Below are 72,089 nucleotides of genomic sequence, written 5' to 3'. Positions count from 1 at the left end.
GATCCCCGGGACCACCCATACACACACAAAAAAAAATTATGACTAAGTCGCTTTGGATAAAAGCGTCTGCTAAATGGCAAGTTATTTATAGGACTACTGTTTAACCCCTATTGTACACTTTTCTTAACTTCCAATATTTCATGGATTGAACAATTGAATATGGCAACTTTCAGGATGAATCAAACCACTGTATTTTTGATTCACCGATGTATTTAGTGCGTAAAGGCTCTCCAAACCTGTTTTTTTATTATTCATAAATATTTTCTTAACCCTAAATAATATACAAGATCAAAATACTTTTTTAATCTACCGTTTCGTGCTGAAAAGGTGACGAATATGTGTGTATTTACATGGCTTTCTTTAATTGATCCCTAATATTCTGAACCGTTCTCTCCATATATTCTAGTGAGTCTGTCGAAAATTCTAATTAAAGGTACCCCACATTTTAAGGAATGGCTTTAGATAAATGTACTGAAAACCCTATTGAATGAAAACTCCATGAGAAAATCTGTTGGCTAGCAAGTGGGAGGGTTTTCAGCAGTTTAATTAAATATATTCAGCAACCAAATCTCACTTAGGGCCCTCTAAAGGCTAGAGGTGAAACTGCCTGGAGCTAAACATCATGTCAATCACTGTCACGCCCTGATCGAGAGAACTCTCGTTGGTTGGGTCAGGGTGTGAGTTTTCTGTTGAGATCTATGTTAGTGTATTTCTATGTTGTAGATCTAGGATGATCTTTCTATGTTTGGCCGGGTGTGGTTTCCCAATCAGAGTCCTCACTGGAGGAGGATTGGCGGGAAAGAGAGAGAAGGACTGGAGCAGTCTGAGAGAGGAGGCCACCACGTTACGGGGGCTGTTAGCTCAGAGGGAGCGGGAGGGAGGCGCTACAGGAGGTGCTACAGGAGGCTCAAAGGGAGAAGGAGGTAGTGGAGGCACGGAGAGAGGAGCTGGTCAGGCAACAGAAGGAGCGTGTGTTCATTGAGGAACCAAGGTATGCGGAGAAATGCACTGCGTCGCCAGTGCGCCTCCACAGCCCAGTGCGTCCTGTGCCAGCTCCTCGCACCAAACCAGACCAGGGGCGCAACAGGGAGGCAGAGAGGGAGAGGTCGTCACGTCCGGAGCCGGATCCGCATCCGAGGACGAAGGCCCACCCGGACCCTCCCCTAATGAGTCAGGTTGGTGCGGCCGGAGTACGTATTTTTTTTGGGGGGGGGGTACTGTCACGCCCTGATCGAGAGAACTCTCGTTGGTTGGGTCAGGGTGTGAGTTTTCTGTTGAGATCTATGTTAGTGTATTTCTATGTGGTAGATCTAGGTTGTATTTCTATGTTTGGCCGGGTGTGATTCCCAATCAGAGGCAGCTGGTCGCTCGTTGTCTCTGATTGGGGATCATCCTTAGGTAGCCCATTGCCTGCTGTGTATTGTGGGATCTTGTTCCTGTTAGTCTGGTGTGTATAGCCCATTGGACTTCACGTTACGTTGTTTCTTGTTTTGTTGAATGTTTATTGAGTTAATAAACATGTACGCTTTTCACGCTGCACCTTGGTCCGACCCGTCTCTCAACGTTCGTGACAATCACACACTAGTCATTGAAAGTACTCCCTTCTAAACACTATAATGACTCCCTTCTAAACACTATAATGACTCCCTTCTAAACACTATAATGACTCCCTTCTAAACACTATAATGACTCCCTTCTAAACACTATAATGACTCCCTTCTAAACACTATAATGACTCCCTTCTAAACACTATAATGACTCCCTTCTAAACACTATAATGACTCCCTTCTAAACACTATAATGACTCCCTTCTAAACACTATAATGACTCCCTTCTAAACACTATAATGACTCCCTTCTAAATACTATAATGACTCCCTTCTAAACACTATAATGACTCCCTTCTAAACACTATAATGACTCCCTTCTAAACACTATAATGACTCCCTTCTAAACACTATAATGACTCCCTTCTAAACACTATAATGACTCCCTTCTAAACACTATAATGACTCCCTTGTAAACACTCTTTCTGTTCCCAGTCAGAAAGGTAATCAACTTGGCGCCCCTGATAATAATGCGTCAGTCATAGTGGCCATGTTGAAAGGAACACCCTCAGGCAAAACAGTTATCGCCTCAACTCTAACCTTTACGAACTCTAACCTTTACCTTAACGACCTCCAAGGTCAGGGGTTCAAATCCTCCGTCTGCTGTTCCAGACCCCCAAGACATGCTAACCGCTAACCATTACATCTATACAGTACCAGACCCCCAAGACATGCTAACCGCTAACCATTACATCTATACAGTACCAGACCCCCAAGACATGCTAACCGCTAACCATTACATCTATACAGTACCAGACCCCCAAGACATGCTAACCATTACATATATACAGTACCAGACCCCCAAGACATGCTAACCGCTAACCATTACATCTATACAGTACCAGACCCCCAAGACATGCTAACCGCTAACCATTACATCTATACAGTACCAGACCCCCAAGACATGCTAACCATTACATCTATACAGTACCAGACCCCCAAGACATGCTAACCGCTAACCATTACATCTATACAGTACCAGACCCCCAAGACATGCTAACCATTACATATATACAGTACCAGACCCCCAAGACATGCTAACCGCTAACCATTACATCTATACAGTACCAGACCCCCAAGACATGCTAACCATTACATCTATACAGTACCAGACCCCCAAGACATGCTAACCATTACATATATACAGTACCAGACCCCCAAGACATGCTAACCGCTAACCATTACATCTATACAGTACCAGACCCCCCAAGACATGCTAACCGCTAACCATTACATCTATACAGTACCAGACCCCCCAAGACATGCTAACCGCTCACCATTACATCTATACAGTACCAGACCCCCAAGACATGCTAACCGCTAACCATTACATCTATACAGTACCAGACCCCCAAGACATGCTAACCGCTAACCATTACATCTATACAGTACCAGACCCCCAAGACATGCTAACCGCTAACCATTACATCTATACAGTACCAGACCCCCAAGACATGCTAACCGCTAACCATTACATATATACGGTACCAGATCCCCCAAGACATGCTAACCATTACATCTATACGGTACCAGATCACCAAGACATGTTAACCGCTAACCATTACATCTATACAGTACCAGACCCCCAAGACATGCTAACCGCTAACCATTACATCTATACAGTACCAGACCCCCAAGACATGCTAACCGCTAACCATTACATCTATACAGTACCAGATCCCCAATACATGCTAACCGCTAACCATTACATCTATACAGTACCAAACCCCCAAGACATGCTAACCGCTAACCATTACATCTATACAGTACCAGATCCCCAATACATGCTAACCGCTAACCATTACATCTATACAGTACCAAACCCCCAAGACATGCTAACCGCTAACCATTACATCTATACAGTACCAGACCCCCAAGACATGCTAACCGCTAACCATTACATCTATATGGCACCAGATCCCCCAAGACATGCTAACCGCTAACCATTACATCTATACAGTACCAAACCCCCAAGACATGCTAACCATTACATCTATACAGTACCAAACCCCCAAGACATGCTCTCAACATTACAATAACAGGGGAGGTTAGCATTTTTGGGGGTATATAATATTAATGCCTCTGTAACGTTCTCACTCATCATTATTCACGATTCATTCAGGATGATCCATAATCATGGTAGCATCCACATTAATGTAGAAATATGTTTAGAAACATATTCTATTCTTTTTTACAATAAAAGTGACTCCAAAATGACACAATACATTATTAATTTATCTTGGGCACAACATAATCTGAAACACAACCAAAACAAACAGCACATTTATCCAACAACTGTGTAGAGTCACAAGCTTGATGTAGTCAATGTGTATTATGAACATGGGACCAAATACTTAACTTTTGACTACTTTAATGGACATATAAGTGAATTTGTCACAATACTTTTGGTCCCCTAATATGGGGGGACTATGTACAGAAAGTGCTGTAATTTCTAAACGGTTCACCCGAAATGGATGTAAATACCCTCAATTTAAAGCTGACAGTCTGCACTTTAACCTCCATAGTCAATGTATTATTTCAAATCAAAGTGCTGGAGTACAGAGCCAAAACAACAACAGAAGTTTCACTGTCCCAATACTTTTGGAGATTACTGTATATCTGTATGTGCATCAGTGGAGGCTGGTGGGAGGAGCTATAGGACGACGGGCTCATTGTAATGGCTGAAATGGAACAACATCAAACATATGTAACCCACGTTTGACTCTTTTCCATTAATTCCATTCCAGCCATTACAATGAGCCCGTCCTCCTATAGCTCCTCCCACCAGCCTCCTCTGATGTGTTTTCTCTCCTTTATGAAGTGTGAACTACTGTGCGCAGAAATAGAAGGTACTGAATTAACTGGAAAATCAAATTGTATTTGTCACATGCTTCGTAAACAAGAAGTGTAGACTAACAGTGAAATGATTACTTCCCAACAATGCAGAATAATAATAATTGAAAAATTAATAACACAAAGAATAAATACACAATGAGTAACGATAACTTGGCTATATACACGGGGTACCAGTACTGAGTCGATGTGCAGGGGTACGAGGTAATTAATGTAGATACACTACAGGGCCAAAAGTACATGGACACCTGCTAGTCAAACATCTCATTCCAAAATCATGGGCATTAATATGGAGTTGGTCCCCCCCTTTGCTGCTATAACAGCCTCCACTCCTCTGGGAAGGCTTTCCACTAGATGTTGGAACATTGCTGTGGGGACTTGCTTCCATTCAGCACCAACAGCATTAGTGAGGTCGGACACTGACGTTGGGCGATTAGGCCTGGCTCGCAGTCTGCGTTCCAATTCATCCCAAAGGTATTCGATGAGGTTGAGGTCAGGGCTCTGTGCAGGCCAGTCAAGTTCTTCCACACCGATCTCGACAAACCATTTCTGTATTAACCTCGCTTTGTGCACCGGTGCATTGACATGCTGAAACAGGAAAGAGCCTTCCCCAAACTGTTACCAGAATGTTGGAAGCACAGAATCGTCTAGAATGCCATTGTCTGCTGTAGCGCTAAGATTTCCTCTCACTGGAACTAAGGGGCCTAGCCCGAACCATGAAAAACAGCCCCAGACCATTATTCCTCCTCCACCAAACTTTACAGTTGGCACTATGCATTCGGACAGATAGCGTTCTCCTGCATCCGCCAAAACCCAGATTCGTCCGTCGGACTGCCAGATGGTGAAGCGTGATTCATCACTCCAGAGAATGCGTTTCCACTGCTCCAGAGTCCAATGGCAGCGAGCTTTACACCACTCCAGCCGACACTTGGCATTGCAGATGGTGATCTTAGGCTTGTGTGCGGCTGCTCGGCCACGGAAACCCATTTCATAAAGCTCCCGACAAACAGTTATTGTGCTGATGTTGCTTCCAGAGGCAGTTTGGAACTCGGTAGTGAATGTTGCAACCGAGGACAGACAATATTTACGAATTAAGCGCTTCAGCACTTGGTGGTCCCGTTCTGTGAGCTTGTGTGGCCTACTAACTGACTTGTTGGAGAGGTGACATCCTATGACGGTGCCACGTTGAAAGTCACTGAGCTTTTCAGTAAGGCCTTTCTACTGCCTATGTTTTTTCCTATGTAGATTGCATGGCTGTGTGCTCGATTTAATACACCTGTCAGCAACGGGTGTGGCTGAAATAACCGAATCCACTCATTTGAAGGGGTGTCCACATACTTTTGGCATTTATGTGTATGTACATTTAGGTAGGGACAAAGTGACTAGGCAACAGGACAGATAATAAACAGTAACAGCAGTGTATGTGATGAGTCAAAAGAGTTAGTGCAAAAAGGGTCAATGCAGATAGTCCGGGTAGCTATTGGTTAACTATTTAACTAACTATTTAGCAGTCTTATGGCTTGGAGGTAGAAGCTGTTCAGGGTCCTGTTGGTTCTAGACTTGGTTCATCAGTACGGCTTGCCGTGCGGTAGCAGTAAGAACGGTCTTTGACTTGGGTGGCTGGAGTCTTTGACAATTTTTGGGGTCTTCCTCTGACACCGCCTGGTATAGAGGTCCTGGATGGCAGTGATGTACTGGGCCGTACACACTACCCTCTGTAGCGCTTTGCTGTCAGATGCCAAGCAGTTGCCATACCAGGCGGTGATGCAGCCAGTCAAGATGCTCTCGATGGTGCAGCTGTAGAACTTTTTGAAGATCTGAGGGTCCATGCCAAATCATTTCAGCCTCCAGAGGGGAAAGAGGCGTTGTCATGACCTCTTCACAACGGTGTTGGGGTGTGTGGACAATGATAGATCCTTAGTGATGTGGACACCGAGGAACTTGGAAGATCTCGTCCTGCTCCACTACAGGCCCGTCGATGTGGATGGTGGCGTGCTCGGCCCTCCGTGGTCCACTACAGGCCCGTCGATGTGGATGGGGGCGTGCTCGGCCCTCCGTGGTCCACACTCAGCTCCTTTATCTTCATGTCTCTGACCTCCTCCCTATTGGCTGTCTCATCATTGTGGGTGATCTGGCCTACCACCATCGTGTCATCTGCAAACTTAATTGAATTCCGGAACATATTCCGTCAGCATACAGCTCTTTATTGTCAGTATATAATTATTTATTGTGACAGCATCTGACCCCGTCAGTATACGGCTCCTTATTGTCAGTATACAGCTCCTTATTGTCAGTATACAGCTCCTTATTGTCAGTATACAGCTCCTTATTGTCAGTATTCAGCTCCTTATTGTCAGTATACAGCTCCTTATTGTCAGTATACAGCTCCTTATTGTCAGTATACAGCTCTTTATTGTCAGTATACAGCTCCTTATTGTCAGTATACAGCTCCTTATTGTCAGTATACAGCTCCTTATTGTCAGGATACAGCTCCGTATTGTCAGTATACAGCTCCTTATTGTCAGTATTCAGCTCCTTATTGTCAGTATACAGCTCCTTATTGTCAGTATACAGCTCCTTATTGTCAGTATACAGCTCCTTATTGTCAGTATACAGCTCCTTATTGTCAGTATACAGCTCCTTATTGTCAGTATACAGCTCCTTATTGTCAGTATACAGCTCCTTATTGTCAGTATTCAGCTCCTTATTGTCAGTATACAGCTCCTTATTGTCAGTATACAGCTCCTTATTGTCAGTATACAGCTCCTTATTGTCAGTATACAGCTCCTTATTGTCAGTATACAGCTCCTTATTGTCAGTATACAGCTCTTTATTGTCAGTATACAGCTCCTTATTGTCAGTATACAGCTCCTTATTGTCAGTATTCAGCGCTTTATTGTCAGTATACATTTACATTTTAGTCTTTTAGCAGACACTCTTATCCAGAGCGACTTACAGTTAGTGAGTGCATAAATTTTTCATACTGGCCCCCGGTGGGAATCGAACCCACAACCCTGGCGTTGCAAGCGCCATGCTCTACCAACTGAGCTACAGTATGTAACTGAGTATACCAACTGAGTATACAGCTCTTTATTGTGACAGCAGCTGAGGGCTACATAGTGACAGGTGGGAGGGCTGGGGGCTACATAGTGACAGGTGGGAGGGCTGAGGGCTACATAGTGACAGGTAGGAGGGCTGAGGGCTACACAGGGACAGGTAGGAGGGCTGAGGGCTACATAGTGACAGGTAGGAGGGCTGAGGGCTACACAGGGACAGGTGGGAGGGCTGAGGGCTACATAGTGACAGGTAGGAGGGCTGAGGGCTACATAGTGACAGGTAGGAGGGCTGAGGGCTACACAGGGACAGGTAGGAGGGCTGAGGGCTACACAGGGACAGGTAGGAGGGCTGAGGGCTACACAGGGACAGGTGGGAGGGCTGAGGGCTACATAGTGACAGGTAGGAGGGCTGAGGGCTACACAGGGACAGGTAGGAGGGCTGGGGGCTACACAGGGACAGGTGGGAGGGCTGAGGGCTACATAGTGACAGGTAGGAGGGCTGAGGGCTACACAGGGACAGGTAGGAGGGCTGAGGGCTACACAGGGACAGGTGGGAGGGCTGAGGGCTACACAGGGACAGGTGGGAGGGCTGGGGGCTACACAGGGACAGGTGGGAGGGCTGGGGGCTACACAGGGACAGGTAGGGGGGCTGAGGGCTACACAGGGACAGGTGGGAGGGCTGAGGGCTACACAGGGACAGGTAGGAGGGCTGAGGGCTACACAGGGACAGGTGGGAGGGCTGAGGGCTACATAGTGACAGGTAGGAGGGCTGAGGGCTACACAGGGACAGGTGGGAGGGCTGGGGGCTACACAGGGACAGGTGGGAGGGCTGGGGGCTACACAGGGACAGGTAGGGGGGCTGAGGGCTACACAGGGACAGGTGGGAGGGCTGAGGGCTACACAGGGACAGGTAGGAGGGCTGAGGGCTACACAGGGACAGGTGGGAGGGCTGAGGGCTACATAGTGACAGGTGGGAGGGCTGAGGGCTACATAGTGACAGGTGGGAGGGCTGAGGGCTACACAGGGACAGGTAGGAGGGCTGAGGGCTACATAGTGACAGGTGGGAGGGCTGAGGGCTACACAGGGACAGGTAGGAGGGCTGGGGGCTACACAGGGACAGGTGGGAGGGCTGAGGGCTACATAGAGACATGTGGGAGGGCTGAGGGCTACACAGGGACAGGTGGGAGGGCTGGGGGCTACACAGGGACAGGTAGGAGGGCTGAGGGCTACACAGGGACAGGTGGGAGGGCTGAGGGCTACACAGGGACAGGTGGGAGGGCTGAGGGCTACACAGGGACAGGTGGGAGGGCTGGGGGCTACACAGGGACAGGTAGGAGGGCTGAGGGCTACATAGGGACAGGTAGGAGGGCTGAGGGCTACATAGTGACAGGTAGGAGGGCTGAGGGCTACACAGGGACAGGTAGGAGGGCTGAGGGCTACATAGTGACAGGTAGGAGGGCTGAGGGCTACATAGTGACAGGTGGGAGGGCTGAGGGCTACACAGGTGGGAGGGCTGGGGGCTACACAGGGACAGGTGGGAGGGCTGGGGGCTACATAGTGACAGGTAGGAGGGCTGGGGGCTACACAGGGACAGGTAGGAGGGCTACACAGGGACAGGTAGGAGGGCTGAGGGCTACACCGGGACAGGTGGGAGGGCTGGGGGCTACATAGTGACGGTAGGAGAGCTGAGGGCTACACAGGGACAGGTGGGAGGGCTGAGGGCTACACAGGGACAGGTGGGAGGGCTGAGGGCTACACAGGGACAGGTAGGAGGGCTGAGGGCTACACAGGGACAGGTGGGAGGGCTGAGGGCTACACAGGGACAGGTGGGAGGGCTGAGGGCTACACAGGGACAGGTGGGAGGGCTGAGGGCTACACAGGGACAGGTGGGAGGGCTGAGGGCTACATAGTGACAGGTGGGAGGGCTGAGGGCTACATAGGGACAGGTGGGAGGGCTGAGGGCTACAGAGGGACAGGTGGGAGGGCTGAGGACTACACAGGGACAGGTGGGAGGGCTGAGGGCTACACAGGGACAGGTGGGAGGGCTGAGGGCTACACAGGGACAGGTAGGAGGGCTGAGGGCTACACAGGGACAGGTGGGAGGGCTGAGGGCTACACAGGGACAGGTAGGAGGGCTGAGGGCTACACAGGGACAGGTAGGAGGGCTGAGGGCTACACAGGGACAGGTGGGAGGGCTGAGGGCTACACAGGGACAGGTGGGAGGGCTGAGGGCTACACAGGGACAGGTAGGAGGGCTGAGGGCTACACAGGGACAGGTGGGAGGGCTGAGGGCTACACAGGGACAGGTAGGAGGGCTGAGGGCTACACAGGGACAGGTAGGAGGGCTGAGGGCTACACAGGGACAGGTGGGAGGGCTGGGGGCTACACATGGACAGGTAGGAGGGCTGAGGGCTACACAGGGACAGGTGGGAGGGCTGAGGGCTACACAGGGACAGGTAGGAGGGCTGAGGGCTACACAGGGACAGGTGGGAGGGCTGAGGGCTACATAGTGACAGGTGGGAGGGCTGAGGGCTACACAGGGACAGGTAGGAGGGCTGAGGGCTACACAGGGACAGGTGGGAGGGCTGAGGGCTACACAGTGACAGGTAGGAGGGCTGAGGGCTACACAGGGACAGGTGGGAGGGCTGGGGGCTACACAGGGACAGGTAGGAGGGCTGAGGGCTACACAGGGACAGGTAGGAGGGCTACACAGGGACAGGTAGGAGGGCTGAGGGCTACACAGGGACAGGTAGGAGGGCTGAGGGCTACACAGGGACAGGTAGGAGGGCTACACAGGGACAGGTAGGAGGGCTGAGGGCTACACAGGGACAGGTAGGAGGGCTGAGGGCTACACAGGGACAGGTAGGAGGGCTGAGGGCTACACAGGGACAGCAGCTGAGGGCTACATAGTGACAGGTGGGAGGGCTGAGGGCTACACAGGGACAGCAGCTGAGGGCTACATAGTGACAGGTGGGAGGGCTGAGGGCTACATAGTGACAGGTAGGAGGGCTGAGGGCTACACAGGGACAGGTGGGAGGGCTGAGGGCTACACAGTGACAGGTAGGAGGGCTACACAGGGACAGGTAGGAGGGCTGAGGGCTACACAGGGACAGGTAGGAGGGCTGAGGGCTACACAGGGACAGGTAGGAGGGCTGAGGGCTACACAGGGACAGGTGGGAGGGCTGGGGGCTACACAGGGACAGGTGGGAGGGCTGGGGGCTACACAGGGACAGGTGGGAGGGCTGAGGGCTACACAGTGACAGGTAGGAGGGCTGAGGGCTACACAGGGACAGGTGGGAGGGCTGAGGGCTACATAGTGACAGGTAGGAGGGCTGAGGGCTACACAGGGACAGGTAGGAGGGCTGGGGGCTACACAGGGACAGGTAGGAGGGCTGAGGGCTACACAGGGACAGGTGGGAGGGCTGAGGGCTACATAGGGACAGGTGGGAGGGCTGAGGGCTACACAGGGACAGGTAGGAGGGCTGGGGGCTACACAGTGACAGGTGGGAGGGCTGAGGGCTACATAGTGACAGGTAGGAGGGCTGAGGGCTACACAGGGACAGGTGGGAGGGCTGAGGGCTACATAGTGACAGGTGGGAGGGCTACACAGTGACAGGTGGGAGGGCTGAGGGCTACATAGTGACAGGTAGGAGGGCTGAGGGCTACACAGGGACAGGTGGGAGGGCTGAGGGCTACATAGTGACAGGTGGGAGGGCTACACAGTGACAGGTGGGAGGGCTGAGGGCTACATAGTGACAGGTAGGAGGGCTGAGGGCTACACAGGGACAGGTGGGAGGGCTGAGGGCTACACAGGGACAGGTGGGAGGGCTGAGGGCTACATAGGGACAGGTGGGAGGGCTGAGGGCTACACTGGGACAGGTAGGAGGGCTGGGGGCTACACAGGGACAGGTGGGAGGGCTGAGGGCTACACAGGGACAGGTAGGAGGGCTGGGGGCTACACAGGGACAGGTAGGAGGGCTGGGGGCTACACAGTGACAGGTAGGAGGGCTGAGGGCTACACAGGGACAGGTGGGAGGGCTGAGGGCTACACAGGGACAGGTGGGAGGGCTGAGGGCTACACAGGGACAGGTAGGAGGGCTACACAGGGACAGGTGGGAGGGCTGAGGGCTACATAGTGACAGGTGGGAGGGCTGAGGGCTACATAGTGACAGGTGGGAGGGCTGAGGGCTACACAGGGACAGGTAGGAGGGCTGAGGGCTACATAGTGACAGGTGGGAGGGCTGAGGGCTACATAGTGACAGGTGGGAGGGCTGAGGGCTACATAGTGACAGGTGGGAGGGCTGAGGGCTACACAGGGACAGGTAGGAGGGCTACACAGGGACAGGTAGGAGGGCGTGGCTCTGTACATTTTAATTTTTTTAAACATTTTTTTAGTCATTTAGCAGACGCTCTTATCCAGAGTGACTTACAGTTAGTGAGTGCATACATTATTTTTTGATTTTTCATACTGTCCCCCCGTGGGAAACAAACCCACAACCCTAGCGTTGCAAACGCCATGCTCTACCAACTGAGCTACATCCCTGCCGGCCATTCCCTCCCCCTACCCTGGACGACGCTGGGCCAATTGTGCGCCGCCCCATGGGTCTCCCGGTCGCGGCCGGCTACGACAGAGCCTGGATTCGAACCAGGATCTCTAGTGGCACAGCTAGCACTGCGATGCAGCGCCTTAGACCACTGCGCCACTCGTATGTACTGTATGGACGAACAGACACACACACACACGTGCACACGCACAGTCAGACACACACACACACACTACCCACAACCCACCCCACTTGGGATTTACACTCACACCTGCACATTTCATCCAGCCTCCTCACTCAACCTGTCAACAAGCCCCAACCAACAGGAAAATGTCCTTCGTAAATAATGTACTGTGCTCAGCAGAGTTGGACGGAAATGTAAAACAGAAATAGAGCCTTTTACAAACAAAGGATGTATATGAATCTCTGACCTATGTATTAATATGATATGAATCCATTTGTGTTGTGGTTCACTGTGAGTTTTGAGACGGGGCAAGTGCAGTTATTGAGCAACCTAGTACTGTGGCGCCATCTAGCTACAAGAACTGGGACATGATCTCGGCGTGAGTCCAAGCATGTAGTACCGTCAAATTCAAATGTGGACCTTGAAGCCAGTTCCACTTTCTGTCTCATTGTTCCCCACTAATCAGGGACTGATTTAGACCTGGGACACCAGGTGAGTGTAATTAGTTATCAGGTAGAACAGAAAACCTAGCAGTCCCTGACAGTAGTGTTTCTGGATAGGTTATTGCAGAGTGGATCTAATTTCTAGGTATACAAACAACACTTTCAGAGTGGGATTCTTCTTTAGACATGTCTGTGTCATAATAAAAATTTCATCCCCAACCCCCTCCAGTTGCAGTTACCGGTTTAGCAGCTGAGCGACCGGCCGATCTGATGATCGTTCTTAATGAAATTATCCTTTAGATCACAAGTGCGAAACTCATTCCACGGAGGGCAGCGTGTCTGCGGGTTTTTGACTCCTCCCTTGTACTTTGATTGATCAATTAAGGTCATTTGTTAGTTAGAAACGCCCCAGTTGACTAGTTAGCTCTCTAGCTAAATCTGGGGCTCGTTCAGCAGGACACAACGTTTTGGAATGTTCAGATAGGAATATGTCATGTCGAACAAACATGCCTCTCCCGACACGTAGACCAAGGAATCACGTCGGCTCTATTCACGGCATTTCTATCTGCAACGTTCGACAACGGTTGGGACCCAGGTTGTTCAGGTATTAATTGAAGTGAAAGGAAACCGCTGACAGCAGCAGCCTTTCGGCCCTCCATGGGGACGAGGTGGACACCCCCTGCCCTAGATGAAGTATGCAACAACAACAATCATATAATACTTTTTTTGGGGGGATGGCAGAAAACTAAAACTGATCATCAGTTACTTTCCAAAATAAGTTATTAATATCATACCATCTTTTCCCAATCGTCAATCAATCAATCTGATCCATCCAATCCAATTAGATTGATCAGAAATCTGGAGCTGTAGAATGCAACCTTATAATAAATACATTTATACATTTTATTGGGATCCCCGTTAGCCGACGCCAATAGCGACAGCTAGTCTTCCTGGGGTCCGACACATAACGAAAAATACATTACAGACTAAAATACTTTACAATTTACATACATTTAAAAACATTAACATAGACAGACTTACATGCATTCATCATTTACTACATGTACTGAACATCTGACTTAACTAGGTTACTAGGTTACTAGGTTACTAGCTCCGATAGAGAGAGGCGTTGTGTTGGCCCGCGGCTGAATCTAGTTGATGATCCCTGGTTTAAGGTGACACCAAGAAGTTAAGTCTCCTCAACTTGTTCAACAGCCACACCATTCATTACCAGATTCAGCTGAGGTCTATAACTTGGGGAATGATTTGTACCAAATAAAATGCTCTTAGTTTTAGAGATGTTCAGGACCAGTGTATTACCAGCCACCCCATTCCAAAACGGACTGCAACTCTTTGTTTAGGGTTGCAGTGATTTCACTAGCTGTGGTTGCTGACGCGTACACTGAGTGGACAAAAAATTAGGAACAACTGCTTTTTTCCCATGACAGACTGACCAAGAGAATCCAGTTGAAAGCTATGATCATTTATTGATGTCACTTGTTAACTCCACTTCAATCAGGTTAAAGAAGGATTTTAAGCCTTGAGACATGGATTGTGTATGTGTGCCATTCAGAGGGTGCATGGGCAAGACAAAATATTTAAGTGCCTTTTGAACGGGGTATGGTAGTAGGTGCCAGGCGCACCGGTTTGTAAGAACAACTGCAACGCTGCTGGGTTTTTCCACACTCAACAGTTTCCCTTGTGTATCTAGAATGGTCCACCACCCGTCCAGCCAACTTAACAGAACTGTGGGAAGCATTGGAGTCAACGTGGGCCAGCTTCCCTGTGGAACGCTTTCGACACCTTGTAGAGTGCATATCATTGTTCACTCCTTAGTCTTCACGCAGTAGCTATATATGCAGTAGTATAATTTAAACTCTCAAAGCTGTCAATCAACAATATCAACAAATCAGAATGCCATTCCTGTTGCTATGCAAATTTGCTACATTTCCAATCCATCAAATTCAACAGTGATTCTATTTATCTGTATTTCCCTCGCACTACTCAGGGATGTATTCACTTGAAACAAAACTGAAGCAATCGCTGAAAACAGGGAGAGACTAACCCTGAACTTGTCCAATAAGAAACTGTGGTTTTCGGTGCAAAACGTTTTCCGTTGCAAAACTGTATGTATTCACTAATGAATATATCCCTGGTTGCATCACATCTCAGATGGAACTAACCCAGCTAGCACATTTGGTTCGTTTGGCGTTATGGGAACATATGCTTTAAGGTTTCACATTGGTTGTGGGAACAAAGCCATATGCTTCCTGAGCGGTAAAAATGTACGTTTTTTTTTTTTTTAACCTTCTGAGAAAAGAAGTGAAAATGTTGACTGTTCCGGGTTTATCTTTAGGTTGGGTTCATTTTTAGGTTGCAGGGAGGTTCTGAGAACGTTTTACTCTGGTTCCTTGATAGTTTTTTTTTTAACGTTTTTTTTTATTGTGTCACTATTTTATTTTTAATCTATTTGTTAATTGTAGTACTTTTTAACTGCATTGTTGGGAAAGGGCTCGTATGTAAGCATTTAAAACGGTAAAGTCTATACTTGTTGTATTCGGCGCATCTTTCCCGGGAGGTTTTATTAATGCTGTGAGAATGGAAATTATAGGTTATTTGGAAGTTTCTGAAAAACGTCCTTAAAACTTTCACTGAATATTTCAATAAGACTTTTAATAACACTGCTAGCTCAGGTTAACTGTTTTGAACTCCCAGCACACATAGGACACACGGACATTCATTTCCTTTGACATTAATCAGGCAAACACATTAATTTTTTATTGTGACACAGCATCAGTGAGATTCGAACCCATCATCTTCTGTTCTCTATCCATGGAATTAGTCCACTGCACCACCAGGATGGAGTTAGCATGTTAAGTTTTTTACGCATACAAAGCTGTTCATTTAAGTCTATTCAAACAGACCACTTTTTTTAAAGGAAACAAGCACTCATTAAGATTAGGTGTGGCCAATTAGTGTGCGCGGCCAACACACCTGAACACACTTAACAAGATAGAGGATAGAGACAGTTTTGTTGATGCTGAGAACAGAATGTATATGTTTTTAAATAACATTCTTAGAACGTTCTCTGAACGTTAAAGTTTTCTTGTGGGTTTTTTATGGAAAGTTTTCTTAACGCTCTCAGATTATTTTTTTAACATGACTTTAAATAGAACCAGGAGGCAACCTGTAGGACACGTTATGCTGAAGTACTGAAATTCCCACGTTGTTTCTTAACGTTCACTGAACTATTTGAGAACATTCCCAACGTCAAACCAGTTGGAGAACGTTCCTAGAACATTACCAAAATTGAGATTAAATGCAACCATGTTTGAACTTTTAGGAAACGTTCTGGTTAAAGTATTGAAATACCAATAAAAGAACGTTCCAAAGCCAAGCAACTACCTGCACCGTTCCCAGAAAGTTGTGGAAAGGTTTTAATGCAAAATAACCATAGGACAACCACGCTCTCACCAAGCTCGAAGAAACATATGGTTCTTAGAACGTTATGCGCTAGCTGGGAAGTGAGTTAGTTCCACGGTTCTAGAAGACCGTAGTGTCTCCATAGTCAGTGTTCCACCTAACATACGCGTCCAGGGTTGTGGGACTGACACTGGGCTTTATACGCTTCAGAGAATCCTCAAAGTCCCGGCAGCGGATGTTACGCATCTGTAAATGCAAAAAGCATCAGTATACACAGAAATATATTCTCTATTCAGACACATAAATATATTCTCTATTCAGACACATAAATATATTCTCTATTCAGACACACAAATATATTCTCTATTCAGACACAGAAATATATTCTCTATTCAGACACATAAATATATTCTCTATTCAGACACAAATATATTCTCTCTTCATACACAGAAATACACTACATGACCAAAAGTATGTGGACATCTGCTCTTCGAACGTCTCATTCCAAAATCAAGGGCATTACTATGGAGTTGGTCCCCCCCCTTTGCTGCTATAACAGCCTCCACTCTTCTGGGAAGGATCGTCTAGAATGTAATTGTATGCTGTAGCATTACGCTTTCCCTTCACTGGAACTAAGGGGCCTAGCCCCAGACCATTATTCCTCCTCCACCAAACGTTACAGTTGGCACTGTGCATTGGGGCAGGTAGAGTTCTCCTGGCATCCACCAAACACAGATTCGTACGTCCGACTGCCAGATGGTGAAGCGTGATTCATCACTCCAGAGAAAGTGTTTCCACTGCTCCAGAGTCCAATGGCGGCGAGCTTTACACCACTCCGGCCGACGCTTGGCATTGCGCATGGCGATCTTAGGCTTGTGTGCGGCTGCTCGGCCATGGAAACCCATTTCATGAAGCTCCCGATGAACAGTTCTTGTGCTGACGTTGCTTCCAGAGGCAGTTTGGAACTCGGTAGTGAGCGTTGCAACCGAGGACAGACCATTTTAACGCGCTTCAGCACTCGCCGGTCCCGTTCTGTGAGCTTGTGTGACGAACTAACTTGTTGGAAAGGTGGCATCCTATGACAGTGCCACGTTGAAAGTCACTGAGCTCTTCAGTAAGGCCATTCTACTGCCAATGTTTGTCTATGGAGATTGCATAGCTGTGTGCTCGATTTTATACACCTGTCAGCAACGGGTGTGGCTGAAAATGTCAAATCCACTCATTTGAAGGAGTGTCCACATACTTTTGTATATATAGTGTATATTCTCTATTCAGACACAGAAATATATTCTCTATTCATGTCAGATATAGTCTATTCTAGCTTTTAGCTGTTACAACTTACGTCACTAGCAGCCATGTTTTTCACTTGCTCTGGTCCCAGTTCTGTGTAAACAGACAAAACAAACATGATCAGGCACCAGGCATAAAGATATTGTGGAGACCTTAACCCAACACCTAGCGACCTCGTCAAGGGGTTCGGACCTCTTGGCGTAACGGTTAAGCTGTTGACAGTCGCTGGACCTGGGTTTGAGTCCTGGTCGGGGCTACCCATCAGGTCTGCTACAATATTATAATATACACTGACCGGACAGTTTATTAGGTACACCCAACTAGTACCGGGTTCGGACCCCACTTTGCCTCCAGAACAGCCTGATTTCTTCGGGGCATTCTACAAGGTGTCGGAAAAGTTCCACAAGGATGTCGGTCCATGCTACAGATTGGACGGTGGTACATTCATTCTGCGAACAGGCCGTTCCATCTCATCCCAAAGACGCTCTATTGGGTTGAGGTCTGGGGACTGTGCAGGCCACTCAAGTAAACTGAAACTCACTGTCATGTTTCAGGCTATGTTTTTCCACTCCTCAGTTGTCCAGTGGTGGTGATGGCCTGCCCACTGGAGCCGCTTCTTCTTGTTTTTAGCTGATAGGAGTGGAACCCGGTGTGGTCGTCCATCTGTGACAAGGATCGACGAGTTGTGCATTCCGAGATGCCGTTCTGCACACCACTGTTGTACTGCACCGTTATAAATACTTAGTGTCCCGTGTAGCTCAGTTGGTAGAGCATGGCGCTTGCAACGACAGGGTTGTGGGTTCGATTCCCACGGGGGGGCCAGTATGAAAATGTGTGCACTCACTAACTGTAAGTCGCTCTGGATAAGAGCGTCTGCTAAATGACTAAAATGTAAACATGTTATTTGTCTGTTTGTGACCCGCCTGTTAGCTTGCACAATTCTTGCCATTCTCCTTCGACCCCTCTCATCAACGAGCTGTTTTCCCCCACAGGACTGACGCTGACTGGATGTTTTGTTTGTCCCACCATTCTTGGTAAACCCTAGACACTGTGTCGTGCATTAAAAGCCCAGGAGGTCGGCCGTTTCAGAGGTACTGGACCCGGCGTGCCTGGCACCGACGATCATACCAGGCTCAAAGTCGCTTAGGTCACTTGTTTTGCCCATTCTGACATTCAGTCGAACAGTAACTGGATGCCTCGATGCCTGTTTTTATATAGTAGGTGTGATCCGGGGTGTACCTAATAAACTGTCCGGTGAGTGTATATATAGGTATAATAGATACATTGTCTATTACTATTGCATATAGCCATAACCTTTGGGCATTGGTACAGGCTGAAAGATCGGCCTTTACTCACCCCTGATTGGTCCAAGAGCAGCATCCTTAGCCAATGAGGTAAGATCACTTCCTGAATAGCCCCCTGTCATTCTGAGGAGGTTAGAGCATGTTTCGGTTGTATAGTTTTACGGTTTTATGCTTTGGGGGGGAAAAAATGTGGCCAAGGGTAGCATAGTGTGAGAACTTACTTTGCTAGATGGGCTAATTCCTTCTGGTTGAGTGGGTGTCCATGCTTTCCCAATAGATTATTCAGCAACTTGAAACGCGTCTGTGGCGATAGCAAACACATAACATTGTTTTTTTTTTTTATCTACCCGGTAAACTACTCAAGCCATAGCAAAGTTCAGAAACATGCAACGTGGGTTTACCTCCTCTGTTGGCAAGGACACGTACACCCGTTTGGCAAATCGCCTATAAAAAGGACAAATAAAATAACAAATTAGAACCGGTTCAGGGAACAGAACAGAAAACCCGGAAAATAAGGACATTTTTCAAGGAACAGAATCAGAACTGGGAACGAAAGTGATCTATACTGTTCCGGAACAGAACCGTTATTTTCCCGGTTGTTTTAGGCTACCTGCCCCCCCCCCCCCTCTGGTCCAATGTTAAGCCAACTCCAGGAAGTTCAAAGACATTCAAAGTTCCTTCCTTCATAGAAGCTGCTAATTCATATGTATAATTCAGATAATGTCATAACAACATGCCCAGTGTTTCAAGCCAAGCCTCCTCCTCCACCCTCTATCACCACCCGCAAAACTTTAGTCACATCTCGCGCCCTACACTTGTCTGTCCAATGCATGTACTGTACATGGCTTGCTGCTCTATCCACACAGTGTTAATTTAATGTTGAGCTAAATGTTTTTTAAAAAAAGAACAGAAATGAACGATATAAAATGTTCCTTATTTTTTGGGGTTTGAACCGGTTCAGAACTTTATTTTGTGTATCATATCCAGTACCTGAGAACAGCTTCGTCCAGCTCCTGTGGCCTGTTGGTAGCTCCCATCACCAGGACCCTCTCTGCACCTTCTGACTGCACCTGCAGGACATTAGTGGACACTAATCAGGAGACTAGTGTTGTTGAAGGATACCTACACTATATATATATATATATATATATATATATATACACAGCGGGGAGAACAAGTATTTGATACACTGCCGATTTTGCAGGTTTTCCTACTTACAAAGCATGTAGAGGTCTGTAATTTTTATTATAGGTACACTTCAACTGTGAGAGACGGAATCTAAAACAAAAATCCAGAAAATCACATTGTATGATTTTTAAGTAATTAATTTGCATTAGGAAAACCTGCAAAATCGGCAGTGTATCAAATACTTGTTCTCCCCACTGTATATTTTAAAAGTATGTGGACACCACTTCAAATTAGTGGATTCAGCTATTTCATCCACACCTGTTGCTGACAGGTGTATAAAATCGAGCACACTGCCATGCAATCTCCATAGACAAACATTGGCAGTAGAATGGCCTCACTGAAGAGCTCAGTGACTTTCAACGTGGCACCGTCACAGGATGCCACCTTTCCAACAAGTAAGTTCGTCAAATTTCTGCCCTGCTAGAGCTGCCCCGGTCAACTCTGAAGTGGAAACATTGTGAAGTGGAAACGTCTATTATCATGGCTCAGCCCCGAAGTGGTAGGCCACACAAGCACACAGAATGGGACCACAGAGTGCTGAAGCGCATAACAATTGTCTGTCCTCGGTTGCAACACTCACTACCGAGTTCCAAACTGCCTCTGGAAGCAACGTCAGCACAATAACTGTTTGTCGGGAGCTTCATGAAATGGGTTTCCATGGCCGAGCAGCCGCACACAAGCCTAAGATCACCATGCGCAATGCCCAGGAGAACACAAGCTGCCCGAATGCATAGTGCCAACTGTAAAGTTTGATGGAGGAGGAATAATGGTCTGGGTCTGTTCATGGTTCGGGCTAGGCCCCTTTGTTTCAGTGAAGGGAAATCTAAACGCTACAGCATACAATTACATTCTAGACGATTCTGTGCTTCCAACTTTGTGGCAACAGTCTGGGGAAGGCCCTTTCCTGTTTCAGCATGACAATGCCCCCATGCACAAAGCGAGGTCCATTCAGAAATGGTTTGTCGCGATCAGTGTGGAAGAACTTGACTGGCCTGCACAGAGCCCTAACCTCAACCCCATCGAACACCTTTGGGATGTATTGGAACGCAGACTGCGAGCCAGGCCTAATCGCCCAACATCAGTGCACGACAATTGAGAGCATCCTGTCGGGCTGTATCACCGCCTGGTACGGCAACTGCACCGCCCGCAACCACAGGGCTCTCCAGAGGGTGGTGCCGTCTGCCGAACGCATTAACGGGGGAAAACTACCCGCCCTCCAAGACACATACAGCACCCAATGTCACAGGAAGGCCAAAAAGATCATCAAGGACATCAACCATCCGAGCCACTGCCTGTTCACCCCACTATCATCCAGAAGGCGAGGCCAGTACAGGTGCATCAAAGCTGGGACCGAGAGAATGAAAAACAGCTTCTATCTCAAGGCCATCAGACTGTTAAATAGCCATCACTAGCACATTAGAGGCTGCTGCTGCCTATTGAAATCACTGGCCACTTTAAGAAATGGAATACTAGTCACTTTAATAATGTTTACATATCTTGGACTACTCATCTCATATGTATATACTGTATTCTATAATATTCTACTGTATCTTAGTCCATGCCGCTCTGTCATTGCTTGTCCATATATGTATATATTCTTAATTCCATTCCTTAGTAGTTTTGTGTGTATTGGGTATATGTTGTGAAATTGTGAGATATTACTTGTTAGATATTACTGCACTGTCTGAGCTAGAAGCACAAGCATTTCGCTACACCTGCAATAACATCTGCTAAACACGTGCATGTGACAAATAACATATGATATTGATATTATACTTTTTTTGACCTCACTAACGCTCTCGTGGCTGAATGGAAGCAAGTCCCCGCAGCAATGTTCCAACATCTAGTGGAAAGCCTTCCCAGAAGAGTGGAGGCTGTTATAGCAGCAAAGGGGGGGGACCAACTCCATATTAATGCCCATGATTTTGGAATGAGATGTTCGACGAGCAGGTGTCCACATACTTTTGGTAATGTAGTGTAGTGTACACAAGGTCTTTTTATAGCTCATTGATAACCCATACATAAAACATGAATAAAACAGTACATAGGCATTGCAACTGCCATTGATAATTGCAGTATGAGTAACATTACTGTGACATAACAAAGGGGTCTTACCCCATCGAACTGGATGAGGAACTCGGTTTTTAACCGTCGGCTGGCATCGTGTTCCCCTTCCCTCCTCTCACACAGAAGGCTGTCGATCTCATCTGGGAGGACGGCAAACAGCATCACCACAAGGTCAGTGAACAGCTACTGTCTGTTCAGTCTCTCAGAAACAAACACAACCAGGAAAATAAATTATACAATTAAATATAAACTGCAATATGCAGATCACTGTTAGACCTCAGATCACTGTTAGATGTCAGATCACTGTTAGACGTCAGATTACTGTTAGACCTCAGATCACTGTTAGACCTCAGATCACTGTTAGACCTCAGATCACTGTTAGACCTCAGATCACTGTTAGACGTCAGATCACTGTTAGATGTCAGATCACTGTTAGACGTCAGATTACTGTTAGACGTCAGATCACTGTTAGACGTCAGATCACTGTTAGACCTCAGATCACTGTTAGACCTCAGATTACTGTTAGACCTCAGATCACTGTTGGACGTCAGATTACTGTTGGACGTCAGATCACTGTTAGACCTCAGATCACTGTTGGACGTCAGATTACTGTTAGACCTCAGATCACTGTTAGACCTCAGATCACTGTTGGACGTCAGATTACTGTTAGACGTCAGATCAATGTTGGACGTCAGATCAATGTTAGACCTCAGATCAATGTTAGACGTCAGACATTCAATAAAATCAATCAAACCAACCAATGAAGATGATGGCAGGCTGTAGTTCTCTGGCCACAGCAAACAAAGCTCTGACCAGCTTCTCTCCCTCTCCCACCTGGAAAGGAGAGATACAGGTCAAAGGTCACTCAAGTACACTTTATAAAGTGGTTGTAAAGAGTGTATAAAAAGGCTACCACTAACGTTAGCTAATCCACTAGGTGAGACATCGCTCTACCTGGGTCCTGGTCTGAAGTAGTGCACTACCCTATAGGTCTTGGTCAAAAGTAGTGCACTACCCTCTGGGTCCTGGTCAAAAGTAGTGCTACTACTTAGAGAATAGGGTGCCATTTGGGACTCAGAAAATGACAACACTCTTCAGACCACTCACCCATTTAGAGGTCAGAGTGGCGGCACTGATGTTAAAGAAGGTGGCGTGGGATTCCATGGCTACTGCTTTGGCCTGGGTAGGGGGACAAAAGAGACCAATCATTATCAAGAGAAGGAGGAATAACCTCTTGGACATGCAGTCAACACCATGCGATGTCATGGTCACAAAACGTTTGACTCACCAGCATGGTCTTTCCGTTGCCTGGAGGGCCGAAGAGGAGCAGACCTCGTGCCGGGGATCTGAGACCAGTGAACAGCTAGAGGGGACCAACACAACACCAGACTGGAGTAGAGACAACACCATAGACTGGAGTAGAGACAACACCACCAGACTGGAGTAGAGACAACAACAGACTGGAGTAGAGACAACGCCACCAGACTGGAGTAGAGACAACACCATAGACTGGAGTAGAGACAACGCCACCAGACTGGAGTAGAGACAACGCCACCAGACTGGAGTAGAGACAACACCATAGACTGGAGTAGAGACAACACCATAGACTGGAGTAGAGACAACGCCATAGACTGGAGTAGAGACAACACCACCAGACTGGAGTAGAGACAACACCATAGACTGGAGTAGAGACAACGCCACCAGACTGGAGTAGAGACAACACCATAGACTGGAGTAGAGACAATGCCATAGACTGGAGTAGAGACAACAACACCAGACTGGAGTAGAGACAACACCATAGACTGGAGTAGAGACAACACCACCAGACTGGAGTAGAGACAACGCCATAGACTGGAGTAGAGACAACGCCATAGACTGGAGTAGAGACAACGCCACCAGACTGGAGTAGAGACAACGCCACCAGACTGGAGTAGAGACAACACCATAGACTGGAGTAGAGACAACACCACCAGACTGGAGTAGAGACAACGCCACCAGACTGGAGTAGAGACAACGCCACCAGACTGGAGTAGAGACAACGCCACCAGACTGGAGTAGAGACAACGCCACCAGACTGGAGTAGAGACAACGCCACCAGACTGGAGTAGAGACAACACCACCAGACTGGAGTAGAGACAACGCCACCAGACTGGAGTAGAGACAACACCACCAGACTGGAGTAGAGACAACGCCACCAGACTGGAGTAGAGACAACGCCACCAGACTGGAGTAGAGACAACGCCACCAGACTGGAGTAGAGACAACACCACCAGACTGGAGTAGAGACAACGCCACCAGACTGGAGTAGAGACAACGCCACCAGACTGGAGTAGAGACAACGCCACCAGACTGGAGTAGAGACAACGCCATAGACTGGAGTAGAGACAACGCCACCAGACTGGAGTAGAGACAACACCATAGACTGGAGTAGAGACAACACCATAGACTGGAGTACAGACAACACCATAGACTGGAGTAGAGACAACGCCATAGACTGGAGTAGAGACAACGCCACCAGACTGGAGTAGAGACAACGCCACCAGACTGGAGTAGAGACAACGCCACCAGACTGGAGTAGAGACAACACCATAGACTGGAGTAGAGACAACGCCACCAGACTGGAGTAGAGACAACGCCACCAGACTGGAGTAGAGACAACACCACCAGACTGGAGTAGAGACAACGCCATAGACTGGAGTAGAGACAACACCATAGACTGGAGTAGAGACAACACCATAGACTGGAGTAGAGACAACGCCACCAGACTGGAGTAGAGACAACGCCATAGACTGGAGTAGAGACAACGCCACCAGACTGGAGTAGAGACAACGCCATAGACTGGAGTAGAGACAACACCACCAGATTGGAGTAGAGACAACGCCACCAGATTGGAGTAGAGACAACGCCACCAGACTGGAGTAGAGACAACGCCATAGACTGGAGTAGAGACAACACCACCAGACTGGAGTAGAGACAACGCCACCAGACTGGAGTAGAGACAACGCCATAGACTGGAGTAGAGACAACACCACCAGACTGGAGTAGAGACAACACCACCAGACTGGAGTAGAGACAACACCATAGACTGGAGTAGAGACAACGCCACCAGACTGGAGTAGAGACAACACCATAGACTGGAGTAGAGACAACACCATAGACTGGAGTAGAGACAACACCATAGACTGGAGTAGAGACAACGCCATAGACTGGAGTAGAGACAACGCCACCAGACTGGAGTAGAGACAACGCCACCAGACTGGAGTAGAGACAACGCCACCAGACTGGAGTAGAGACAACGCCACCAGACTGGAGTAGAGACAACGCCACCAGACTGGAGTAGAGACAACGCCACCAGACTGGAGTAGAGACAACGCCACCAGACTGGAGTAGAGACAACGCCACCAGACTGGAGTAGAGACAACGCCACCAGACTGGAGTAGAGACAACGCCACCAGACTGGAGTAGAGACAACGCCATAGACTGGAGTAGAGACAACGCCACCAGACTGGAGTAGAGACAACACCATAGACTGGAGTAGAGACAACACCATAGACTGGAGTAGAGACAATGCCATAGACTGGAGTAGAGACAACAACACCAGACTGGAGTAGAGACAACACCATAGACTGGAGTAGAGACAACACCACCAGACTGGAGTAGAGACAACGCCATAGACTGGAGTAGAGACAACGCCATAGACTGGAGTAGAGACAACGCCACCAGACTGGAGTAGAGACAACGCCACCAGACTGGAGTAGAGACAACACCATAGACTGGAGTAGAGACAACACCACCAGACTGGAGTAGAGACAACGCCACCAGACTGGAGTAGAGACAACGCCACCAGACTGGAGTAGAGACAACGCCACCAGACTGGAGTAGAGACAACGCCACCAGACTGGAGTAGAGACAACGCCACCAGACTGGAGTAGAGACAACACCACCAGACTGGAGTAGAGACAACGCCACCAGACTGGAGTAGAGACAACGCCACCAGACTGGAGTAGAGACAACACCACCAGACTGGAGTAGAGACAACGCCACCAGACTGGAGTAGAGACAACGCCACCAGACTGGAGTAGAGACAACGCCACCAGACTGGAGTAGAGACAACGCCATAGACTGGAGTAGAGACAACGCCACCAGACTGGAGTAGAGACAACACCATAGACTGGAGTAGAGACAACACCATAGACTGGAGTAGAGACAACACCATAGACTGGAGTAGAGACAACGCCATAGACTGGAGTAGAGACAACGCCACCAGACTGGAGTAGAGACAACGCCACCAGACTGGAGTAGAGACAACGCCACCAGACTGGAGTAGAGACAACACCATAGACTGGAGTAGAGACAACGCCACCAGACTGGAGTAGAGACAACGCCACCAGACTGGAGTAGAGACAACACCACCAGACTGGAGTAGAGACAACGCCATAGACTGGAGTAGAGACAACACCATAGACTGGAGTAGAGACAACACCATAGACTGGAGTAGAGACAACGCCACCAGACTGGAGTAGAGACAACGCCATAGACTGGAGTAGAGACAACGCCACCAGACTGGAGTAGAGACAACGCCATAGACTGGAGTAGAGACAACGCCACCAGATTGGAGTAGAGACAACGCCACCAGACTGGAGTAGAGACAACGCCATAGACTGGAGTAGAGACAACACCACCAGACTGGAGTAGAGACAACGCCACCAGACTGGAGTAGAGACAACGCCATAGACTGGAGTAGAGACAACACCACCAGACTGGAGTAGAGACAACACCATAGACTGGAGTAGAGACAACGCCACCAGACTGGAGTAGAGACAACACCATAGACTGGAGTAGAGACAACACCATAGACTGGAGTAGAGACAACACCATAGACTGGAGTAGAGACAACGCCATAGACTGGAGTAGAGACAACGCCACCAGACTGGAGTAGAGACAACGCCACCAGACTGGAGTAGAGACAACGCCACCAGACTGGAGTAGAGACAACGCCACCAGACTGGAGTAGAGACAACGCCACCAGACTGGAGTAGAGACAACGCCACCAGACTGGAGTAGAGACAACGCCACCAGACTGGAGTAGAGACAACGCCATAGACTGGAGTAGAGACAACGCCACCAGACTGGAGTAGAGACAACGCCACCAGACTGGAGTAGAGACAACGCCATAGACTGGAGTAGAGACAACACCATAGACTGGAGTAGAGACAACGCCACCAGACTGGAGTAGAGACAACGCCACCAGACTGGAGTAGAGACAACGCCACCAGACTGGAGTAGAGACAACACCATAGACTGGAGTAGAGACAACGCCACCAGACTGGAGTAGAGACAACGCCACCAGACTGGAGTAGAGACAACGCCATAGACTGGAGTAGAGACAACGCCACCAGACTGGAGTAGAGACAACACCATAGACTGGAGTAGAGACAACGCCACCAGACTGGAGTAGAGACAACGCCACCAGACTGGAGTAGAGACAACGCCACCAGACTGGAGTAGAGACAACGCCACCAGACTGGAGTAGAGACAACGCCACCAGACTGGAGTAGAGACAACGCCATAGACTGGAGTAGAGACAACCCCATAGACTGGAGTAGAGACAACACCACCAGACTGGAGTAGAGACAACGCCACCAGACTGGAGTAGAGACAACGCCATAGACTGGAGTAGAGACAACCCCATAGACTGGAGTAGAGACAACACCATAGACTGGAGTAGAGACAACACCATAGACTGGAGTAGAGACAACGCCATAGACTGGAGTAGAGACAACGCCATAGACTGGAGTAGAGACAACGCCACCAGACTGGAGTAGAGACAACACCATAGACTGGAGTAGAGACAACGCCATAGACTGGAGTAGAGACAACGCCACCAGACTGGAGTAGAGACAACGCCATAGACTGGAGTAGAGACAACACCATAGACTGGAGTAGAGACAACGCCATAGACTGGAGTAGAGACAACGCCATAGACTGGAGTAGAGACAACCCCATAGACTGGAGTAGAGACAACCCCATAGACTGGAGTAGAGACAACCCCATAGACTGGAGTAGAGACAACACCATAGACTGGAGTAGAGACAACGCCATAGACTGGAGTAGAGACAACGCCACCAGACTGGAGTAGAGACAACGCCATAGACTGGAGTAGAGACAACACCATAGACTGGAGTAGAGACAACACCATAGACTGGAGTAGAGACAACGCCACCAGACTGGAGTAGAGACAACGCCACCAGACTGGAGTAGAGACAACGCCACCAGACTGGAGTAGAGACAACGCCACCAGACTGGAGTAGAGACAACGCCATAGACTGGAGTAGAGACAACGCCACCAGACTGGAGTAGAGACAACGCCACCAGACTGGAGTAGAGACAACACCACCAGACTGGAGTAGAGACAACACCATAGACTGGAGTAGAGACAACACCATAGACTGGAGTAGAGACAACGCCACCAGACTGGAGTAGAGACAACGCCACCAGACTGGAGTAGAGACAACGCCACCAGACTGGAGTAGAGACAACACCATAGACTGGAGTAGAGACAACGCCACCAGACTGGAGTAGAGACAACGCCACCAGACTGGAGTAGAGACAACACCATAGACTGGAGTAGAGACAACGCCACCAGACTGGAGTAGAGACAACACCATAGACTGGAGTAGAGACAACACCACCAGACTGGAGTAGAGACAACGCCATAGACTGGAGTAGAGACAACACCATAGACTGGAGTAGAGACAACGCCATAGACTGGAGTAGAGACAACGCCATAGACTGGAGTAGAGACAACGCCATAGACTGGAGTAGAGACAACGCCATAGACTGGAGTAGAGACAACGCCATAGACTGGAGTAGAGACAACACCATAGACTGGAGTAGAGACAACGCCATAGACTGGAGTAGAGACAACACCATAGACTGGAGTAGAGACAACGCCACCAGACTGGAGTAGAGACAACGCCATAGACTGGAGTAGAGACAACACCACCAGACTGGAGTAGAGACAACGCCACCAGACTGGAGTAGAGACAACGCCACCAGACTGGAGTAGAGACAACGCCATAGACTGGAGTAGAGACAACGCCATAGACTGGAGTAGAGACAACACCATAGACTGGAGTAGAGACAACACCATAGACTGGAGTAGAGACAACGCCACCAGACTGGAGTAGAGACAACGCCATAGACTGGAGTAGAGACAACGCCACCAGACTGGAGTAGAGACAACACCATAGACTGGAGTAGAGACAACACCACCAGACTGGAGTAGAGACAACACCATAGACTGGAGTAGAGACAACACCACCAGACTGGAGTAGAGACAACACCATAGACTGGAGTAGAGACAACACCACCAGACTGGAGTAGAGACAACACCATAGACTGGAGTAGAGACAACACCACCAGACTGGAGTAGAGACAACGCCACCAGACTGGAGTAGAGACAACGCCACCAGACTGGAGTAGAGACAACGCCACCAGACTGGAGTAGAGACAACGCCACCAGACTGGAGTAGAGACAACGCCACCAGACTGGAGTAGAGACAACGCCACCAGACTGGAGTAGAGACAACGCCACCAGACTGGAGTAGAGACAACGCCACCAGACTGGAGTAGAGACAACGCCACCAGACTGGAGTAGAGACAACGCCATAGACTGGAGTAGAGACAACGCCACCAGACTGGAGTAGAGACAACACCATAGACTGGAGTAGAGACAACACCATAGACTGGAGTAGAGACAATGCCATAGACTGGAGTAGAGACAACAACACCAGACTGGAGTAGAGACAACACCATAGACTGGAGTAGAGACAACACCACCAGACTGGAGTAGAGACAACGCCATAGACTGGAGTAGAGACAACGCCATAGACTGGAGTAGAGACAACGCCACCAGACTGGAGTAGAGACAACGCCACCAGACTGGAGTAGAGACAACACCATAGACTGGAGTAGAGACAACACCACCAGACTGGAGTAGAGACAACGCCACCAGACTGGAGTAGAGACAACGCCACCAGACTGGAGTAGAGACAACGCCACCAGACTGGAGTAGAGACAACGCCACCAGACTGGAGTAGAGACAACGCCACCAGACTGGAGTAGAGACAACACCACCAGACTGGAGTAGAGACAACGCCACCAGACTGGAGTAGAGACAACGCCACCAGACTGGAGTAGAGACAACACCACCAGACTGGAGTAGAGACAACGCCACCAGACTGGAGTAGAGACAACGCCACCAGACTGGAGTAGAGACAACGCCACCAGACTGGAGTAGAGACAACGCCATAGACTGGAGTAGAGACAACGCCACCAGACTGGAGTAGAGACAACACCATAGACTGGAGTAGAGACAACACCATAGACTGGAGTAGAGACAACACCATAGACTGGAGTAGAGACAACGCCATAGACTGGAGTAGAGACAACGCCACCAGACTGGAGTAGAGACAACGCCACCAGACTGGAGTAGAGACAACGCCACCAGACTGGAGTAGAGACAACACCATAGACTGGAGTAGAGACAACGCCACCAGACTGGAGTAGAGACAACGCCACCAGACTGGAGTAGAGACAACACCACCAGACTGGAGTAGAGACAACGCCATAGACTGGAGTAGAGACAACACCATAGACTGGAGTAGAGACAACACCATAGACTGGAGTAGAGACAACGCCACCAGACTGGAGTAGAGACAACGCCATAGACTGGAGTAGAGACAACGCCACCAGACTGGAGTAGAGACAACGCCATAGACTGGAGTAGAGACAACGCCACCAGATTGGAGTAGAGACAACGCCACCAGACTGGAGTAGAGACAACGCCATAGACTGGAGTAGAGACAACACCACCAGACTGGAGTAGAGACAACGCCACCAGACTGGAGTAGAGACAACGCCATAGACTGGAGTAGAGACAACACCACCAGACTGGAGTAGAGACAACACCATAGACTGGAGTAGAGACAACGCCACCAGACTGGAGTAGAGACAACACCATAGACTGGAGTAGAGACAACACCATAGACTGGAGTAGAGACAACACCATAGACTGGAGTAGAGACAACGCCATAGACTGGAGTAGAGACAACGCCACCAGACTGGAGTAGAGACAACGCCACCAGACTGGAGTAGAGACAACGCCACCAGACTGGAGTAGAGACAACGCCACCAGACTGGAGTAGAGACAACGCCACCAGACTGGAGTAGAGACAACGCCACCAGACTGGAGTAGAGACAACGCCACCAGACTGGAGTAGAGACAACGCCATAGACTGGAGTAGAGACAACGCCACCAGACTGGAGTAGAGACAACGCCACCAGACTGGAGTAGAGACAACGCCATAGACTGGAGTAGAGACAACACCATAGACTGGAGTAGAGACAACGCCACCAGACTGGAGTAGAGACAACGCCACCAGACTGGAGTAGAGACAACGCCACCAGACTGGAGTAGAGACAACACCATAGACTGGAGTAGAGACAACGCCACCAGACTGGAGTAGAGACAACGCCACCAGACTGGAGTAGAGACAACGCCATAGACTGGAGTAGAGACAACGCCACCAGACTGGAGTAGAGACAACACCATAGACTGGAGTAGAGACAACGCCACCAGACTGGAGTAGAGACAACGCCACCAGACTGGAGTAGAGACAACGCCACCAGACTGGAGTAGAGACAACGCCACCAGACTGGAGTAGAGACAACGCCACCAGACTGGAGTAGAGACAACGCCACCAGACTGGAGTAGAGACAACGCCATAGACTGGAGTAGAGACAACCCCATAGACTGGAGTAGAGACAACACCACCAGACTGGAGTAGAGACAACGCCACCAGACTGGAGTAGAGACAACGCCATAGACTGGAGTAGAGACAACCCCATAGACTGGAGTAGAGACAACACCATAGACTGGAGTAGAGACAACACCATAGACTGGAGTAGAGACAACGCCATAGACTGGAGTAGAGACAACGCCATAGACTGGAGTAGAGACAACGCCACCAGACTGGAGTAGAGACAACACCATAGACTGGAGTAGAGACAACGCCATAGACTGGAGTAGAGACAACGCCACCAGACTGGAGTAGAGACAACGCCATAGACTGGAGTAGAGACAACACCATAGACTGGAGTAGAGACAACGCCATAGACTGGAGTAGAGACAACGCCATAGACTGGAGTAGAGACAACCCCATAGACTGGAGTAGAGACAACCCCATAGACTGGAGTAGAGACAACACCATAGACTGGAGTAGAGACAACGCCATAGACTGGAGTAGAGACAACGCCATAGACTGGAGTAGAGACAACGCCACCAGACTGGAGTAGAGACAACGCCATAGACTGGAGTAGAGACAACACCATAGACTGGAGTAGAGACAACACCATAGACTGGAGTAGAGACAACGCCACCAGACTGGAGTAGAGACAACGCCACCAGACTGGAGTAGAGACAACGCCACCAGACTGGAGTAGAGACAACGCCACCAGACTGGAGTAGAGACAACGCCATAGACTGGAGTAGAGACAACGCCACCAGACTGGAGTAGAGACAACGCCACCAGACTGGAGTAGAGACAACACCACCAGACTGGAGTAGAGACAACACCATAGACTGGAGTAGAGACAACACCATAGACTGGAGTAGAGACAACGCCACCAGACTGGAGTAGAGACAACGCCACCAGACTGGAGTAGAGACAACGCCACCAGACTGGAGTAGAGACAACACCATAGACTGGAGTAGAGACAACGCCACCAGACTGGAGTAGAGACAACGCCACCAGACTGGAGTAGAGACAACACCATAGACTGGAGTAGAGACAACGCCACCAGACTGGAGTAGAGACAACACCATAGACTGGAGTAGAGACAACACCACCAGACTGGAGTAGAGACAACGCCATAGACTGGAGTAGAGACAACACCATAGACTGGAGTAGAGACAACGCCATAGACTGGAGTAGAGACAACGCCATAGACTGGAGTAGAGACAACGCCATAGACTGGAGTAGAGACAACGCCATAGACTGGAGTAGAGACAACGCCATAGACTGGAGTAGAGACAACACCATAGACTGGAGTAGAGACAACGCCATAGACTGGAGTAGAGACAACACCATAGACTGGAGTAGAGACAACGCCACCAGACTGGAGTAGAGACAACGCCATAGACTGGAGTAGAGACAACACCACCAGACTGGAGTAGAGACAACGCCACCAGACTGGAGTAGAGACAACGCCACCAGACTGGAGTAGAGACAACGCCATAGACTGGAGTAGAGACAACGCCATAGACTGGAGTAGAGACAACACCATAGACTGGAGTAGAGACAACACCATAGACTGGAGTAGAGACAACGCCACCAGACTGGAGTAGAGACAACGCCATAGACTGGAGTAGAGACAACGCCACCAGACTGGAGTAGAGACAACACCATAGACTGGAGTAGAGACAACACCACCAGACTGGAGTAGAGACAACACCATAGACTGGAGTAGAGACAACACCACCAGACTGGAGTAGAGACAACACCATAGACTGGAGTAGAGACAACACCACCAGACTGGAGTAGAGACAACACCATAGACTGGAGTAGAGACCACTACACAACTGTGAAGCCTGATTCCCACAATAGGGCCGACCTCAACCGTACTGTGCTGGCTCTGATACTTTCATTTCAAATTGTCCTTTTCAGCACGGTTTCAGCAAATATGGTGGATGTGTAACCAGACCAGACCAATGCAGCTCAGCTTGGCTTGGGTAGGTTTGACCCTAGAATGTGAATCAGGCATAACTGACAGAGAGCAGCTCATAACTGACAGATAGCAGCTCATCACTGACAGATAGCAGCTCATCACTGACAGATAGCAGCTCATCACTGACAGATAGCAGCTCATCACTGACAGATAGCAGCTCATCACTGACAGATAGCAGCTCATCACTGACAGATAGCAGCTCATCACTGACAGATAGCAGCTCATCACTGACAGATAGCAGCTCATCACTGACAGAGAGCAGCTCATAACTGACAGAGAGCAGCTCATAACTGACAGAGAGCAGCTCATCACTGACAGATAGCAGCTCATCACTGACAGATAGCAGCTCATCACTGACAGATAGCAGCTCATCACTGACAGATAGCAGCTCATAACTGACAGATAGCAGCTCATCACTGACAGATAGCAGCTCATCACTGACAGATAGCAGCTCATCACTGACAGAGAGCAGCTCATCACTGACAGATAGCAGCTCATAACTGACAGATAGCAGCTCATCACTGACAGATAGCAGCTCATCACTGACAGATAGCAGCTCATCACTGACAGATAGCAGCTCATCACTGACAGAGAGCAGCTCATCACTGACAGATAGCAGCTCATCACTGACAGATAGCAGCTCATCACTGACAGATAGCAGCTCATCACTGACAGATAGCAGCTCATCACTGACAGAGAGCAGCTCATCACTGACAGATAGCAGCTCATAACTGACAGATAGCAGCTCATCACTGACAGATAGCAGCTCATCACTGACAGATAGCAGCTCATCACTGACAGATAGCAGCTCATCACTGACAGATAGCAGCTCATCACTGACAGATAGCAGCTCATCACTGACAGAGAGCAGCTCATCACTGACAGATAGCAGCTCATCACTGACAGATAGCAGCTCATCACTGACAGATAGCAGCTCATCACTGACAGATAGCAGCTCATCACTGACAGAGAGCAGCTCATAACTGACAGATAGCAGCTCATCACTGACAGATAGCAGCTCATCACTGACAGATAGCAGCTCATCACTGACAGATAGCAGCTCATCACTGACAGATAGCAGCTCATCACTGACAGATAGCAGCTCATAACACAGAGTAGAAAGGAAACAATCTCACCTCAGGTCTGAGTGCAGGCAGGATAACTATCTCCTGGAGAGCCTGTTTAGCCAGCTCCTGTCCTGCTATGTCTTCAAAGCTCACTGCTGACCCACTGAAATACACAGACACACATGTTTGAATGACTCCAGAACCACAGCAGTCTCAATTACAGTCATGGGTTAAATTACAGGAGAGCTAGGCACCGCCTTAACAAAGGTACCAGTGTGGGCCCCCTCAAAAGTCGAAGATTTTGACGTCAGGGCATCCCCAAGAGTCTATGTATAATTTGATCCTGACTGCAGTCCACTATCATCGTATCTAGAATCCCTCCATTGAATGTGCTGAGGGTCTTCTCTATCATAGCCTGGTCATACATCTGTTTGTACTGTATAGCCAACTCCCTAGACAATGATCAAAAGACTACACGGATAGATCCAGGCTAGGCTACTTCTCTACCCTACCTGTCCACGATCTCATTCAGTATGAGGTTGGCCAGCTTGCTGTCCACATTCTTAAAGTTCTTCATATCCCTCCTCTGTGGTTCCTTTGATGCTGCTGCCGGTCTGCCATTCTGTCCTCGTCCTGCAGCCCGAGGGACAACCTTAAAGAGAGCACTCCATAAGACCATAAAAATACACTTCACATAAAACAAAAAGCCTACACTATGAGCAACAATGTCCCATTTGAAACAGTACTACTCAGAAACGTTGTTTTCTGTAAACTGTTACATTGACATTTTAGTCATTTAGCAGACGCTCTTATCCAGAGCGACTTACAGTTTTTTTTTTCATACTGGCCCCCCGTGGGAATCGAACCCACAACCCTGGCGTTGCAAACGCCATGCTCTACCAACTGAGCTACATCCCTGCCGGCCATTCCCTCCCCTACCCTGGACGACGCTGGGCCAATTGTGCGCCGCCCCATGGGTCTCCCGGTCGCGGCCGGCTACAACAAAGCCTGGATTCGAGCCAGGATCTCTAGTGGCACAGCTGCGCCACTCGGGGAGGTTGTAAGACTAGGACTAAATCGTTTATGGGACCAGGTATAAGAGACAGTATAGGACAAGGCCTGTACTTTAATTGGACCAGGGATACCTTGATATTGTTAGTCTTGCTTGAGACAGTTCTTCCAGTGCTCGCTGGCTTGCTATGACTGGACATGGAACCACCTGGACCTGGCTGGTTCTTTGGACCAGTAGGCCTCACTGGAGGGGTAGGGAGATGGCCCGATGGACTCTGAGAGCTGTTTCTCTTTTTAGACGCCGATGCACCTTCTGTGGTGATGGAGAGAGAGAGAGAGGATGGAGAGAGAGAGAGAGAGAGAGAGAGAGAGGATAGAGAGAGAGAGAGAGAGAGAGAGAGAGGATGTAGAGAGAGATGTAGAGAGAGGATGGAGAGAGAGAGAGAGAGAGAGAGGATAGAGAGAGAGAGAGAGAGAGAGAGAGAGAGAGGATGTAGAGAGAGAGAGGATGGAGAGAGAGAGAGAGAGAGAGAGAGAGAGAGGATGGAGAGAGAGAGAGAGGATGTAGAGAGAGAGAGAGATGTAGAGAGAGAGAGAGAGAGAGAGATGTAGAGAGAGAGAGAGAGATGTAGAGAGAGAGAGGGAGAGAGAGGATGGAGCGAGAGAGAGAGAGAGAGAGAGAGAGAGAAAGAGAGGATGGAGAGAGAGAGAGAGACCCTACTATACGCACTACAACTATTTGCACATTGCTAACACATAGCTGGTAATATAACACTTGAAATGTCTATATATTTTTAAACCTTGTTGAGTGAGGGGGAGAGAGAGAAAGAGAGATAAAAGTACTGATCTTAGTCAGGGATTTCTTTACAGCACAAATCTTTATAGCTCAAATCTAAGAGTGGCATCACTTCAAATGTGTTGTGAGAGAAGACTGCAGCATGACTCATATATTACCAGTATGGGAAGTTATCATGATGTGATATAATCTAAAAAAAAACGTCAGACAGCTGACCTAAAAGAGCGAGTCGGTCCTTTGCCATGGTGAGATTGGTGATCATCTTAGTTTGAAGCCTCTTTGCCCGATCATAATGTTCTCCTAAAGTGAAAGTGAAAGAAAGAGAAACATGGTAACTGGCCAAAACACAAACCACCTCGTATTAACTTGAAAGACGATGAGGTAGGAATTAGTTTACCTTGTCCTATGACTTCAATAGCAATCCCCTTTTGAAGCTCTGAAATGCCTTTCTGATACCACTGGACTGCCTCCTCCTTGACACCTGCCATCACAAACCCACAGGCTCAGAGTCACAGATAGAGAGAGAGAGAGAGATAGAGAGAGAGAGAGTACACAGACAGACAGACAGACACACACACTCACTCTCTCACACACACTCACTCTCTCACACACACTCACTCTCACACACTCACTCACTCTCACACTCACTGACTCACTCTCTCTCTCTCACGCGCACACACACATATACACACACACACTCCCAGTGAGCCATTGCATATGCTTGCATACAGTCACACAACATGTATGATTAGCTTCGAAGCAACCAAGAGTTTTGACATTGTAAAACTCTCTTGGTTTCATCGAAGCTAATGTATGATAAACATCTACAATATAAAAAATATAAAAAAAGATGAGATGCATTCAACCTTTGTCATCTTCATCGATCTTGAGTGCCACGGATATGTATTGAAATGCCTGTTTATGGTAGCTTCTAATGAGATCTCCGTTGTCTTTGCCGTCCCCAGCCCTAACTTTGTCCGACATGGTAGTGAAATACTGTAACGTTACAACTCTACACAACTAGTTACAGTAGCTAGTTACCATTTTCATATCCAGGAGGTGATCGTAAACCTGTCTATTTTATCATAATAACAAAACCACTGTAGAGATCCAGTCCACACAGTTCCAAGACATCGGTGTCTTGTTGTAACAGGAAGTTGGCGCTACGCATGCGTGGAACACCGGACTTGTCTAACACGTAAACAAGACCCCACATACGGTAATAAGTGTATAGATAATGGTATACAGACAAGTACATCGACAAGCACTGAGAGTAGATAAAGTGTGGAAGTTTACCGTGGCATACCAAAACTAATGTAATATTCATTATTTTTTAAGAAATACCAGAGAGGATAAGGCGAAGCGAGAGGGATAACTGGGCCCAAAATCTGTCTTCTCCAGCTTCTCTTTTTTTTTTCTTTTTTTTTTGCTCAACAACCGGCGAGTTTTTGTATGAAGGTCAATGAGTGTCGCGTTTGGTTAATTAACACAAAATTGAATGGCTTATTTTGTTACGTGTGGCTTATTTCATCGAATAAAAGTTTCGTAATGTTTAGGTTGTTACGAGTCTACTGATATAAGTAGGACACGCCAACTTTGAGAGAAAAAAAAACACTTTATATCGGAGTTCTTCCCGTTGTTCAAGCGCATATCTACCCTCTCATTGGCTAGAATGGTCCCACCTTGATCTTACGTTTACGTTTACATTTCAGTCATTTAGCAGACGCTCTTATCCAGAGCGACTAACAGTTAGTGAGTGCATACATGTTTTTTTCAATTATTTTTCATACTGGCCCCCCGTGGGAAACGAACCCACATCCCTGCCGGCCAAACCCTCCTTAGTCCACTGCGCCACTCGGGAGATCTCGCCTCCTCCCGACTGCCTTCCATTTCTGAAGACATGTATTTTCATTGTTAGAGCGGTCACTCGAGCATCTGGTCAATATAATGGATAATCTGTTGAACTTCCGTTCAGGAATTTCGGCGCTAGCCCTTTAAAAGTCACATTTCCGGAATTTGGATAGCCAATCAAAAGGCGCCTAATTTTCTGACGACTGCTTCGTTAGCGCTCTCTGGCTGTTGTTGTTTCGGCGGTGACATCAATTTAGAAACCAGCATAAACCATGGCAGAAGGTAACCAAAGATACGATTATACGATATCTAACGCCTAACATTATGTAGCAAATATTTATTTGCAGCGGTTTTCAGATTTATAAGCGTCTTGGGAGACGGAAGACTAGGGACCACGTCTAGTAGCTAGCAAGCTAACACAAGCTAGCTCAAAGCTGGTGACTTGTCCAGTGTTGGGGAGTAATGAATGTATAGTGAATACATGTTAACTGAACAAAAATATAAACACAACAATTTCGAAGATTTTACTGTATTACAGTTCATATAAGGAAGTCAGTCAATTTAAATAATAGATTAGGCGCTAATATATGGATTTCACATGACTGGGAATACAGATATGCATCTGCTGGTCAGAGACCTTTAAATAAATAAAAAAGTAGGTGCATGGATCAGAAAACCAGTCAGTAACTGGTGTAACCACCATTTGCCTCATGCAGCACATCTCCTTCACACAGAGTTGATTGTGGCCTGTGGAATGTTGTCCCACTCCTCTTCTATAGCTGTGCAAAGTTGCTGGATATTGGCGGAAACTGGAACATGCTGTCGTACATGTCGATCCAGAGCATCCCAAACATGCTCAATGGGTGACATGTCTGGTGAGTATGCAGGCCTTGGAAGAACTGGGACATTTTCAACTTCCAGGAATTGTGTACAGATCCTTGCAACATGGGGCCGTGCATCATTTTGCTGAAACATGAGGTGATGGCGGCGGATGAATGGCATGACAATGGGGTCTCAGGATCTCTTCACGGTATCTCTATGCATTCAAATTGCCATCGATAAAATGCAATTGTGTTCATTGTCCGTAACTTCTGCCTGCCTATACCATAACCCCACCGCCACTATGGGGCACTCTGTTCACAACGTTGACATCAGCAAACCGCTCGCCCACACGACGCCATTCACGTGGTCTGCGGTTGTGAGGCCGGTTGGACATACTGCCAAATTCTCTAAAACGACGTTGGAGGCGGCTTAGAGAAATTAACATACATTTCTCTGGCAACAGCTCTGGTGGACAGTCCTGCAGTCAGCATGCCAATTGCACGCTCCCTCAACTTGAGACATCTGTGGCATTGTGTTGTATGACAGAGCTGCACATTTTAGTGGCCTTTTATTGTCCCCAGCACAAGATGCACCTGTGCAATGATCATGCTGTTTACTCACCTTGAAATGCCACACCTGTCAGGTGGATGGATTATCTTGGCAAAGGAGAAATGCTCACTAACAGGAATGTAAACAAATTTGTGCACAAACTTTGAGCGAAATACGCTTTTTGTGCATATGAAAAAGTTCAGCTCATGAAACATGGGACGAACACTTTACATGTTGCACTTTATATTTTTGTTCAGTGTAGTTCAACCACTGGGGTATAATAAGAACAACATAGTTAAAATAGTAATTTAACTACATTTAGCAGTAGCTTGGTGGTAGTGGAACTACATTCAAATGGAGGTAGTGTTTAGTGTTTTCAGTAGTTAATTACTTGTTTTACCATGTAGCGGTATAGCTAACTACTGGTACTACACACTGCTGTTTACCATGTAGCTAACTACTGGTACTACACACTACTGTTTTACCGTGTAGCGGTGTAGCTAACTACTGGAACTACACACTACTGTTTTACCAGTATATTGCGGCATATTTCAGAAATAAGATACCCAGCTTAATGTTTGCTATCAGTCAAGCAAGACCTGATGAGAAGTTTGATATGTGCCCTAGCCTACCACGCAAAGGCACTATTGATTATTTTCCCTGGTTGACACAGACATGCTCAGGAAAGTGATATCACAACTTAAGCCTTCTACCTGCCTTCTCGATCCTGTCCCCACCACCTTCTTCAAAACAGTTTTTAATTGCATATCTGAAGAAGTGCAAGCTATTGTTAATCACTCCCTGTTTACGGGCACTTTCCCCACTGCTATGGTGAAATCCCTTCTGGAGAAAAGTAATCTAGATTCTTCCGTTTTTAGCAATTTTCGGCTAATCTCCAACCTTCCATTCTTAAACAAAGTTCTGGAGAAATTGGTCTTCAAAAAGCTAAATGATTGAAGTGCCAACTGTATTTAGTTAAAATTCCAATCTGATTTTCGTGCCCAGCACAGCACAGAGACAGCCTTAGTTAAAGTGGTAAATTATCTTAGAGCCAATAAAGATGCCAAACAGCTCTCTGTCCTTGTACTCTTGGATTTAAGCGCCGCATTCGACACTGTTGACCATGATGTCCTTCTGGACAGACTGGAGAGGTGGTTGGCCTCTGTTGACCATGATGTCCTTCTGGACAGACTGGAGAGGTGGGTTGGCCTCTGTTGACCATGATGTCCTTCTGGACAGACTGGAGAGGTGGGTTGGCCTCTGTTGACCATGATGTCCTTCTGGACAGACTGGAGAGGTGGTTGGCCTCTGTTGACCATGATGTCCTTCTGGACAGACTGGAGAGGTGGGTTGGCCTCTGTTGACCATGATGTCCTTCTGGACAGACTGGAGAGGTGGGTTGGCCTCTACGGTCCAGTTATAAATTGGTTTAGGACCTATTTTTACCTGTTCGAGAGTTTTGTCACCCTTGGTGAACATAACTCAGAGAAAATAGATATCACGTGTGGCGTTCCGCAAGGTTTGATTTTGGGTACGGTACTGTTCAGTTTATATATGTTACCCCTTGGCAGCGTTATCAGAAAGCACAGCATTGATTTTCACTGCTACGCAGAGGATACACAACTTTACATTTCTGTGTCACCAGATGATTTTAGCTCCACAGATGTATTAGTGATTTAAATACTTGGATGGCTCACAACTTCCTCCAGCTAAATCAAGACAAGGTTTTTATTATTGGAGCCAAAGCACATAGAGAATCTGGCCGAACATTTTAATTCACAGGCAATATAGATAAAACAGCAGGTAGAAAACCTGGGTGTTATTGTAGATTCTGAACTCAACTTTGAATCACACATTAGGAATGTGACCAAAATAGCTTTTTACCACCTGAGGTACATTGCCAAGGTGCGGCCGTTTCTCTCTCAGGCGGATACAGAGAGACTCATCCATGCTTTTATTACAAGCAGGCTTGACTACTGTAATGCTCTCCTGTCTGGTCTACCCAAGAAAGCCACTGGTCAACTGCAAAACATACAGAATGCTGCAGCACGGGTACTGACCAAGTCCAGACGGAGAGCACACATTACACCGGTTTTAAAGTCTCTGCACTGGCTGCCTGAGTTTTAGAATTACTTTTAAGATTCTTCTATTGGTTTTTAAGTCAATCCTTGATTTTGGACCCCAATACATGTCAGACATGCTTTTAAGTTATGTACCCAGTAGGTCCCTCAGGTCCTCTGGCACTGGCCTTTTAACTATCCCAAAGCCCAGGACCAAGAGGCATGGAGAGGCAGCCTTTAGTTACTATGCCCCAAGCCTCTGGAATAGCCTGCCAGAGAACCTGAGGGGGGCTGAAACTGTGGGCATATTTAAAAGATCTTAAAACACCCCTTTTTTTTAGCTTTGCTTTTCCTCAGGATGCTTTTTATAGTTCAGTTTTAGTTATTCTTTAGTTTTTATCCTCTTATGTTTGTGGAGTAAAAATATGTTTTTTTTATAAGTTTTTTTTTCCTGTAAAGTGCATTGTGTTGCATTCCATGTCTGAAATGTGCTGTATAAATAAAGCTTGATTTTGATGTTTGTTCAAAGTAACTTTAGTTCAGTAAACTACACTTTTCTTAAGGATAGCTTTAGTGTAGCATAACTTCCTCCAGTGTGAAGTCATTTCCTTTATAATAAAGTCATTTTCTTCCCCTGCCGTCGTCATGTTCAGAGTAGCTTCCCCAACCCTGCCGTCGTCGTCATGTTCAGGAGTAGCTTCCCCAACCCTGCCGTCGTCGTCATGTTCAGAGTAGCTTCCCCAACCCTGCCGTCGTTGTCATGTTCAGTGTAGCTTCCCCAACCCTGCCGTCGTCGTCATGTTCAGAGTAGCTTCCCCAACCCTGCCGTCGTCATCATGTTCAGTGTAGCTTCCCCAACCCTGCTGTCGTCATCATGTTCAGAGTAGCTTCCCCAACCCTGCCGTCGTTGTCATGTTCAGTGTAGCTTCCCCAACCCTGCTGTCGTCATCATGTTCAGAGTAGCTTCCCCAACCCTGCCGTCGTCATCATGTTCAGTGTAGCTTCCCCAACCCTGCCGTCGTCATGTTCAGTGTAGCTTCCCCAACCCTGCCGTCGTCGTCATGTTCAGAGTAGCTTCCCCAACCCTGCCGTCGTCGTCATGTAAAGTTGGGAGAGACTAGCTACTAGAATCAATTCCAACTGTTTGCTGCAGACGGTTGGTTAGCTTTGACATCTAGACCAGAACAAAGCCATGCTATCACAATCATAGAAACAGAATAGCTAGTCACTTTGTTTCAAGCCCTTACCTGGAGACCTGATTAACACCTTTTACTCCCATTGTTGTGTTTACGTTCAGATCACGCAGGCATGGACCAGAGCATGGCGAGTCATACAGCTGTAAGTTTACTGTACTGTGTTGAATTTTTACATTTTAGTCATTTAGCAGACGCTCTTATCCAGAGCGACTTACAGGAGCAATTAGGGTTAAGTGCCTTGCTCAAGGGCACATCGACAGATTTTTCACCTAGTTGGCTCGGGGATTAGAACCAGCGACCTTTCGGTTACTGGCACAACGCTCTTAACCACTAAGCTCCCTGCCAGAGTCTGGGCATACAGGAGACGTTGAATATGGCGATTTCTCCTTTAAGCCCAGGAAGCAGCCGTTCAACTTGCCATTCACCAGCTTTTCAAGCTTAATAATGTGAAAATATGTTCAAATAATGGAGTTTCGCTGAGCAACTACCGTCATTACTGCCGTTACGGCCGGTATGTACTTCCACAAAAGGTTTTTAAATAAGTTACATGCACCCGGAAAAATGCCTTGTCTGGAAAAATTATAAGTATTGTTTTTGACCAAGTGGATTTGGCACATGCACACCTCCAATAAAATCACTCGTTACTGCCACGCACAGGTCGGCTGATCCAATAAAATCACTCGTTACTGCCACGCACAGGTCGGCTGATCCAATAAAATCACTCGTTACTGCCACGCACAGGTCGGCTGATCCAATAAAATCACTCGTTACTGCCATGCACAGGTCGGCTGATCCAGCAGCAGGAAAGCTCATTGGTTTATATCACCAACAACAGTGTATTAATGTCATATCAATCTGTTTCAGCCGTGCTACACAGAATAAGATTTCATGTAAGTAGATTTAGTAGACACTATAGGCTACATTTTTACAGTCACTGTATATTTCTAGATAGGCTTTATTCAGTAGACAATATAAGGAATATTTTTACAGTGACTGTATATTTCTAGATAGCCTAGTGTCAACTAAATAAAGCCTGTTTTTACAGTGACTGTATATTTCTAGATAGGCTTTATTTAGTTGACACTAGGCTACGTTTTTAGTGATTGTATATTTCTAGATAGGCTTTATTTAGTGTATTTTAATTACATTACTAATATTGAAGGAGGTAGATTTGGCGGATGGTCAAAAAAAATACTTATATTCTTTCCCGACAAGGCATTTTTCCGGTTGCATATAACTTGTTACTTAGACCTGTTTTGGAAGTACATACCGGCCTTAATGGCAGTAATGACGATAGTTGCTCAGCGAAACTCCATTATTTGAACATATTTTGACATTATTAAGCTTGAAAAGCTGGTGAACGGCAAGTTGAACGGCTGCTTCCTGGGCTTAAAGGAGAATCGCCATATTCAACGTATCCTGTAAGCGCAGACTCTGGTTTGTGTGTGACTGTTTTAGGGAAATATTAAGCCTCTGCTACAGGCTTTCACCTCAAAGTGAATGAAGCCTTGAGCCGAGGTTAGGGAAACATTAGCCAATGGTATAGACCTCGACGTTACTGTTAATAATAACTGAACTTACAAGTTACTAACTGTATACATGATGATGGTGAACTTGTGGGGGGGGGCTAGGGAAATGTAGGCTTACATGCTGACGTGCTTGTACATCACTCCTCCCCTCCAGAAGATCGAGGATACCGAGAGGTCCAACACCGAGAAGATGTCTAAACAGAAGGTGGATCTTCAGTCTCTCCCAACACGGGCATATCTGGACCAGACTGTGGTGCCGGTCCTTCTACAGGGGATCTCTGTGCTAGCCAAAGAGAGGTGGGCTACAATAAATCACATTTTTATAAAAGTCCTTTTTTGGTACATCAAAAATGCTTTACAGATACCCAGCCTAAAAACCTGAAAGAGCAAGCAGTGCAGAAGCACGATGGCTAGGGAAAAACACCCTAGAAGGCAGGAACCTAGGAAGAAACGGAGGAAGCAGGCTCCAATACATTTCCTTTCCCTGTCTCACATGCTGTATAACCTCGGTCTCGCAACATCAGCCTGTGTTGTGTGGTGAGGCTGGGCTCTGAAATAAATAATAATAATAATATGCCATTTAGAAGACGCTTTTTCATGCGTGCATACATTTTTTTTGTGTATGGGTGGTCCCGGGGATCGAACCCACTACCCTGGCGTTACAAGCGCCGTGCTCTACCAGCTGAGCTACAGAGGACCACAGATACCCGCACACCTGAAGAATACCCCTTGTTGTTTTTATTGGCTGCTGTGCCAAAAATAAATAAAACCCATTTCAGTTGTCTCTGTATAATGGAGCAGTAAAGATATTGTATCGTGTTATTTGATGATTTTTGTATTCATCCTCTTTCCCTTCCAGGCCTCGTAATCCCATTGAATTTCTAGCTGCACATCTCCTCCAGAACAAGTCTCAATATGAGGACCGCATCTAGACGTCTCTGAAGAGACTACACTGGTCGACTTGTCATCCGAGACGAGATGTGTTTCATTCTGCATCCGAATTGTAAAGTGTTTTTATTTTATTATTATTACTGTGTACTGATTTTATTATTTTTTTGTTGAAGAAACTTGTTGTTTTTTTGGGTTTCTGTAATTGACTGTACATGTTACGGAGCGTGTTCCTTCCCCATGTGTACCCATTAAACATCCATGACTGATATCAAATGTCTTGATATTCTGAGAGATTTACCGTGTCAGAGCATTCTGCATTCTCATAAGAGAACCAAATGTCAGTCAGTCATTGGAAGTAAAACGTTCCTCGTTAAAGCAACTGTCAGCTAAATCATTGCTAGTAAACTGTGCTTGACTTGGGACTAAAATAGCTGTCATTTTCCAAGTCGGTCCATTGAAACTATGTTCACTGAAATTCACAAATGTCATTATGCTATAAACAGACCTCTGATTATTCACTGTTAAGGGTTCGTACACATTTTCCATGACTTCTCCATGACTTTTAACCACATAGTCATGACTATTATTATAGTCTACATTGTTGACAGGCTGCTGTGTCTTGTCTCCTGCGCTGGTGCCCTTGTCAACATGTGGTCAACCCTTCCATCTGGCGAGCTCCTGGGTGTGCAGCCTTTGGCTTTTGATCCGGCCCTGAAACACCCAAGTCTGCTTATCAAGGTCCTGTTGAGAGGCTGATGTTTAGGCTACAATGTGGTTAGACCAGGACTTGGAACAAAAGCCTGCACACCCAGTAGCTATCCTGGAGGATGGCTGCCACACTTGATATAAAATATAACCAAATACTTTTCTTTATAAAAATGATTCCCTCATTTCAGGGATGAAATGGAAAAGGTGGGCTACTTCAAAGCAAGGAACAGTATCTAACTAGACACGTTTATATACTGTTGGCTAGTTAACTAGCACAATAACTGCTACAAGTTATGTTTTGAATTGGTTATCTGGTTAGTCTGTTGTCTGTCATTATTTTATACCTGCTGCTGAAATATCGCTCGCCACCTTGTAGGCTGTTTCATAGGTAAAGCTCTTTGCAGGTAGATTAGCAGTCAGTGCGTTATATGATCAAGTCTGGTTGGGGTCTATTCCTGGCAGGCTGATCAGATTCATTATCAGCCTCAGAGGCTGATAAGTCAGGATGCTGCCTTGTAGGCTGTCTGCAAGGAGCCTTACAACCTCCCCGAGTGGCGCTGTGCCACTAGAGATCCTGGTTCGAATCCAGGCTCTGTCGTAGCCGGCCGCGACCGGGAGACCCGTGGGGCGGCGCACAATTGGCCCAGCGTTGTCCAGGGTAGGGGGAGGGAATGGCCGGCAGGGATGTAGCTCAGTTGGTAGAGCATGGCGTTTGCAACACCAGGGTTGTGGGTTCGATTCCCACGGGGGGCCAGTATGAAAAAAAATTAAAGAATAATAATGTATGCACTAACTGTAAGTCGCTCTGGATAAGAGTGTCTGCTAAATGACTGAAATGTAAATATGAAACAGTCTACAAGGCAGCCTCCTGATTTATCAGCCTCTGAGGCTGCTAATGAATCTGATCAGCCTGCCAGGAATAGAGCGCACCCCCTGGATCAGATATACATCTGCCTATAAAGCACTTTGACAACTAATCTGCCTACAAGGCAACATTCTGACTTAACAGCCTCTGAGGCTGAAATTGAATCTGATCAGCCTGCCAGGAGTGGATCCCACCCACTCTGTAAATTTAAATATTATCCTCAAAGCATTAAGTGTCCCTAATAGTTATACACATATCAGTTACGCAAGCTAAGAACCTGCATAGATAACAAGACTAGCCACGTTAGCTGCGTTGTTGATTGCATGCAATTGGCTGTGGACTTCGGGGTGGCACGTTCCCGCTTGCTAACGTTCTAATTTATAAATTGATAATGAGCTCCAAACACAAATTCAAGCATGGTGTTAGCATGAAATGTACCATCCCTTAGTGTAGCAATCAATAAAAACGTATGCGCTGATACACAGTGGGCTCTGCCGCCTCATCCATTCTGGCAATCTATCATCAAGACATCCACTTCTATTTATAGAGTTTTACTCATGATCTTGAGAAAACAACTTTTGTTATATCGTCACGGGAAATGTATCTTGTGATCTCGACAAAACAACTTTTGTTATGTTGTGATCATGAGAAAAATAAATTGTAATCTGACATAACAAGGGAATATTATAGTGTTTTTTTTTTATTAATATGTCCTCTCTGGACTTCCGTACTGGACATCCGTACAATTCCCCCCAAATTAGACATGCTGCTACAGTGCTCTGGACAGCTCTGGCCCAAGTCAATCACTGTCAGTAAGAAAAGACAAGTGCATCAAGTGTTATGACGCCAATAATATGCCAAATATATGGTTTTATTTCCATTGTACAGTATTATAAAAGAAAAAGTACATGGAATTGACAGTGGTGTGTGAATACCTAATGGTTTTATGTTTCCTTGCCTTAGTTTAGACCTAAACTCTGCTGCTGCAACGCTAGTAAGAGAATCGACCAATCCTAACGCTTTTCATTGGACCATTAATGTCGCCCAGGCGCCCATTTAGGCCTGTTTTGCACCGGTTGAAAGTTCATTGCATTCCTTTTGGAACTAAAACCCACTGCGAAATCGGTTCAAACAAAGTGACGTGGGGGCACGTGGAGTAATGAGTAGGATTCTTTTGTTTTCACATGCAAAAGTGATTGCTTTTTAGCTTTATCTGCCTTCCCGATGAAGACGAGATAGAACATTAAAACATTTATTTAATGGTAAAGAGATGTTGTATGTTTCTGGATGATGCACCATGCTGCCTTGTTGGCAAAATGGCCGAGTGGCACAGATTAGCCCGATGATGTAACGGGCCGCTGCCCGGTGCCCGCCGCTCAGCATAACCGAATCCGCACATTTATACACAATAATGGGCGTGTTCGTTTTGCATGGTCCAGTGCCCCTGGTGGGCGGAGTTTGTATATTTTAGACCATTCCATTGGTCCTTAAGTGAAATCTCCAGGCACCCGGGGGCACCGGGCTATGCCGTCCTGAAGAAGGCCCGAAAGTGCACGGTTTGCATTCGGCAAAATCAACCTTGTACCATGATTTCAATTAATTGAGAATTACAGGATAAGCAACACCTTCACGCGAGTTCTATGCGGGGAATGTCTCCCATTCATGTGCAAGCCCTGGTAGTTTGCCGTGACCTTATAGTGGTCCCGTGTAGCTCAGTTGGTAGAGCATGGCGCTTGCAACGCCAGGGTTGTGGGTTCGATTCCCACCAGTATGAGAAAAAAACAAGGAAAAAAATGTATGCACTCACTAACTGTAAATCGCTCTGGATAAGAGCGTCTGCTAAATGACTAAAATGTAGTGGTTAGTACTCTGCGTTGTGGCCGCTGCAACCCCGGTTCGAATCCGGGTCACGGCATTGCGGTACACAATATTACGGCAAAAGGGCTCTTTATGAATGGGTTCAAAACTTCATAACTATGTAATCACATCTATTCAAGTAATATCATATTTGCGTGCCGGCGAAACCGAGTTTACCCACTTTCTACAGGTGGGTCATAGCCACGCCTACAACATTTTTTTACGAATAGTTTCTTTGCATTCTCTTCGAGCAACCAATCCACGCAGCCTTACGTCATTTTTAGAAAACGTTTAACCCCGCCTTTTACCTGCCACGAAGAAGCAACGAATCGGCGTCCTCTGAAATATGCTGCCAGCCAATGGCTGTTAGGTCGATACTGACGCACTAACGTAACAGGCGTAACAAGACGCTACGAGCGATCCCGAGTTACGCAACCCCCAGTTTTAGTCAAGTCAGTGGTGCTATTTTGGCAACCAACAGACACACTGCATTGAGCTTTTGTTCGTCCGTAACTATCGTTTCAAATATCGTATTTTAAAGTAGCCTGCTGGCTAGCTATCAAACAGACGAACTTTTCTCAGCATTTTTATCTAGCTGGCTAACTTCCTATTTTTTGCATTCCTTCTTTGTCTAGCCGACGTTTGTTTTTTGTTGGTGGTTTCTTTCTGGCCAGTTGTTTTCCCCCTGGGTTTGGACTTTTTCTTCCTGACCAGGTTCCAACAGGCAGCTCGGGAGTTGAGATGTCGAACCGAACAGTGTGCAGAGAAGCAAGTCACGCTGGCAGTTGGTACGCCGCCTCAGGTAGAGAACTGAACCGGGGAATGGGCTAGAGACCAGGGGTTATCTAACCAAGCTAGCTAGCTAGCTGCAGACAGCTCTCTGTAGTGTTTGGTTTGAGACTGGTCTCTCTTTGGGCTGTTGTCCTGGGAAGTAACTATACTGAACAAAAATATAAACACACCAATTTCAACGATTTTACTGAGTTACAGTTCATATAAGGAAATCAGTCAATTGAAATAAATAAAGCCCTAATCTATGGATTTCACATGACTGGGAAGGGGCGCAGCCATGGGTGGGCCTGGGAGGGCATAGACCCACACACTTGGGAGCCAGGCACACTCACTGGGGAGCCAGGCCCAGCCAGTCAGAATGAGTTTTTCCCAACAAAAGGGCTTTATTACAGACAAACAGAAATACTCCTCAGTTTCATCAGCTGTCCGGGTGGCTGGTCTCAGATGCTGGCTGGTGTTGTGAGGCAGGTTGGACATACAGCCAAGTTCTCTAAAATGATGTTGGAGGTGGCTTATGGTAGAGAAATTAACATTAAATTCAATGGCAACAGCTCTGGTGGACATTCCTGCAGTCAGCATATCAATTACACGCTCCCTCAAAACTGGAGACATCTGTGGCATTGACAAAACTGCACATTTTAGTGGCCTTTTATTGTCCCCAGCACAAGGTGCACCTGTGTAATGATCATGCTATTTAATCAGCTTCTTGATATGCCACACCTGTCAGGTGGATGGATTATCTTGGCTAAGGAGAAATGCTCATTAACAGGGATGTAAACAAATTTGTGCACAAAATTTTAGCTAAAGCTTTTTGTGCATATAGGAAAATGTCTGAGATCTTTTATTTCAGCTCATGAAACCAACACTTTATATGTTGCGTTTATATTTTTGTTCAGTATAGATAGGTTGCTAGCTAGTTGGCTAATTGAGTAGGAGAGAGGTGAGGAATTATTTTATATTATAGGAAAGCACAACAGGCCGTGCTCTCCCAATCAGCTGTCTCAGAGCAACAAAGCCTGCATTGGTTTTTTCCTCCTGTCCTGGTGAGATGAAATGGCCTGATCATATAAACCCTGGATTGCTGATGCCATGTATTGGCCATGGAGAGGCTCTGAAACCACTGGTCGGCCATATTGGCACTCCCAGTAGGAGCAGTCCTCCATAGGAATGAATGGAATTCATTGTTTCAAGGACAAAATTAAATGTATTTAAGTATTTTTGTTGTTTTAGTGGGGACAGTAACATGAATCATCTCAAAAAATTATACTTTAGGAAATGTTTTAATATATTTGTAAAAAAAAAAAATTGTTTAGCTCACAGTTAAAAGTAAGCATTACAGTGTCTATAATAGAATGTGGCAAAAACGAATGTAGAAATTAATAAATGCATTTCTAAAGCTTCCAAAATATTTTGTTTACAATTGTGGGGGAGTGCCAATATGGAGGCACAGTGGCTTCAACACAGAGCCCCATAGGGCCCCGTGTAGCTCAGTTGGTAGAGCGTGGCGCTTGCAATGCCAGGGTTGTGGGTTCGTTTCCCACGGGGGACCAGTATGGAAAATTTATGCACTCACTAACTGTAAGTCGCTCTGGATAAGAGCATATAAATGACTAAAAACGGGAGCGATTTCAGTGCCAACAGAAACAGCATTTTAATTAAATATTTTTTGCATTTGGAATTTGAATGTAATATTTTGGAATTTGTAATGCACAAATTGATTAATTGAATTCATAAATTGAATTTGTATTTCATGGTTTGAAACTGAATTGAATTAACATTGCATTCAGTTTTAAATGTTTTTAATTACATTTTCAAATTCAATATTTATTCAGGTTCAGTATGGTCTCGATACAATTGTTTGTATCGAGTTTACAAACTATAATTTCAAGTTTCTCAAAGTTTAATATATTCAACTTCTCAGACGCATTCAGATTCATCAAAAAAAGTTCAATAAATTCAGATTAAAACCAGAGACAACATTCTGGTACGTTTCCAGCAAGGAATGATAGAAGAGAACAGATAGAATCAAAAACGCTCTCTGTATTAAACAGGTTTCTGGTGGTTCCTGAAGCCAATGTGGCATGTTTAATTTATTTTCTTCCTGTGAATTTGGCTCTAGCGTTTGGACTATAAGCTACTATGACCCCATTCCTGAAAGCTAAGACTCTCTGGAGCATGGCCGTGCCTTCTGTTCCCCTCTAGACACGTTTATAAGGGAGTAAAAAATAATTAATTACGGAGTAAAAAGAATAGCCCTGTCTTAGCCCCATAGCACTTCCTAATTAATGTCACGACTGTGTTAGCCCACTTAGCTAAAGCCGATAGGGACGAGTTCAGGAAGCTAACACAAGTCTTCGGCAAGGTTACTCATGAAAAGAGCGTGGACCCCGGATACATTTCACCCCCCCCCCCCCTTTGACCTCCTACTCAGAGATCACGGCACCAATATAGCTGACTGGATATAGCTGACTGGATATAGCTGACTGGGTATAGCTGACTGGATATAGCTGACTGGATAAAGCTGACTGGATATAGCTGACTGGATATAGCTGACTGGATATAGCTGACTGGATATAGCTGACTGGATATAGCTGACTGGATATAGCTGACTGGTATTGGCTGACTGGATATAGCTGACTGGATATAGCTGAGACCCATCCAAGTCACAGAACCAATGCCTAGGCTTTAGCTCAGTAGGCTAACAGTCTTAACCCAGTCAGTCACGTTACCCTTATAATGTGTACCGTTGCCGGAGACGTGTCCAACTAACACGAGTATCTCATCACGTAAACATGGGTCACCAAACCACGCTGTTGTGATGAGTAACCTTGCTGGATCTTGAAGACTGGTATTAGTGTAGCAGATGGGGATCTGTGACAACTCACTCCTCAGCCTGAAGTTTTGCCCCTTGCGCAATTGAAGAAGGCCTTAAAAAAAAAAAAAGTTTGATGGGTTGGTATGCAACCGGAGGTGGGGGGTCGCGTTTGTTTTCAAGGCAAAGGTCCTGAGTTTCAGTCTCCGTATGAGCTGAATCAGGAAGAAGCGGTACTCGCTGAGTAAGCAGCGTGTCGTCCTTTACATTAACTTCCAGATCTCATCCCTGTGGGCTTTAGCTAAGCGGGATAACATAGTCTTGTGACATGCAGGAGCGCTGGTTCAAACCCAGTCAGTCACAACAACATTTACATTTGACATTTTAGTCATTTAGCAGACGCTCTTATCCAGAGCGACTTACAGTTAGTGAGTGCATACATTATTATTTTTTATATATTTTTTATACTGGCCCCCCACGGGAAACGAACCCACAACCTTGGCGTTGCAAACGCCATGCTCTACCAACTGAGCCAAATCCCTGCCAGCCATTCCCTCCCCTACCCTGGACGACGCTGGGCCAATTGTGCGCCGCCTCATGGGTCTCCCGGTCGCGGCCGGCTACGACAGAGCCTGGATTCGAACCAGGATCTCTAGTGGCACAGCTAGCACTGCGATACAGTGCCTTAGACCACTGCGCCACTCGGGAGACCCAACAAGGTGGGAAAGCTATCCTTAGAATGGCTATGACGGGGCTATTCAACTATATTGTTATGGGGGCCAAAATTGTGGTTCCCTTCTGCGCATCCTATTTGTATTTATTATGGACCCCCATTACTTCCTGCCAAGAAGAGCACCAGCTGTTCCGGATGACTGTGTGATCACGCTCTCCGTAGCCGATGTGAGTAAGACTTTTTAAGCAGGTCAACATTCACAAGGCCGCAGGGCCAGACGGATTACCAGGACGTGTACTCCGAGCATGCGCTGACCAACTGGCAAGTGTCTTCACTGACATTTTCAACATGTCCCTGACTGAGTCTGTAATACAAACATGTTTCAAGCAGACCACCATAGTCCCCGTGCCCAAGGACACTAAGATAACCTGCCTAAATGACTACCGACCCATGGCACTGACGTCTGTAGCCATGAAGTGCTTTGAAAGGCTGGTCATGGCTCACATCAACACCATTATCCCAGAAACCCTAGACCCACTCCAATTTGCATACCGCCCCAACAGATCCACAGATGATGCAATCTCTATTGCACTCCACACTGCCCTTTCCCACCTGGACAAGAGGAACACCTACGTGAGAATGCTATTCATTGACTACAGCTCAGCATTCAACACCATAGTGCCCTCAAAGCTCATCACTAAGCTAAGGATCCTGGGACTAAACACCTCCCTCTACAACTGGATCCTGGACTTCCTGACGGGCCGCCCCCAGGTGGTAAGGGTAGGTAACAACACATCTGCCACACTGATCCTCAACACGGGGGCCCCTCAGGGGTGCGTGCTCAGTCCCCTCCTGTACTCCCTGTTCACCCATGACTGCATGGCCAGGCACGACTCCAACACCATCATTAAGTTTGCAGACGACACAACAGTGGTAGGCCTGATCACCGACAACGATGAGACAGCCTATAGGGAGGAGGTCAGAGACCTGGCCGTGTGGTGCCAGGATAACAACCTCTCCCTCAACGTGACCAAGACAAAGGAGATGATTGTGGACTACAGGGAAAAAAAAGAGGACTGAGCACGCCCTCATTCTCATCGACCGGGCTGTAGTGGAACAGGTTGAGAGCTTCAAGTTCCTTGGTGTCCACATCACCAACAAACTATCATGGTCCAAACACACCAAGACAGTTGTGAAGAGGGCACGACAAAGCCTATTCCCCCCCAGGAGACTGAAAAGTTTTGGCATGGGTCCTCAGATCCTCAAAAAATTCTACAGCTGCACCATCGAGAGCATCCTGACTGGTTGCATCACCGCCTGGTATGGCAACTGCTCGGCCTCCGACCGCAAGGCACTACAGAGGGTAGTGTGTACGGCCCAGTACATCACTGGGGCCAAGCTTCCTGCCATCCAGGACCTCTATACCAGGCGGTGTCAGAGGAAGGCCCTCAAAATTGTCAGACTCCAGCCACCCTAGTCACTCTCTGCTACCGCACGGCAAGCGGTACCGGAGCTCCAAGTCTAGGTCCAAAATACTTCTCAACAGCTTCTACCCCCAAGCCATAAGACTCCTGAACAGCTAATCATGGCTACCCAGACTATTTGCACTGCCCCCCCACCCCATCTTTTTACGCTGCTGCTACTCTGTTAATTATTTATGCATAGTCACTTTAACTCTACCCACATGTACATATAACTTCAACTACCTCAACTAGCCGGTGCCCCCGCACATTGACTCTGCACCGGTACCTCCCTGTATATATAGCCTCCCTACTGTTATTTTATTTTACTTCTGCTCTTTTTTCTCAACGCTTTTTTGTTGTTTTATTTTACTTTTTTATTAAAAATAAATGCACTGTTGGTATTTTTTTATTCTGTACCGGCTTCCTTCTTTTCACTCTGTCATTTAGGTTAGTATTGTGAAGTAACTACAATGTTGTTGATCCATCCTCAGTTTTCTCCTATCACAGCCATTAAACTCTGTAACTGTTTTAAAGTCACCATTGGCCTCATGGTGAAATCCCTGAGCAGTTTCCTTCCTCTCCGGCAACTGAGTTAGGAAGGACACCTGTATCGTTGTAGTGGCTGGGTGTATTGATACACCATTCAAAGTGTAATTAATAATTTCACCATGCTCAAAGGGAATTTCAATGTCCGCTTTTTTTTATTTTTACTCATCTACTAATAGGTGCCCTTTGTGAGGCATTGGAAAACCTCCCTGGTCTTTGTGGTTGAATCTGTGTTTGAAATACACTGCTCGACTGAGGGACCTTACAGATAATGTTATGTCTTGCACACAGAGTGAGTCCATGCAACTTATTAGGTGACCTTGTTAAGCCCATTTTTACCCCTGAACTTATTTAGGCTTGCCATAACAAAGGGGTTGAATACTTATTGACTCAAAACATTTCAGCTTTTAATTTGTAATTCATCAAAAAAAAAAAAAAAAAAATATATATATATATATATATATATGAAAACATATTTCGACTTTGACATTATGGGGTATTGTGTGTAGGCTAGTGACACAAAATCTCAATGTAATCCACTTTCGGAAGGCACTGTATAAGAGCGGTTGGGTCCAGCAGAAGACCAATTTCTGTTTCGTACGGAAAGTGTTATTTTTCTTTTAATTTGTTCCGTCGCTTCCCTTTCAGGCTCCCAGCTGAATACACAACTGGAAGGTTGGTTGTCTCAAGCCCAGTCCACTGTCACACCAGCCAGAGCAATCATAGCACCGTAAGCACCACTGGTCGTTGTGATATCTGTCATGTGAAAAGGCCTCATCTTGTCGTCAAGAGTCACTCTCTAAATATGATTTTTGATAACGGCGTATGAATGACTCAAATGTAAATGTAGTGATGGGGGCAGTGGCAGGTCAAAGGTCGTCCTCAAAGGATGTCGTCTTTTCTATTGTTCCAGTCTCCCGAGTGGCGCTGTGGTCTAAGGCACTGCGTCGCAGTGCTAGCTGTGCCACTAGAGATCCTGGTTCGAATCCAGGCTCTGTCGTAGTCGGCCGCGACCGGGAGACCCATGGGGCGGCGCAGAATTGGCCCAGCGTCGTCCAGGGTAGGGGAGGGAATGGCCGGCAGGGATGTAGCTCAGTTGGTAGAGCATGGCGTTTGCAACGCCAGGGTTGTGGGTTCAATTCCCACAGGGGGCCAGTATGAAAAAAAAATATTACAAAAATGTATGCACTCACTAACTGTAAGTCGGTCTGGATAAGAGCGTCTGCTAAATGACTAAAAATGTAAATGTAAATGTAATGGTGTCTTGCTGCCATGATGTCACTTCCTCCTAACAGATATCTGTGATTTCAGGCATGCAGGGTATTCCTACTGTGGCGCTTGTGCTGCACACGCATACAAACAGATAGACCCTTCTGTCACGTAAGTCATTTAACCTCGTTTACAGTTACATTACAAATGTTCAGTGAATTTTTAATAAATAAAACAACTTTTTTTGTCAGTAACGAAATGAATTTCCATGTAGAAGTATCATCACATTATATATCGAAATTAGATGGTTTTAAAATGTAAATGTATTGTTTTTCGTTTCTACATTTTCCCTCCTTATCAAACCTTAGATCTGCCTGCCCTGTTTCACCCTGAAGGAACTATCCGCCCTTAGTTACCTCAGACAGAGAGTATTTAGCGGTATTGGCCTAGCCTCTGTCACGGCTTCACCTTGGAACAACGTGAGCGAAAAGCCTGGCTACTAATGGCCCGGTGAATGGTCCACTGAGCTGCTAATGTGAGTCAGAGAGGTAAAAGGTGACAGAGTGAGGTGACGGAGTCCTCTCTTCCCCCCTGTAGTCGCAGGGTGTTCATCTTGGGTCCGTCTCACCACGTTCCTCTGTCCCGCTGTGCCCTGTCATCTGCTGAGGTTTATAAAACCCCTCTCTACGACCTCCGGATTGACCAGAATGGTAGGTACACGCACACACACACACACACACACGTTCTGTGCCCTGTCCTCTAATGAATGGTTTATAACACTGCTCGACGACCTCCGGATTGACCAGACGGGGTAATTTTCTAGTTTTCCTAATGTCAAGAACCTTGTTTTTGATGTTTCTGTGTTGTATTTTGCCTTTTTAAACTTCGAAGCTTGACACTTGTAGAAAAAAACAAAAACCGTAAATGTCCTCAGGGGACCAACCGTCTGACTGACACTGGAAAAGAGACATTCTCACTGACGAACAAACAAACCAAACAAGCTGCAGTGTGTCTAGTAGGTGTGGACCGGTTCACCAAACCTACAGTTCGGTATGTATTGCGGTTTTGGGATCACGGTTCGGTTTCAGTACAGCGGGAAAATGAAATGCCAACAGTTACTGTAGTTCATTATAGTTTATAAAAAAAAAAAAAAAACAAGTGTTGGTATTCCTGATATATGCGTGTGTATAGGCTGTAATGTTTTTCTTCGCACGCTTGTGACTCTCATAAAGGGGGCGTGTCTGTAGCGTGGTACTTGTCATTTCCCACTCCAGGGTCATGTGATGTAGCTCTCTGTAGCCCCGCAGGTCCGTCCATCTGTAGGAAAGGCAACACAGGGTGCGTTGGCCAATTCACTGACAACTTCGGCTTTAGCTTGCTTATATAGAAGCAGGTAATAGCTGTTTGCTGAAATGGGTGGGAGAAGGAAGTTCCTAACGTGGCTCGAGGAAGAGGTCACGAGGTGCTGAAGCCTCCTGTTCCTCTCGACCACTGAGAAAGGCGTGGCATATCCGCGGCAAAAACACCTATCGCTCTTGTAATTTCTTCGGCCCGGTCAGAATCAGCTGCCAAGGGCTGCTTGACTGCAGAGGGGAGACGATGTTGTGTTGTAGTGTCTTTGCGTTTCCGTCATGCTCCGGTATACTGGGGTGATGTCGGCCTAAATGTGTCAACCTGTTTTGAGGTGTTGGCAGCTGCAGAGGCTATTCTCGTTGAGCGTGGCGACATACTGTTAACCTTTTATCCGCAACTCTCTGTCCATCGGCGTTGTAATCTACTGGGAAGCCAAAATGTTCCCAAACTGGAGATTTTAAACGATGATGGAGAAATCCTCCTGGTTTATCGACCCCCACCACTCGCCATCGTACAGAACTAGTTCCCCGCTGCGCCTCACAAAAGGACAGTTTGAAATGCACCAGTTAAGATTTGATTACAATGTCTGCATAGGCTGTAGTTGTTTTAACTGAATAGCCTGAAATCGTTTTTCAGCTCAGATGTACTCGGCAGCGTACAAGGCAGCGTAGTCTATTGGCTGAGGGTTCTTATTGTTATGTATTCATTTGGGTTCACAGTGCGGACCGAACCCAGGTCCCCGTACCAGAACGGTTCAGGACAAATACATGCTAAGGACTAGCAGTAATATGCTAATTCAAGCCTTACTTGGCCAGTAATAATTCATGTGCATATTGAATCCTCACCTCTCTCTCTCTCTCTCTCTCTGTCTCTCTCTCTCTCTCTCTCTGTCTCTCTCTCTCTGTCTCTCTGTCTCTCTCTCTGTCTCTCTGTCTCTCTCTCTCTGTCTCTCTCTCTCTGTCTCTCTCTCTCTGTCTCTCTCTCTCTGTCTCTCTCTCTCTCTGTCTCTCTCTCTCTGTCTCTCTCTCTCTCTGTCTCTCTCTGTCTCTGTCTCTCTCTCTCTCTGTCTCTCTCTCTGTCTCTCTCTCTGTCTCTCTCTCTGTCTCTCTCTCTCTCTCTGTCTCTCTGTCTCTCTCTCTCTGTCTCTCTCTCTCTGTCTCTCTCTCTCTGTCTCTCTCTCTCTGTCTCTCTCTCTCTCCCTCCCCCTCTCTCTCTCTAGTCTATGCTGACCTCTGGAAGACTGGGATGTTTGAGAGGATGAGTCTTCAGACAGACGAGGATGAGCACAGCATTGAAATGCACCTGCCTTACACTGCTAAAGCCATGGAGAGGTAAGACAGAGGAACTAGCTAAAAGGATGTCTGCTTCAATAATCACAAGCAGAGAGGACAGTAATACAGGCCTGAGAGGCTGCAGGGATTCGTGACCAATAGAGGAGAGCTGTGGGTCAGTAATGACTGGTTTGCCTTGACATTTTGTGTAGTTCTCTCTCTCGGTCTCCCCCAGCCCCAGGATGGTTTGAGTCATTACTATGGTTTATGATTGATTGTTTACTAATGAAATAAGGCCTGCATGCTCAATTAATGGACCCACTCAATAAACACACACACACCTTGTGTTAGGTTGGTTTAATAAACACACACATACAGTTGAAGTCGGAAGTCATTAAAACTTGTTTTTCAACCACTCCACACATTTCTTGTTAACAAACTATAGTTTTGGCAAGTCGGTTAGGACATCTACTTTGTGCATGACACAAGTAATTTTTCCAACAATTGTTTACAGACAGATTATTTCACTTAATCACAATTCCAGTGGGTCAGAAGTTTACATACACTAAGTTGACTGTGCCTTTAAACAGCTTGGAAAATTCCAGAAAATGATGTCATGGCTTTAGAAGCTTCTGATAGGCTAATTGACATAATTTGAGTCAATTGGAGGTGTACCTGTGGATGTATTTCAAGGCCTACCTTCAAACTCAGTGCCTCTGCTTGACATCATGGGAAAATCAAAAGAAATCAGCCAAGACCTCAGAAAAAAATGGTAGACCTCCACAAGTCTGGTTCATCCTTGGGAGCAATTTCCAAATGCCTGAAGGTACCACGTTCATCTGTACAAACAATAGTACGCAAGTATAAACACCATGGGACCACGCAGCCGTCATACCGCTCAGGAAGGAGATGCGTTCTGTCTCCTAGAGATGAACGTACTTTGGTGCGAAACGTGCAAATCAATCCCAGAACAACAGCAAAGGACCTTGTGAAGATGCTGGAGGAAATAGGTACAAAAGTATCTATATCCACAGTAAAACAAGTCCTATATCAACATAACCTGATAGGCCGCTCAGCAAGGAAGAAGCCACTGCTCCAAAACCGCCATTAAAAAGCCAGACTACTGTTTGCAACTGTAAACGGGGACAAAGATCGTACTTTTTGGAGAAATGTCCTCGGTCTGATGAAACAAAAATAGAACCGTTTGGCCATAATGACCATTGTTATGTTTGGAGGAAAAAGGGGGATGCTTGCAAGCCGAAGAACACCATCCCAACCGTGAAGCACGGGGGTGGCAGCATCATGCTGTGGGGGTGCTTTGCTGCAGGAGGGACTGGTGCACTTCACAAAATAGATGGCATCATGAGGAAGGAAAATTATGTGGATATATTGAAGCAACATCTCAAGACATCAGTCAGGAAGTTTAAAGCTTGGTCGCAAATGGGTCTTCCAAATGGACAATGACCCTAAGCGTACTTCCAAGGTTGTGGCAAAATGGCTTAAGGACAACAAAGTCAAGGTATTGGAGTGGCCATCACAAAGCCCTGACCTCAATCCTATAGAACATTTGTGGGCAGAACTGAAAAGGTGTGTGCGAGCAAGGAGGCCTACAAACCTGACTCAGTTACACCAGCTCTGTCAGGAGGAATGGGCCAAAATTCACCCAACTTATTGTGGGAAGCTTGTGGAAGGCTACCCAAAACGTTTGACCCAAGTTAAACAATTTAAAGACCATGCTACCAAATACTAATTGAGTGTATGTAAACTTCTGACCCACTGGAAATGTATTGAAATAAATAAAAGCTTAAATAAATAATTCTCTCTACTATTATTCTGACATTTCACATTCTTAAAATAAAGTGGTGATCCTAACTGACCTAATACAGGGAATTCTTACTAGGATTAAATGTCAGGAATTGTGAAAAACTGAGTTTAAATGTATTTGGCTAAGGTGTATGTAAACTTCCGACTTCAACTGTACCTTGTGTTTGGTTGGTTTTAATAAACACACCTTTTTTATTAGGTTGGTTTACAAGTGTTCAGTCCCTGTAAAAGCTTCTACCATCTTGGTCAGGTAACTGTCCCCAGTACATCACACACATACGGACTTGTAATGTGTCGTCTCCCTCTCCTACTACAGTCATAAAGATGAGCTCAGCATTGTCCCGGTGCTGGTGGGAGCCCTCAGTGAGTCTAAAGAACAGGACTATGGGAAACTGCTCAGCAGGTATCTGGCTGATCCCTCCAACTTGTTCAACATCTCCTCTGACTTCTGCCACTGGGGTACGTACTGAGCAGGACTGGTAGAGATCGATATTATACCCTGTTCACGCTACTGAGTTGAGCTAGTCTGGCTATACATCTATCCACCGTAGTTGCTGGAACTGTGCTGGAAAGATAACGTGAAAAGAAAAGCCAGCACTGTTTAGTTTGGTTCAGGGCAATCGTGTGAAAGGCGTTCTAAATATAGAAACAATGGTTCTGTCTCCTTCAGGGTTGGGTCTGACTTAATATCTTTCCCTCCTCCCCAACAGGCCAACGGTTCCGCTACACCTACTATGACGAGGCTCAAGGAGAGATCCACAGATCCATTGAACACCTTGATAAAATGGTTAACAACACATTCTGATATTCACTTCCACACTAGGTTGTAACACCACACTTCTCATATCGCTTGATTGAGACCACCTCTCTCTCTCCAGGGTTAGGGTGATATAGCTAACTGTTAGGTGTATCAGGCTGGGTCCTGAACCCCTCTGTCTTGTCTCTCCAGGGTTAGGGTTAGATAGCTAACTGTTAGGTGTATCAGACTGGGTTCTGAACCCCTCTGTCTTGTCTCTCCAGGGTTAGGGTTAGATAGCTAACTGTTAGGTGTATCAGACTGGGTTCTGAACCCCTCTGTCTTGTCTCTCCAGGGTTAGGGTTAGATAGCTAACTGTTAGGTGTATCAGGCTGGGTCCTGAACCCCTCTGTCTTGTCTCTCCAGGGTTAGGGTTAGATAGCTAACTGTTAGGTGTATCAGGCTGGGTTCTGAACCCCTCTGTCTTGTCTCTCCAGGGTTAGGGTTAGATAGCTAACTGTTAGGTGTATCAGACTGGGTTCTGAACCCCTCTGTCTTGTCTCCAGGGTTAGGGTTAGATAGCTAACTGTTAGGTGTATCAGGCTGGGTTCTGAACCCCTCTGTCTTGTCTCCAGGGTTAGGGTTAGATAGCTAACTGTTAGGTGTATCAGGCTGGGTCCTGAACCCCTCTGTCTTGTCTCTCCAGGGTTAGGGTTAGATAGCTAACTGTTAGGTGTATCAGGCTGGGTTCTGAACCCCTCTGTCTTGTCTCTCCAGGGTTAGGGTTAGATAGCTAACTGTTAGGTGTATCAGGCTGGGTTCTGAACCCCTCTGTCTTGTCTCTCCAGGGTTAGGGTGATATAGCTAACTGTTAGGTGTATCAGACTGGGTTCTGAACCCCTCTGTCTTGTCTCTCCAGGGTTAGGGTTAGATAGCTAACTGTTAGGTGTATCAGACTGGGTTCTGAACCCCTCTGTCTTGTCTCTCCAGGGTTAGGGTTATATAGCTAACTGTTAGGTGTATCAGACTGGGTTCTGAACCCCTCTGTCTTGTCTCTCCAGGGTTAGGGTGATATAGCTAACTGTTAGGTGTATCAGACTGGGTTCTGAACCCCTCTGTCTTGTCTCTCCAGGGTTAGGGTGATATAGCTAACTGTTAGGTGTATCAGACTGGGTTCTGAACCCCTCTGTCTTGTCTCTCCAGGGTTAGGGTGATATAGCTAACTGTTAGGTGTATCAGACTGGGTTCTGAACCCCTCTGTCTTGTCTCTCCAGGGTTAGGGTGATATAGCTAACTGTTAGGTGTATCAGACTGGGTTCTGAACCCCTCTGTCTTGTCTCTCCAGGGTTAGGGTTAGATAGCTAACTGTTAGGTGTATCAGGCTGGGTTCTGAACCCCTCTGTCTTGTCTCTCCAGGGTTAGGGTTAGATAGCTAACTGTTAGGTGTATCAGGCTGGGTTCTGAACCCCTCTGTCTTGTCTCTCCAGGGTTAGGGTTAGATAGCTAACTGTTAGGTGTATCAGGCTGGGTTCTGAACCCCTCTGTCTTGTCTCTCCAGGGTTAGGGTTAGATAGCTAACTGTTAGGTGTATCAGGCTGGGTTCTGAACCCCTCTGTCTTGTCTCTCCAGGGTTAGGGTGATATAGCTAACTGTTAGGTGTATCAGACTGGGTTCTGAACCCCTCTGTCTTGTCTCTCCAGGGTTAGGGTTAGATAGCTAACTGTTAGGTGTATCAGGCTGGGTTCTGAACCCCTCTGTCTTGTCTCTCCAGGGTTAGGGTGATATAGCTAACTGTTAGGTGTATCAGGCTGGGTTCTGAACCCCTCTGTCTTGTCTCTCCATGGTTAGGGTTAGATAGCTAACTGTTAGGTGTATCAGGCTGGGTTCTGAACCCCTCTGTCTTGTCTCTCCAGGGTTAGGGTTAGATAGCTAACTGTTAGGTGTATCAGACTGGGTCCTGAACCCCTCTGTCTTGTCTCTCCAGGGTTAGGGTGATATAGCTAACTGTTAGGTGTATCAGACTGGGTTCTGAACCCCTCTGTCTTGTCTCTCCAGGGTTAGGGTTAGATAGCTAACTGTTAGGTGTATCAGACTGGGTTCTGAACCCCTCTGTCTTGTCTCTCCAGGGTTAGGGTGAGATAGCTAACTGTTAGGTGTATCAGACTGGGTTCTGAACCCCTCTGTCTTGTCTCTCCAGGGTTAGGGTTAGATAGCTAACTGTTAGGTGTATCAGACTGGGTTCTGAACCCCTCTGTCTTGTCTCTCCAGGGTTAGGGTTAGATAGCTAACTGTTAGGTGTATCAGACTGGGTTCTGAACCCCTCTGTCTTGTCTCTCCATGGTTAGGGTTAGATAGCTAACTGTTAGGTGTATCAGACTGGGTTCTGAACCCCTCTGTCTTGTCTCTCCAGGGTTAGGGTGATATAGCTAACTGTTAGGTGTATCAGACTGGGTTCTGAACCCCTCTGTCTTGTCTCTCCAGGGTTAGGGTGATATAGCTAACTGTTAGGTGTATCAGACTGGGTTCTGAACCCCTCTGTCTTGTCTCTCCAGGGTTAGGGTTAGATAGCTAACTGTTAGGTGTATCAGACTGGGTTCTGAACCCCTCTGTCTTGTCTCCAGGGTTAGGGTTAGATAGCTAACTGTTAGGTGTATCAGACTGGGTTCTGAACCCCTCTGTCTTGTCTCTCCAGGGTTAGGGTTAGATAGCTAACTGTTAGGTGTATCAGACTGGGTTCTGAACCCCTCTGTCTTGTCTCTCCAGGGTTAGGGTTAGATAGCTAACTGTTAGGTGTATCAGGCTGGGTTCTGAACCCCTCTGTCTTGTCTCTCCAGGGTATGGGCATTATAGAAACACTGGACCCCATGTCCTTCACCAACTACTTGAAGAAATACCACAACACCATCTGTGGACGTCATCCTATTGGAGTGCTGCTAAACGTGAGTCATAACGGGTACAACAACGACCATACGGGTAAAACAACGACCATACGGGTACAACAACGACCATACGGGTAAAACAACGACCATACGGGTACAACAACGACCATACGGGTACAACAACAGGCATATCAGTATAGCATCAGGCATATCAGTATAGCATCAGGCATATCAGTATAGCATCAGGCATATCAGTATAGCATCAGGCATATCAGTATAGCATCAGGCATATCAGTATAGCATCAGGCATATCAGTATAGCATCAGGCATATCAGTATAGCATCAGGCATATCAGTATAGCATCAGGCATATCAGTATAGCATCAGGCATATCAGTATAGCATCAGGCATATCAGTATAGCATCAGGCATTCACCTTTTCTTAGTTACACACGTCTTCTTGCACACAGGGCTGTGTTATGTGATGTACCAGTCAAAAGTTTGGACACACCTACTCATTCAAGAGTTTTTTTCTATATTTGTATTATTTTCTACATTGTAGAATAATAGTGAAGACATCAAAACTATGAAATAACACATATGGAATCATGTAGTAACCCGAAAAAGTATTAAACAAATCAAAATATATTTTATATTTGAGATTCTTCAAATAGCCACCCTTTTCCTTGATGACAGCTTTGCACACTCTTGGCATTCTCTCAACCAGCTTCATGAGGTAGTCACCTGGAATGTATTTCAGTTAACAGGTGTGCCTTCCAATTTGTGGAATTTCTTTCCTCCTTAATGTGTTTGAGCCAATCAGTTGTGTTGTAATAAGGTGAAGGGGGGTATACAGAAGATAGCCCTATTTGGTAAAAGACCAAATCCATATTATGGCAAGAATAGCTCAAATAAGCAAAGAGAAACGACAGTCCGTCATTACTTTAAGACATGAAGGTCAGTCAATACGGAAAATGTCAAGAACTTTGAAAGTTTCTTAAAGTGCAGTCGCAAAAACCATCAAGCGCTATGATGAAAATGGATCTCATGAGGACCACCACAGGAATGGAAGACCCAGATTTACCTCTGCTTAAGAGGATAAGTTAATTAGAGTTACCAGCCTCAGAAATTGCAGCCCAAATAAATGCTTCACAGAGTTCAAGTAACAGACACATCTTAACATCAACTGTTCAGAGGAGACTGTGTGAATCAGGCCTTCATGGTCGAATTGCTGCAAAGAAACCACTACTAAAGGACACCAATAAGAAGAAGAGACTTGCTTGGGCCAAGAAACACGAGCAATGGACATTAGACCGGTGGAAATGTGTCCTTTGGTCTGGAGTCCAAATTGGAGATTTTTGGTTCCAACCGCTGTGTCTTTGTGAGACGCGGTGTGGGTGAACCGATGATCTCCGCATGTGTATTTCCCACCGTAAAGCATGGAGGAGGAGGTGTTATGGTGTGGGGGTGCTTTGCTGGTGACACTGTCTGTGATTTATTTAGAATTCAAGGCACACTTAACTGGCATGGCTACCACAGCATTCTACAGTGATACGCCATCCCATCTGGTTTGGGCTTAGTGGGACTATCATTTGTTTTTCAACAGGACAATGACCCAACACACCTCCAAGCTGTGTAAGGGCTATTTTACCAAGAAGGAGAGTGATGGAGTGCTGCATCAGATGACCTGGCCTCCACAATCCCCTGACCTCAACCCAATTGAGATGGTTTGGGATGAGTCGGACCACAGTGTGAAGGAAAAGCAGCCAACAAGTGCTCAGCATATGTGGGAACTCCTTCAAGACTGTTGGAAAAGCATTCCAGGTGAAGCTGGTTAAGAGTGTGCAAAGCTGTCATCAAGGCAAAGGGTGGCTATTTGAAGATTCTGAAATATAAAATAATATTTTGATTTGTTTAACACTTTTTTGGTTACTACATGATTCCATATGTGTTATTTCATAGTTTTGATGTCTTCACTATTATTCTACAATGTAGAAAATAGTAAAAATAAAGAAACCCTTGAATGAGTAGGTGTGTCCAAACTTTTGACTTGTAGTGTGTATCTGACTGTTCCTGTGTCATGTGACGTGTATCTGACTGTTCCTGTGTCATGTGACGTATATCTGACTGTTCCTGTGTCATGTGACGTATATCTGACTGTTCCTGTGTCATGTGACGTGTATCTGACTGTTCCTGTGTCATGTGACGTATATCTGACTGTTCCTGTGTCATGTGACGTATATCTGACTGTTCCTGTGTCATGTGACGTGTATCTGACTGTTCCTGTGTCATGTGACGTGTATCTGACTGTTCCTGTGTCATGTGACATATATCTGACTGTTCCTGTGTCATGTGACGTATATCTGACTGTTCCTGTGTCATGTGACGTGTATCTGACTGTTCCTGTGTCATGTGACGTGTATCTGACTGTTCCTGTGTCATGTGACGTGTATCTGACTGTTCCTGTGTCATGTGACGTGTATCTGACTGTTCCTGTGTCATGTGACGTGTATCTGACTGTTCCTGTGTGTGATTGGTTGTGTTTTCCAGGCTGTGTCTGAGCTGAGGAAGAGTGGAACAGAGATGAACTTCTCCTTCCTAAACTATGCCCAGTCGTCCCAGTGCAGGAACTGGCAGGACAGCTCTGTTAGCTACGCAGCCGGGGCCCTCATTGTACATTGATGTGGTCCACCTCAAACGTGTTCCCATTGGCACCCTATTCCCCATTACACTGCACTACTTTTGACCAGGGCCCATGGTAGCCTTGTCCATAGGCTCCTGCCCTATGGGCCATTCCGGCTATCTCCTGATTCTGTAGTGTGAGGCAGCTTGATATACAAGTCCACCCCCCTGGACAGGACGCTAGTCTTATCGCAGGGTCCATAGGACTCTGGTCATAGTGCACTAGGTAATAGGGTGCAATTTGGGACGCATCCCTTTCGAAGGGCTACTGCAGCTCTGAACCCCTGAACCTCTATCGTCATAACGACGACCTGGACACACCCTAACTCCGCTAGCCAATGAGAAGAGCTATTATATCCACAGCACCCCTCCCTGCCTCCCCCTCTCCCCAGTTGTGAGTCGGGAGAGTTTTTTTTCTTTCAGTCTTAAAACTTTTGCTTGAAGTTGCAGTTTCTGAGATTGGTGGGGAGGGAAGGAGTGTTGTAGGGGGTAAGAGGGTGAATTTGGGGGTCTTGTATGGGGTTAAGGGGGGTGTATTTGGGGGTCTTGTAGTGGGTAAGAGGGTGAATTTGGGGGTCTTGTATGGGGTTAAGGGGGGTGTATTTGGGGGTCTTGTAAGTGGGGGTCTATTTGGGGGTCTTGTAGTGGGTAAGAGGGTGAATTTGGGGGTCTTGTATGGGGTTAAGGGAGGTGTATTTGGGGGTCTTGTAAGTGGGGGGTTTTGGGGGTCTTGTAGGGGGTTAAGGGGGGTGTATTTGGGGGTCTTGTAGGACTTACTAAATGAATAATAAATGAACTGCAGATGGAAATGGAAAATAGTGTTTTGACTGACTGCTTTACAAGCTATGATAATGTCCCAGTAATAATACCCTGGCTAGAGTCCCAAATGCCACCCTATTCGCACAACCTTTGACCGGCCCCCTTAGGGTGCAATTTGGGACACACTGAGAATAGCATCCCAGGTAGCTACTAGCTACCACCGTTGTTTAACATAATGAAGCCTACTATTGTAGTTGCTAACAAAGGGTTGCACACAAGGAGCGTCCCAAATGCCACCCTGTTGCCTATATAGTGCACTTCCCTAATTAGTGTCGTTCCCAAATGCCACCCTGTTGCCTATATAGTGCACTTCCCTAATTAGTGTCGTTCGGACATCCTGATCTCGCAAGCTTACATTCTGCTATGCGGACCTTATGAAAGATGGACGAAGTGAAACGAGAGAACAGCGGTCAGGACGGAGGATCAGGTCAAAGGTAGTGCACTCCAAAGGGAATAAGGTGCTATTTGGGATACGGCCAACCAGTTCACTAACTAACCCTCTGCTGTACAATACAACACATATATTAGACGTATAGTATGTTTGCTTTTTAATTTGTCTTTGAGACTGTTTACCTCCTAGCGTAATGATTCTACTCGTGTAGGTCTGCTCTCACCTAGTGCCCAGAAATATAATATCTCCCAATATGTCCACCAGTACACTGTAGAGTATATGACCTGTTCTGACCTGTTGTCCCCCTCTACCTTTGTCTGAGATGGTATCCACCTGTTGTCCCCCTCTGCCTTTGTCTGAGATGGTATCCACCTGTTGTCCCCCTCTACCTTTGTCTGAGATGGTATCCACCTGTTGTCCCCCTCTACCTTTGTCTGAGATGGTATCCACCTGTTGTCCCCCTCTACCTTTGTCTGAGATGGTATCGCCCTGTTGTCCCCCTCTACCTTTGTCTGAGATGGTATCCACCTGTTGTCCCCCTCTACCTTTGTCTGAGATGGTATCCACCTGTTGTCCCCCTCTACCTTTGTCTGAGATGGTATCGCCTGTTGTCCCCCTCTACCTTTGTCTGAGATGGTATCCACCTGTTGTCCCCCTCTACCTTTGTCTGAGATGGTATCCACCTGTTGTCCCCTTACTTCAGCATGGGAGAAGTGTATTCAACCAATCGGTACCAATTCTCTCCCCACCCTTTCCCCTCGGCTAAGACTTTGCTAACACCTTGCAGATCTACAAACATCGAAGGGCCAAAGGGAAGTGCTAGGGAGCGAATTGGGACTGGCCCTCAATTTACTGTCCCTGTTCAGGAGGATTCATATTTTTGTTCCTTATGTTTAACTGTTATTGTTTTTTGTATTTTTTTTGTATTCTGTTGCGTAAAGAGAGTGAAAGTTACTCCTCAGATTCACATTAAACCTCCATTTATAAAAATAATGAAGTATAACTCCCCAGAAGGAGTTTTTTAATCTCAGGTTAAACTGATTAAAGCATCTCTAAGACTATTTACGTAGGATTCATGTTACAAAAAGAAAAGAGTAAAATTGACTGAAAATATTTATTCTCTGGTGTCTTTTTCTTAAAGCATTCATCATACTTGTTCATAGTAAACTTAATAAAATGTTTTAGATGTTTTTAAGTTAAAGTAACAGCACTAAGACCAGGATTCAATCCCACCGCACTTTACAAATCAGCAGGGGATCAAATACTTTTTTCCCTCACTGAAGATGTCTGCATATAGCCAGTAGAGATCTACTTCATAGGCACTTTCATATTTTACCTTTTTTAATTGTTTTTATACCAGAGCAAAACTGCACCTAATTTATTGCAATACAGCCATATCTTTAATGAACATGTTCCAGTAGAATCCTTCCAATTCTTCTAGAAGTATTCCCTTCAATCATCATTGTTAATCATAGCACCACAGTATACAGTATGTTTGGCTCATTGATTACAACTGTAAACACAACCAGCATAGCTAAATATACGCTACATGACCAAAAGTATGTGGACACCTGCTCGTCAAAAATCTCATTACAAAATCATGGCCATTAATATGGAGTTGGTCCCCCCTTTGCTGCTATAACAGCCTCCACTCTTCTGGGAAGGCTTCCCACTAGATGTTGGAACATTGCTGCGGGGACTTGCTTCCATTCAGCCACAAGAGCATTAGTGAGGTTCGGGCACTGATGTAGGGCGATTAGGCCTGGCTCGCAGTCAGCGTTCCAATGAATCCCAAAGGTGTTAGATGGGGTTGAGGTCAGGGCTCTGTGCAGGCCAGTTATGTTCTTCCACATCGATCTCGACAAACCATTTCAGTATGGACCTCGCTTTGTGCACGGGGGCATTGTCATGCTGAAACAGGAAAGGGCTTTCCCCAAACTGTTGCCACAAAGTTGGAAGCACAGAATAATCTAGAATGTCATTGTATGCTGTAGCGTTTAGATTTCCCTTCACTGGAACTAAGGAGCCTGAACCATGAAAAACAGCCCCAGACCATTATTCCTCCTCCACCAAACATTACAGTTGGCACTGTGCATTGGGGCAGGTAGAGTTCTCCTGGCATCCGACAAACCCTGATTCGTTCATCGGACTGCCAGATGGTGAAGCGTGATTCATCACTTCAGAGAACGCGTTTCCACTGCTCCAGAGTCCAATGGCGGTGAGCTTTACACCACTCCGGCCGACGCTTGGCATTGCGCATGGTGATCTTAGGCTTGTGTGCGGCTATGGAAACCCATTTCATGAAGCTCCAGACAAACAGTTCTTGTGCTGACGTTGCTTCCAGAAGCAGTTTGGAGTGTTGCAACCGAGGACAGACGATTTTGATGCTCTACACGCTTCAGCACTCGGCGGTCCCGTTCTGTGAGCTTGTGTGGCCGACCACTTCGGGGCTGAGCAGCTGTTGCTCCTAGACATTTCCACATCCCAATAACAGCAATTACAGTTGACCAGGGCAGCTCTAGCAGGGCAGAAATTTGACGAACTGACTTGTTGGAAAGGTGGCATCCTATGACAGTGCCACCTTGAAAGTCACTGAGCTCTTCAGTAAGGCCATCCCCACTGCCAATGTTTGTCTATGTCAGCAATGGGTGTGGCTGAAATATCCAAATCCACTCATTTGAAGGGATGTCCACATACTTTTGGCAATGTAGTGTAGAACATCCCTACAAGTTAAGTACAACCAGTTTGTGTCTTTCTCAGTAAAACACACCCAGTGCAGCTCTCTGGGTTGTCAAACTACACCGGAATGATAGCAGGGAAAAGGATGGGAGACAGAAGACCAGGAAATAACATGTTTATTTTTCATCAACAACGGTGGTTTTCTTGTCGTGATGTGAACATATTTAAACGTTGATATGCAACTCTGAAATATACCAGCAAATGTTTTGACCTATAAAAGACGTAACTAATAATATAATAATAATATGCCATTTAGCAGACGCTTTTATCCAAAGCGACTTACAGTCATAGAACGTTCTAATCTAGGTATGACAACAGATAGAAAATGCTAACATCTAGTGTTGAAAGTGAAGTACTGCAAAACAGCAGGCTCCAGTTTTATATGCTGAAATACTGACCTCAATAAATAATTATATTGAGAGAGCGAACATTAATTCTATCTAGACACCGTTGCCCACAAAGAAATACACATAGAGTACCTCAGCCTAAACATCAGCACCACAGGTAACTTCCACAAGGCTATGAATGATCTGAGAGACAAGGCAAGAAGGGCCTTCTACGCCATCAAAATGAACATAAAATTAGACTCAGCCAGCTGGTGCTGGTCCTGGGCTCTGTTCACAAACCCAAACAGATCCCACAGAGCCCCAGGACAGCAACACAATTAGACCCAACCAAATCATGAGAAAACAAAAAGAGAATTACTTGACACATTGGAAATAATTAACAAAAAAAAACAGAGCAAAATAGAACGCTATTTGGCCCTAAACAGAGAGTACACAGTGGCAGAATACCTGACCACTGTGACTGACCCAAACTGAAGGAAATCTTTGACTATGTATAGACTCAGTGAGCATAGCCTTGCTATTGAGAGAGGCCGCCGTTGGCAGACCTGGATCGCAAGAGAAGACAGCAGCAACATGTGTTGACCTGCTGCCACAAGAGAAGGTCA

General features: G+C 46.6%; 4 protein-coding genes across 4 annotated transcripts in view; 2 read left to right on the top strand and 2 right to left on the bottom strand.

The window, feature by feature from the left end:
* Positions 1 to 15,442: 15,442 nt before the first annotated feature.
* Positions 15,443 to 37,770, bottom strand: LOC311125246 (spastin-like). The gene is made up of 16 exons (XM_084199298.1): positions 37,489 to 37,770; positions 37,020 to 37,103; positions 36,839 to 36,922; positions 35,961 to 36,139; positions 35,328 to 35,467; positions 34,885 to 34,978; positions 23,247 to 23,321; positions 23,066 to 23,137; positions 22,717 to 22,792; positions 22,007 to 22,098; positions 19,694 to 19,773; positions 19,105 to 19,147; positions 18,925 to 19,004; positions 18,756 to 18,826; positions 17,452 to 17,492; positions 15,443 to 16,355 (listed from the first exon to the last, which is right to left on the bottom strand). Exons 1-16 carry the CDS (start codon positions 37,604 to 37,606, stop codon positions 16,230 to 16,232), a joined length of 1,455 nt encoding a protein of 484 aa, XP_084055424.1. The 5' UTR covers positions 37,607 to 37,770; the 3' UTR covers positions 15,443 to 16,229.
* Positions 37,771 to 38,648: 878 nt separating this feature from the next.
* Positions 38,649 to 46,664, top strand: LOC311125244 (protein dpy-30 homolog). Its single transcript, XM_084199296.1, has 4 exons — positions 38,649 to 38,755; positions 43,202 to 43,242; positions 44,784 to 44,926; positions 45,489 to 46,664. Exons 1-4 carry the CDS (start codon positions 38,746 to 38,748, stop codon positions 45,559 to 45,561), a joined length of 267 nt encoding a protein of 88 aa, XP_084055422.1. The 5' UTR covers positions 38,649 to 38,745; the 3' UTR covers positions 45,562 to 46,664.
* A 2,732-nt stretch (positions 46,665 to 49,396) lies between these two features.
* On the top strand, positions 49,397 to 69,511 carry LOC311125247 (protein MEMO1-like). The gene is made up of 9 exons (XM_084199299.1): positions 49,397 to 49,752; positions 55,885 to 55,966; positions 56,548 to 56,616; positions 57,043 to 57,155; positions 59,018 to 59,129; positions 61,210 to 61,352; positions 61,604 to 61,680; positions 64,464 to 64,568; positions 67,057 to 69,511. Exons 1-9 carry the CDS (start codon positions 49,692 to 49,694, stop codon positions 67,186 to 67,188), a joined length of 894 nt encoding a protein of 297 aa, XP_084055425.1. The 5' UTR covers positions 49,397 to 49,691; the 3' UTR covers positions 67,189 to 69,511.
* A 1,724-nt stretch (positions 69,512 to 71,235) lies between these two features.
* The window catches only part of LOC311125245 (molecular chaperone MKKS-like), a 9,976-nt gene continuing 9,122 nt past the window's right edge, over positions 71,236 to 72,089 (bottom strand). The window contains exon 6 of the mRNA XM_084199297.1: positions 71,236 to 72,089. This exon is cut by the window's right edge and continues 468 nt beyond it. The gene's annotated coding sequence lies outside the window, so the exon portion shown is untranslated.

Source organism: Coregonus lavaretus (assembly GCF_964263955.1).
Source record: "Coregonus lavaretus genome assembly, contig: HAP1_SCAFFOLD_931, whole genome shotgun sequence".
Lineage (NCBI taxonomy): Eukaryota > Metazoa > Chordata > Actinopteri > Salmoniformes > Salmonidae > Coregonus > Coregonus lavaretus.
This window is presented reverse-complemented; position numbering and strand designations above follow the sequence as displayed.

What these genes read in the sequence shown, in the direction of transcription:
- LOC311125246 (XM_084199298.1), bottom strand. Translation starts at nt 37,606, where the DNA reads ATGTCGGACAAAGTTAGGGCTGGGGACGGCAAAGACAACGGAGATCTC. An exon ending in GATCGATGAAGATGACAAAG is followed by an intron (nt 37,104 to 37,488) that starts GTTGAATGCATC and finishes TTGTGATGGCAG; the next exon opens with GTGTCAAGGAGGAGGCAGTC. An exon ending in CCACTCTGACCTCTAAATGG is followed by an intron (nt 22,793 to 23,065) that starts GTGAGTGGTCTG and finishes TCTCCTTTCCAG; the next exon opens with GTGGGAGAGGGAGAGAAGCT.
- LOC311125244 (XM_084199296.1), top strand. An exon ending in GCATGGCGAGTCATACAGCT is followed by an intron (nt 43,243 to 44,783) that starts GTAAGTTTACTG and finishes CCTCCCCTCCAG; the next exon opens with AAGATCGAGGATACCGAGAG. An exon ending in TCTGTGCTAGCCAAAGAGAG is followed by an intron (nt 44,927 to 45,488) that starts GTGGGCTACAAT and finishes TTTCCCTTCCAG; the next exon opens with GCCTCGTAATCCCATTGAAT.
- LOC311125247 (XM_084199299.1), top strand. Translation starts at nt 49,692, where the DNA reads ATGTCGAACCGAACAGTGTGCAGAGAAGCAAGTCACGCTGGCAGTTGG. An exon ending in GCCAGAGCAATCATAGCACC is followed by an intron (nt 55,967 to 56,547) that starts GTAAGCACCACT and finishes CTGTGATTTCAG; the next exon opens with GCATGCAGGGTATTCCTACT. An exon ending in ACTGCTAAAGCCATGGAGAG is followed by an intron (nt 59,130 to 61,209) that starts GTAAGACAGAGG and finishes CTCCTACTACAG; the next exon opens with TCATAAAGATGAGCTCAGCA.